General features: G+C 37.1%; 3 protein-coding genes across 4 annotated transcripts; all 3 read left to right on the top strand.

Annotated features, from left to right (window-relative positions):
* Window positions 1-1,559: 1,559 nt before the first annotated feature.
* On the top strand, window positions 1,560-12,178 carry LOC105045832 (protein DWARF 53-LIKE). The gene is made up of 3 exons (XM_010924254.4): window positions 1,560-3,015; window positions 9,409-9,655; window positions 9,885-12,178. The coding sequence occupies exons 1-3, from the start codon at window positions 1,745-1,747 to the stop codon at window positions 11,916-11,918; spliced, it is 3,552 nt and encodes a 1,183-aa protein (XP_010922556.1). The 5' UTR covers window positions 1,560-1,744; the 3' UTR covers window positions 11,919-12,178.
* Window positions 12,179-13,986: 1,808 nt separating this feature from the next.
* On the top strand, window positions 13,987-25,556 carry LOC105045833 (PHD finger protein ALFIN-LIKE 1). Of its 2 annotated transcripts, XM_010924255.3 has the most exons (5): window positions 13,987-14,196; window positions 14,305-14,337; window positions 14,454-14,676; window positions 24,808-24,928; window positions 24,997-25,556. In XM_010924255.3, exons 1-5 carry the CDS (start codon window positions 14,097-14,099, stop codon window positions 25,246-25,248), a joined length of 729 nt encoding a protein of 242 aa, XP_010922557.1. In that variant the 5' UTR covers window positions 13,987-14,096; the 3' UTR covers window positions 25,249-25,556. The 2 variants fall into 2 exon arrangements, with proteins under 2 accessions (XP_010922557.1, XP_029120617.1); XM_029264784.2 differs by lacking the exons at window positions 13,987-14,196; window positions 14,305-14,337; window positions 14,454-14,676 and adding an exon at window positions 24,401-24,635 and having other exon boundaries at window positions 24,768-24,928.
* A 10,037-nt stretch (window positions 25,557-35,593) lies between these two features.
* On the top strand, window positions 35,594-38,371 carry LOC105045834 (jasmonate-induced oxygenase 2). Its single transcript, XM_010924256.4, has 3 exons — window positions 35,594-36,136; window positions 36,248-36,578; window positions 37,969-38,371. The coding sequence occupies exons 1-3, from the start codon at window positions 35,637-35,639 to the stop codon at window positions 38,212-38,214; spliced, it is 1,077 nt and encodes a 358-aa protein (XP_010922558.1). The 5' UTR covers window positions 35,594-35,636; the 3' UTR covers window positions 38,215-38,371.
* Window positions 38,372-60,948: the final 22,577 nt, after the last annotated feature.

Here is a 60,948-nt window from a genome sequence, read left to right as displayed (position 1 = left end):
AGGAATCGACAATTTTAATTGATGGCATGTATGATCACATGGTATATGTAGTTTAGAAAATAATTTCTTCTATCATAATTATCTATGTATCATACAATAGTAATGAATTTAGGACTGAAATCAGATCAGACACAGATCGGATACCAGCATATCCATATTCATATTTATTTTATTTAACGAATACGAATATGGATATAGATATTATTCGGATACAAAAATTTATTTTTATATTTATTTTAAACAGATACGGATATAATTTGGATATTGAAAATATGGATATAATTATAGATATAAGTTGGATAGTTAAATTTTATAATCACAAAATCAAAGATATTACTAAATAGATGATAAATCGAGTTAGTAGCATATTTATATGATAATTTTTTTTAAAAAATTGATAAATATTATATAAAATAATATAGTATTACAGGTAGATTTGGATATTTAGATATGGATCGGATAGTTGTCTATCTATATTCATATCCATTTTCTTTTGACAGATACAAATACTTAATCAGATTTTCTAATTTTTGTTCATATTCGTATAGATCCGGATATGAAAATAGATCTGAACGGATATTATCCATACTACTTTCACCTCTAGCAATGGTTATATATACACACACATACAACATGTGACGACTCAAGTATTATATTGATTGCATGCAATCACAATTATTACACCATACACGGGCAATCATCATTTATGAATAAGTTTTTTTTTTCCGCTGTAATCCAAAATTGGGAGATGAACCAATATCCAGATTTCTCAATTCATCTAATATTGTATCCTCTTATCACTAGTCATAGCAAGATTCGCACAATATAATGCAAATAGCAAACCAATATTCGATTGGGACCACTGGAAATAAAGAATCGATCATGACCTATCTTACCGTTCTGGCAATTAACCAGTCTAGCGGCCAAACATGTAGGCTCAAAAGCAAATGACTACAACCACAACCCATCCCTTCCCATATTTTGGGTGCTGCTTCATGGTATCGGTTATTTTCAAACTTACGGGATGAGTCCTCCAAGGCAGTCGCAGAGTGGTGTGATATACGGGGATAACATGGATGATATATGCACGAGCCCACCACTTCTTGATCTAGGATCGTTGGCCGTACATCTTTTGCACCCTGTGAGTGCTGCATCGTTCTGAATAGCTGCCACATCTTCATCTCAGAGATGGAAGGCTATTATTTATTGGGCGCATGATCGTTCGGATTTTTGTAATGAATAGTAACCGTTCATTTATGAGATGTCAATATGACGGCGATCTGCAGTGCGGAATGTGCACTGAAACTCAAACTCACCACCCATTAGGTGTTGGTGCTGCAAGCGGGCAGTGGAGTGGCGCGGTGAAATATATTTTTCTATTTTCCCTTTGGTCCGCCATCACTTTTGGTCTTGGGCCCCACTGCTGTAACAAGTGGACAATGCCCTTGGCATCTCGCTTCCCCAGTAAGCCCCGGAGAGCGATAGCTGGGTGCCTCCTTCTCTCTCTACCCTCCCCTCCAAATAAATATAATTAAAAGGGGACGATAGACTCTACTACTTCCCCCCGATTTTTATATTTCTCCCGGCTTTCCTTTGGTGGCCAAGAACAAGAACCGCTGCTCCGACCCCGTTTCTCTGTTTATTATATAATAAGATAAGATCGGAGATTTTTATTTTTCCCTTTTAATAATGTTGGTGGCGACGATTTTTGGTTATTTTTAATTACTGTATATGGTATTCCGGGATGCCGACGCCGGTTAGCAGCGCGCGGCAGTGCCTGGCGGCCGAGGCCGCCGCCACCCTAGATGACGCCGTTGCCGTCGCGCGACGACGCGCCCATGCCCAGACCACATCCCTCCACGTCGTGTATGCCCTCCTCTCCTCCTCTTCTTCCTCCTCCTCCGCCTCCCCCCCCGGCGCCGCTGCTTCGCCCTCTATCCTCCGAGACGCACTGTCCCGTGCCCGGAGCTCCGCGTACTCCCCTCGCTTGCAGTTCAAAGCGCTGGAGCTCTGTTTCGGGGTCGCTCTGGATAGGCAGCCGTCGTCGTCGTCGCACCACCACCAGCAGCAGCAGCAGACGGGGGCGGCGGAGGATCCGCCCGTGTCCAACTCGCTGATGGCGGCCATCAAGCGGTCGCAGGCCAACCAGAGAAGGAATCCGGACACGTTCCACCTCTACCAGCAGCAGCAGCAGCAGCAGCAGGGGTCGTCGTCGTTTTCCGGCGTCAAAGTGGAGCTCCAGCAGCTGGTGGTCGCCATCCTCGACGACCCAGTCGTCAGCCGGGTCTTCGGCGAGGCTGGATTCCGGAGCAGCGACATCAAGCTCGCCGTCCTCCGTCCCCCGCCGCCCGTCCTCCGCTTTCCACGCGCCGCCCGCTGCCCGCCGCTCTTCCTCTGCAACTTCTCGGCTGCGGACGACGTGGATGCGCTCATGCCACGGGGTTTCACTTTCCCCTTCTCCGCCCAGTTCTGCTCCGATGACACCGACGGCAATTGCCGGAGGATTGGAGAGGTCCTCTCCCGGAGGAGCAGCCGGAATCCGATGCTGGTCGGCATCACCGCCGGCGACGCCGCCCGGGACTTCGCCCGAACTGTGGAGCGGAAGAACTGGTCCGTTCTACCTCCGGAGCTGCGTGGCTTGAGGCTCGTTAGCATCGAGAGGGAGGTGTCGGATCTCGGGAAGAGCGGTGACGATCGGTCGTGGATCGGCGCCTGGTTGGAGGAGCTGGGTCGGCAGGCGGAGGAGCCGGGGGTGGTTTTGAGCATCGGGGATTTGAAGGGGATGGTCGAAGGGGGTGACGATGCGGGAAAACAAAGCTCTGTGGTTTTGGAGCTGACCAGGGTGCTCGAGCTTCTCCGGGGGAGGCTGTGGGTGATGGGGTGGTCGGCCACATACGAGACTTACATGAAGTTCTTGTCCCGGTATCCTCTGTTGGACAAAGACTGGGATTTGCAGCTGCTGCCGATCACCGCAGAACGGCCGGGGATTGGTGGATCGCTTCCCAGGCCTCCCAGGTGGGTAGATCAGTGCCTTGGGCCCTTACACTTTGATCTCTACTTTAAATCATCAATATGACTGGCTATTTGATTTAATTTAGGATTTTTAATTGTTTCCTCAGAAGATTTTTCTTAGAAATCAAAGCTATGCTCGTCATCCTTGAATTTCCTGAATATATTGATGACTTTAAGGTCTTGTTTTACTTGTAGAAAGGTTTGTTTTTAGTTAGAGAGTTGGAATCCTATTTTGAGGCAGGCCTCGTGATATTGTGCTGCTTCATTTGGATTACTTGCGCAAAATAATGACTTACTTGCATGCTAACTGTTTATGCCCAAATTTTGTGAGCTCAAGGCCAGTTAACAACAAAGACACAGTTCTTGGAATCTGCTTGTTTTTGTAGCATGAGAAGCAATGAGATTGAAAGGTGTGGAAAATGCATACCCGTACTTATAGTTTTTAACCAGCTTGACAATCGTCACACACTAGCTAATAATGGTTGGATAAAGTGGTGACCTAGATTTGTAGAGAATCCACCTTGAACCATTAAATTCGTTGGCTCAACTACTCTAACCATGTGATCGTTCCAATTCAACAAATCTTTGTGTCAGTTATTAATGTAATTATATGTTGGAGGGAAAAAAAAGAGACCCCAATCCCAGCCTTGGATGCCAAATCTTCCATGCTCAAGAGCCCTTCTTGTTGAACCCCATAGCTTTCTTGCTCTTGAGACATCTGTGTTGATTGTGCCTGGCTCAGTTTCCTCCCTTCCCCTTTGCAAGGATGTTGGTCTCCACTGGACTAGAGTTATGCCAGCCCTTAAATGTGGAATATGGTATGGTATTTGGACATTTTACCAGTCCACAATTGCCAGTAGCAGGTAGGTGACATCAATCATTGTTCATCTCTAGTCGTTGTTCATCTCTGCAGTCCTTTTGTTACCCTTTCTCACCTCTTTTGATTTACGATAATCAGAGGAGACCTCAAAAGGTCCAAGGAAGTATGTGGACTTGCAATCAAAATAGCAGACAGTGATCTAGTGTCCAAAGTGGCTTGAGCTAAGCCAATGTTTTTGAAACATCTCTTATGATTAGGTTTGGGCATAAATTTTAACCAAAAAGAGCACAAAAAATCATTATCAAGGTAAAGAGAGCCTAAAACTGCATTCTAGGCTTCTGGCATTGTTCAAATTTAACCATTTGGCATAATTGATTTCTCAAATGAATCACACTTATATCAAGGCATGATAGAGAACTGAACAAAGGAGAAGAATGCCAAGAGGACTTGCTAACATTGGACTATCTTCGAATGACATCTCCACATCAATTATGATCTTCATCCCATAAAAGGTAAAATTTCTGTTGGGAAATGAAGAAATGCAACCCATGGTGCATGAGGCACACTTTAATGATCCTACCTGAGGGAGGGGGATAGTGATGGAAAGCATTACTATGGAATATTTATTGAATGCTTTGCATCTTATCTCCATTACATACTTTGGTTTTGTATGGTATAAGTTTGTGAAAGGAGAACCATGCCAAAGGTGCATGATAATAAAGAAAAGATATCACCGACCAAATTTAATGAAAAAAAATCAAATGAATGCCTTAAAATTGCTGCTAGAGAATCTTTTCTTGTTCACATGGGGAATAATTTACACCAACTTTCCATCTTGGGTTGGCATTAAGGAGAATAGCATAGTAATAAGATTTGCCAAATTTTTAAAGAATCTGTGATTATATGCAGTTGATAGCCTCATGGAATTACTTTGCGAGTAATAAGTTCATTTGCAAGCTACTGGCAAACAGAATACGTGAAGTATATGGATAAATCACAAAATAGAGAACTGTTTGCTACTAGTTTCCACGTAGAAGTTGTATTTCATGCTCATGGCTGAAGGCACTGAGGTAGCCAGTGGGTGTAGAGGTCTTGAAAATTTATTTATGTTAAAAAAAGCTACCATTCATTTTGTAAGAGCAAGCCACATCTCCTGTTCTTCCACCCTCCAACGTTTCCCTCTCACCCACCGACATCCTACAAGTTCCTCCTCTTCTCTTCTTCTAGATTCTGTCTCAACTTAGATCCAGGTCAGCTTCCCTTACATGCATTATTCTCTCAGCCCATCTTCCCACCCCCTCAACTAAGCCCACATCCACTCCCTCGGCCATGGTGGCTATCTCGATCTTATTCCTTGTGACTTCCACATTTAGGAATAGTTATTTTGTTTTTTTTTTAAGATGTTCCAACTTTCTTCTAAATTTTCTTTGAATATGGCCCAATTTTTCCAAACTCTGAATTTCTCAACCTTGTTGAATTACTCTTGAATCCCATTTCTGACTATGGAGAATAATTGAGAAAAATGAGAATGGTGAAAAAAATTCTCATTTTCACTTCTTGTAGTGAAAAGAGGGTGAAAAGAGAATGATGAAAAAGTAGTGTCAAATAGTCATTGGAAGCCATAGGGTGGTGAGATGTAGGATGAATGATTGGGGTTCAAATAGTGATAATGGGATATGAGGTTTTGGATGAGAGGTTATAAAATATTATTATGCATTTAATCATGAGTTGTTTCTCCTATTGAAGAAAATGTTTCTATTTCAACAATAATATGTGATAAGATATAAAAATTGTATAATACAAGATTAATGAGTCTAGAAACTAAGCGACCAAATCTAGTTTGTTGATCAATCATGAATCTAGTTATATAACACTCAAACTACATGACCTATGGTCTCACCATCTACTCCAAGCTCTCACCTCACATCCTGCTACCTTGAGGCTTTCGATGGCTTTCTGTTGCCTCCACCATTTTCGTGACTTCTATTCACCCTTTTCCATACATTATGAAGGGATCTACTATTGTTGTCAGTTGTGAACTAGGATGAACCTCGATTAAAGTTATGCTCTTTAGTGGCTAGGAAGATGTTCTTCAAGGGTGATATTCTAAGATTAATGAACTTGACTGTGTTATATTTGAACAGAAATAATTGTGGTGCTTAATTAATTCTCTTACTTTGAAACTCAAATTTCATGTCTTCTTGTAACTTTTCTAGGATACTTTGGAGTGTAGCCAGAAAATTCCTCCTCACTAGCAATATTTCTCTGATACATACCATGGTTGATGGAAAAGAGAGATTTCTTCCATTAGAATTTCTGTGGCGTTTTGCAAGCAATTGCATAAATTATGTCAAACTCTGTTTCACTATGCTAAATCCAGTTTCTTCTATCCTGTGCCTTTCTTATGTTTCTAAATTGTAGTCAGAGACACATTGTGTTGTTTTGAATCATTAACTGAAAATACTCTGGTGGACTTTGGTTGGCCAAGTTGTCAACTCACTTCATGGAGCTTGAGATTATATCCCATGCTTGAACCTGTTGGTTTATTAGTCAAACAACTTACAATCATCCATCACCAGAGATGAGCAAGTTCATTATCTCTCATCTTTGTTTGCTACATGCAAGATTCAAATCATTTAGTTTTGCTTGTCTTTCTAAGTTGGTTACAGTCTCACCTTCTTGCCACTCCTTCATACCTTATCTCCATTCTATTTCTAATTTTCTAACCAGGCATATTTTATGTCTGTCAAGTACTATTTCTGTGAGACAGGTCATCTTTTAAAGCTTTCCTGTGAGTCTCATTGTATTAATATGTTTATGTTGTCTATTGGATCCTTTGTGGAAAAAGTTGCATTACTTATTAATGGTTTTTAATAAATTGATAATATGTTTCAATTATTTTATGAAGCTAAGCCCTTTTATGTGTTTCTTGATAAAGCTAGGCAATTTGTGCATCAGATGCTTGCCTTCTTCAGTTACCAACATTATGACATTGAAAAGGTTGAGACAGATGATTAATACTTCTATTTGTTCGTTGTTGGCAATTAGCTCCCCATGATATGGCCTCTATTTATCATATTCATCTCAATTATTCATCTTTAAGTGTTTTGTAGCTTGATATGTACTGTATTTCTTTAAATATTCAATCAATTCCTGTCCTTTTGGGGTCCTTTATTCGACTAGCAATTTAGAGAATACTTGTCCAGATTAACTGTGGCCCTTAAGTTTACATCAGCCAATGCATCAGGCAATCTTGGCATTTGAAATCAGAGTAAGGTTTTAGCATAGCTTATGTGAGTTAGCATATAAATAAAAGAACAGGAAAAAGGCCAATAACAACGTGTGATTTAAGTTCAATCTCGACAATTGTTAATTCGAAGAAGCTAAATAATTAATACTTCCTTTCAGGTTTCTTCATCTAAGCCACATGTAAGTCCTCATCTTGTTGTTATTGCTACATAATTGCCTTCTCATATTCTGTACCGAGATATTCCTTCATTCGCACAAATGCTGTTTTTGGCAAGCTTATTCCTTCATTGTTTCTGTATCTTGTTTCTCTAGAAGTTGGAACTGCAGTTGGTTAGTTCAAGTTAGCAGAGGAGCCACAGTTACTAGAAAGGCTGTCTGGAAAATTTCATCATGTATAATTTCCATTTCATTCAACCATTTTCCATTTTCTGCAATACACAATATTGAACCCTGTCAGAGTGTTTCTCTAGCTTCTTACATCATAACTTTTTCTGATATTAATCTTCTTTCATAAAAGAAACATTATGCAAGATTCCAGTTCAATAACATTTTGCGAAAGATGCAGACATTAGCTCTCTAATTGAGAGTGGCCATCATCTAACGCAAGAACTCCTGATTTGAGCAAGACGGCTTGGGCTCACATTGTTCAATGAAACTATCAGAAGTGATAGCAGGTTGGCTTTGTCTGCAGCACTGAAACAGCAGACTGTAATGTTGTGGTATAACAGGAACAAAGGAGATGGAGATATCAAGTCGTACTTTGCAGATCATTTGGACTCTACTCTTGCATGGTTGGATACATTTTTTTTTTTAAGCAATTCATGGATGGATGCATGAAGCTAGAAATATTTGATTGTTGCTATTTCTTGATCCAAGCTTATTCCTTTTACTTAGAGGTGGGTCCTCACGAAATTTGATCATCATACAGTGTGTGGAAGCCTAATGAATTTTAAGAAAAACTGGTTGTGAATTATGATATGGATATCTCTGCATATCCTTCTGAGTTGTGAGTTTCTGTGGCACCTATGGACTTACCAAATGAATTTTACTAGACCATGTTTCATTTCATTCGGAGGGGTGGTGGTGGTATGGCAAAAGTCAAACAAGTTATACCAATTAAGAAGGAAAAATTATAGCTGGGACTTTAATTACTAACACTATTCTGTGACCTTTCTTTAACAAGATGGATATAGGAAACTTTTAATTGAAGTGGCATCATTAAGCCAATCTACTCTGGGAACAGCCAATATCAATTTTTTTTTGGGCTAAACATATCATATGTTGTTGATGGCAAATCTTTTTTGTGCTTCAAAATTATGTAGATCATAGTCTGACCACTATAAGAGGGGCACATCTGACAAATGAATTGATTTTCTTGCTTGTGATTCTACCATTTCTTAATCTCCTCTCTTCTACTTTCTGGATTTTGTTGCCTCCACTCCTTTTCCCCTCTCCCTTAAATCTGTTTTTACCCTGCCTTATGATTTGCAGTACTGGTATCGGTACCTGTATGGATACCATGCTAATATGGTATTGGCATGAGTCTGTTTGTCGTGCAGACACTTGGTATGTTCCCATACTAAATATCATTTTACTATGGGTATGGTATGGGTTGCTCAGTGTCGTGCAGTAAAGTCTGGTACAGTAAACCATGCATTACATTTAGGCTACCAATCACACAAGTAAACATGGTCGTTTTATGTGCGAAGCCATGGGCTTTTCTTTGCATTGATAAGTGTACAAAGAAATAATAATGATGCAGAAGTATTCTTAAAGGAGAATCTGTGTGGACAATATATTACTTCAAATGGATCAGAGTAAATACTTTCTTTTGATGTCAACATATGAGGGGGTTTATTTCTTTTCATTGGCTTGACTTATTAAACAGTGCTCTTGATTTTTTTTTAAAAAAATGATCTACTCTTTTGATTGGATCAATCGTCGAACCCCATTTCCCTTTTCATTTTTGTATTTTATGTCTTCCTGTATAAAGACTTTTTGCATGTAATTCAGCGAACAAAAATGTCCGCTAGCTTTTCTGACAAGTTTCAACTTTTATAACCATTTGAGATGGAATTTGCACAGCATATAGAAAATAAGTTGCTATTGTTGATAAGCAGACTATCTAGTAGGCTGCAACTTGCAGGTTATTGGATGACGTAAAAAATGACATAAGAGTTGGTTTGTAAAGCACTAAACGTGCTTATTGATTATTTAGTTGATAAATTTGCTTTTTCTTTCTGCTATCTTGGTATGTACAATTTTTGTTGCATTGTTTTGCACGTGGAGTTAATTCTCACCATTTGCTGCTTGTGAAATGTTCCCAGCTTAATGGATTCATTTGTTCCATTTGGAGGCCTTTTCCCTACAATATATGAGTCAAAGGGTCTGCCAAGCTGCCGTTACCCATCAGTACTCCGCTGCCAGCATTGTAATGACAAATGCGAACAAGAAGTTGCTGCTATTCTGAAGGGACATTCAACTTCAGCTGAAGATCAGCACCCAATGGATGTGCCTTCTTGGATGCAGAGAGCTAATGTTTTTAGTATGAATGATGGATTAGATGCATCAAAGGTGTGTTTACTGTTGAAATTTTTCATGTCTTTACCTTTATTTTGGAGTCTCAAAGACATTATATATTTATAATACTCATAAAATCTGGCCTTGGAAACTTCTGTTTGTTGAATCATGAGGCATATTGTGGTTTCATTTTTCTTCCAATGAATGACCTATCAGATGAGTTTCTTCAGCTTCTTTGCTTCTTTTTTCTTGTGTAAAAATCTTTCATTTTTCTTCAGTGCAGGCTAAAGATGATAAAACATTGTTGAATGTAAAAATAATGGATTTGCAAAAGAAGTGGAATGATTATTGTCAGCGCCTTCATCAGGGATGCCAGAGGTTTGAGACTGACAGTTTCCAGATGCGTCCAAACATTGTTGGTCTTCCATGCATTTCTGATAAGGAGAGAGCCAGTAACCAGAACAGCAAGAATCTTGATTCAACTGGAAGCCAGAAAGGGTATGAAAATTCATTTCCTGTGGTAGTGGATTTACAGAAGATCGCCATGGCTAGCCAGAGTTTATCACTTCCTGTTATTCCTGAATCCAGAAACAGGGACTTAATATCAAAACTTCAGGTCAGGCTATCAAAAAGTGAACAGCTTCAGAGGGAGGGCTTCCAGTCTGACCAAGGTGCACAATCAGATTCAGGCGATCATGATGTTCATGCTTCACCTTCCTCTGTAACATCTGTTAGGACAGATTTGGTTTTAGGAACCCTTCATGAGCCAGCTTGCAAGGATGAACACTCTGCTACTCAAAAACACACAAATCATTTGGAAGATTGCTCTGGGCGTTTGCCATCCAAGAAGGTTGATGATTTCAGCCAAAATATTCCGGAGGTTCTCATTCAATCTCATTCTTACTCTGCTTGTCCTGATCTGCTGGCAAACAGTACATATCCACTCATGCGCATTCCCTCAGTTTCAAAGACTGGTGGTGTGCCTGCCTTTGACCAACAATGTCTGAGTTCATCCAATTTGTGTCAAAGTTTTGTTCAAAGTAATTACAAATCATTCTGTACTAGTCTCATCAATAAAGTTGGTCGACAGGAAGAAGCCTTGAGTGCTATCAGTCAAACTATAGTACGTTGCAGAACAGGTGATCAAAGGCGGCGTGGTGCAAGCCTAAAACGAGATATCTGGCTCACTTTTCTGGGTCCTGATGAGGTTGGAAAGAAGAAAGTAGCAGTAGCTCTTGCAGAATTGCTATATGGCAGCAAGGAAAACTTGATCTGCATTGATCTAAGCCAAGTTGGTATTAATTGTCCAACTACTATCTGCAGCCAGCAAGAGGTCAATGGGTATGATGAGATGTTCAGAGGCAAGACAATCGTGGATCATATTGCTGGGGAGTTAAGCAAGAAGCCATGGTCCATTGTTTTCCTAGAAAATGTGGATAAGGCTGATTTGCTAGTTCAGAGGAGCTTATCACAGGCTATTCTAACCGGCAAATTTCCTGATTCTCATGGAAGGGAATTTGGCATCAGCAACACCATTTTTGTGATAACTGCAACAAAAGCTCGAGGTAAGGCCTTTTCCTCAAGGACAGATTCAATTAAATTCTCAGAGGAAAGGATTCTTGCAGCTCAGGGATGGCGGATGAAGATTTTGATGCAGCCTGTTTCGGAGGCCGCCAGCAGCAATCCAAATGTTAACGTGCTGATTGCTTCAAGGCAAAAGTCTATGAATAAGCAAGCATCTTTCTCCTCAGTTTTTGTTAGTAAACGCAAGTTGGATGTTTCTGATGACTTCAAAGGGCACCACGAATCATTGGGGACTGCAAAACGGGCACATACGATGCCAAACACATTCCTAGACTTGAATCTGCCTGTAGAAGAGGTTGAGGTAAATGACATGGATAATAGCAGCAGCAATGAGAATAGCTCTACATCGGATATTACAGAGGCATGGGCAGAAGATTTCTTCAACTCAGTGGATGCCACTGTGAACTTTAAGCCTTATGATTTTGATGCCCTTGCTGATAACATATTAAGGGAAATCAGTAAGAGCTTCCACGCCAAAATTGGCTCTGAATGTATTCTGGAGATTGATGTGAAGGTAATGGAGCAGATACTTGCAGCTGCATGGCTATTGGAAGATCGAGGAGCTCTAGATGTTTGGTTTGAACAAGTACTTGGCAGGAGCTTCATTGAGTTGAGGGAAAGGTACAACAAGCTCTCGACTCGAACTGTTCTTAGACTTGTTGCTTGTGAGGATGTGTTTGTTGAGGAGCATGCACCTGGAGTCCTCCTTCCCTCAAGGATATGTCTAAATTGACAATTTAAAGATTGCTGTAATTATATGCATAATGTAGTATCTAGCATTCCTCTGTGAAATAATTGTCGTCCTATTAATCTCCTCATTTTTCTCTGGGTTTTTTTAGTCTAGTGTTTGTAAGTGGTATCTTTTCCAGTTTGCGAATCTGGTGGTTCCATTTGATGTCTCAAGTCAGCAGGACCTCGTCTTTTATTTTCTTTTGCTCTGAAATTATTACAATAGTGGCAATCCAATTATATTTTTCCTAAATTTTATAATCAGGTCAGAGTTTGTACATTGGAATTCTCTTGCTTGGCAAATTTGGTGGTTCTTTTTTTCCTTGTCTTAACCCAGCAGTACTTCTTTGCTTTCCTATTGCAAGTTCAAGGGGAAAAAGAGTAGCAGCATTTTTAGCTGAAATTTCAGTCAAGGTTTGGAAAGGAATGAAACTTTCTGATGTACCATTCTAATGGTTGTGTTTCCAGAAATGTGACTTGACGATTATTTTGTAGAGATGAGCATGGTATAACAAATTGCCTCTGGTTGGCTCCCAACAGTATTTTCTACAAGTGAGCCTTTTTTTTTTTAATGATCTGGGTGTCAGTGAAACAAAGCATTTGGAGTATTAATATGTTATATACCAATTATTTTTCCCCTGAGGATGTCGATGGAAATGGTGGTTAAAGATACCAACCATAGACACAGTCAATCACCTCCTAGATTTCTTTAGTAATATGTCAATATATTGATCTTTTTATAAATACAAAATTCAAAAATGAACAACCCATATAATTGTGTAAGTATCAAGTTTTCCTTACCATCCTTCACTATTACATAATTTTGACTAGTTCAAATACATTTGAAGTTTTACTTACAATACTACTTCAGCATTTCACTAATTCAAATCATCAAATTTTTATTTGCCAGTGCAAGTTTGTATTTGTAAGTCCTATGAAAACAAGAATATCCTTGCATTCAATGAAGGGTCCAAAAGTCTGTGCCGTGCTTGTGAAAATATGGCCCTATTAAACAGGTAAACTAGTCCCACATGAGACCTATTTATTCACACTATTTCATGTCTTGAAATCTCGGTTTCATTTAATTTTGAGTTACTAATAACTCTAAGAATCCAACCCATGGTTCAGTACGAGTTTCTACATGTCGCAATATCATATAATACATAATTGAGAAGAAACAAATGAAAAAAAATGTCGTCTCAAATTTCTTTTTTCATACCTTAATCTAAACTATTCCCTTATGCGAAAATTCTATCATCTCATGCATCTAAATTAGACTAGATGGTGATGATATTTCTAACAGTCCATCATTAGAAGCATTTATAAATATATAGAATTCTTCATTTTGCAAAAAACAAAATATCTAAGAATTAAAAATATTTGTCAGGTAAAATTTCTACAATTGCGTTTGTCAATAGGAAATAGCTCTTGACCAACTAGGATCAACAGACTAGTAGTGAAATAAACATATAATCACGACACTCATGCAACCATTATATTTAACATAATAATGCAACATCATTGCTTGGCATTTAACGTCGTTTACAAATAAAATTCAAACACCAGAGGGGCAAAATAGCTACCCATTAAGTCCAAACCAAATTAGCCAGTCTCCAACACAATACTTAATTATAATGTATGCTCTTGATTTGAAGGATATCAAAAATCAGGAGCAAGGTAAAAGGCAAGTAATAAAAATCCAGAAAAGGAAAGAAATAAAATTTAATTGATAAACACAATCCGCATTTGGAGAATATATTCCCCCGAGGCAATGTATGTTCATTCGGAAAGTGTGTATTTATAAATTCTTAATGAATACATCCCTGTTTTTTCCCGGCGGTGCCGGGAGGGGTGTTTTGACGGTTGTTCCGGTTGTATCTTTTGCGAGAACGAGTGATCGATGTTCTTTTGCGACATTAACCGTTGGATTGCGGCGCCCAATGCCCGCATCCATCGACTGAACGGCTCTCAAAGCGACTATTGCGCCATCCAACGGTTGATATTGCGAAAGAAGATCAATCATTCTTTCGTGCGAAAGATACAAGCCGGATCCACAGTTGCTTTCCGCATATAATGTCTTGGCTACCGATCACGGCATTGCGCCGTCAACAAATTCTTCTATCGTCTTTAAAAACACGGGATCGGCCTCCCACCGGTTGGATCCGGATCGAGCTCGCTTCCCATGGACGTGGTGCAGGTCTCGTCGGCCCCCCGGACTGTTGAGGAGATCTACAAAGACTACAGCGGACGCCGCGCTGCCATCGTCCGCGCCCTCACCACTGGTCCTCTCCTCCCCCACCTCCTTCTCTAATCCCTCTTCCTTCGATCTTCTCCACTTTTTTTGTTGCTGTTGTGTTGTGATATTTTCTTGTGATCTGTTCTACTCTCAGATGTCGATGAGTTCTATACGCTGTGCGATCCGGGTGAGTTTTTTTTTTTTCATTTTTTAAAATGGATATAAGTTTGAGATCAGGGTTGTTTCGGTGATGGATCTGGTTCTTGGAATCGAGGGATTTGGGTGTCGGTTGATTTGATGCAGAGAAGGAGAACTTGTGCTTGTATGGGCATCCTGGAGGGATGTGGGAGGTGACGTTGCCGGCGGAGGAGGTGCCGCCGGAGCTGCCGGAGCCGGCGCTTGGGATCAATTTCGCGAGGGACGGGATGAACCGGAAGGACTGGCTGTCTTTGGTGGCGGTGCACAGCGACTCGTGGCTCCTCTCTGTCGCCTTCTTCTTCGGAGCCCGCTTCAATGGCAACGAAAGGTAAGCCATAGGCTTCTTGATTTTTCTATTATATTTTAACTGCGGTCTCTAGGGGGGTTAGATTGTTAGAGCTCCAAGATAAGTCGAATAATTTAATGCTTTTCTTTCTTTCATCTCATATCTGTGAAAAGTAATTTCTTTGGATATTTATACAATATGTGTTATTGCATGTCAAACAGAGAAAGAAGGAAGAAAACACGTGTAAATTTGGCTTTAGAATGAGGCTGGGGATGCAGAGACTCTGATTGCTGGATTAGGGTTAGGCAAGTTATGATTTATGTGTTAGATCTGATTTGAATGGGGATATGTAGACTGATGATCCCCATATCCACAAGTTCTCATCCAAGAATATAAATTAGAATTTAGATCCTTTTGTTGATTTTGACTTGTTGAATACCATCATTGTGCAAGACTATCAGCTTGTAGGGAGCATGCTTTCCTTAGTGAAAATGCATGCTTGATTGCACACAAACCTATTAGCCTGTGATTGTATCCAAGGAGAGGCTTAAATATCCTTTGCTGTTTGAAAAGGATGCTTTATCCATTCTTTGAAAAAATATGTAATCTGTAGCTTTCTTGGGAGTGTATATTTTTCCTCCAGAGAGGATAAGGATTTCATGTAATGAGTATGGCGGTCCTTAGTAATTTTTTGTTGATTAAGTATTCCATTTTCTTGAGGTGAATCCAACTTGCTGATCCAATTGGGGAGAAGGAAACTTTGCTTAACCCATTTTACTCGAATCTTTTGAAAGAAATTTAAATAAAAGAAAACATTAATAAAAGAATGGCTTACGTCCCCTTGTTTCATTGATGCTAATAAAATCGAAGTATATAGCCTTTACTGATAATGGTGAAGTTTGTCCTTGCACAATTTGGATCACATTCCTCTCCTAGTTCTAATAGGGCTTATTTTTCTAAAATAAACATGATTAGCAAACATAAACTTAAAAAAATCAAAGTCTTACAGGAAATAGATCTCGATTTCTATATCAAATTTATCTTTTGTCACTCCATTTGATTCTTCTCGGTTTAGGAGATATGCCCGGTCAAGATCTTTCTCGAAATGGAAACTTTCAGTTTGATCAGTCCATTTCAGAACCCAAATGATAAAATTTTGGTTTGTTTTGTCTCTCCATTTGATTCTTCTCGATTTAGGAGATACGCCTGGTCAAGATCTTTCTCGAAAAGAAACCTTTCAGTTTGATTTGTCCATTTCAGAGCCCAAATGATAAAATTTTGGTCTGTTTCAATCTCTTAAGGGGTTAGCTCTATGTTGTAGATATTGAAAAGTTACTTGGATTGAAAAAAAAAATCTCAATTGAGTATCATATATCGAGTTATGGTCTTTGAAAGTTGACATGCCATTCGACTTTTCAGTGTGTAGATCTCACTCATGGACCCTATCTAGTCCTATCCATATAGTCAAAGTGGTCCACATCGAGTCTGATAATCCTCTTGGATCACTTACTTTTCTAATTTGTCCACTTTGGTGGTTCTTCTTGTTGGGAGCATTTGGATACGATTATATGAAGGTTTTTGACTCCTAAAGAAAGGTCTAATTTCATGGTTGTTAGACTAGAAAGATCCACAATGTTAATAACCATAATGCCATATTATGGAATATTAAATCTTTCAGAGCATAAAGGATATTCATACTTTAGAGGAGATGAAAAAGATATTTGGGGATTCTAGGGTACAAGATTATGGTTTATAGGTAAACTATTAGTATTGGTCTCAAGAGAAAAGGAAAAAGAGATCACAAATAGAGAGATATAAGATGTTACAGCTGAAAGACTTTGACAATTACAATGTTACGTTCTTTCACAAGTTAGATGGCAAATGACAAGACAATCTAATGGCCAATGATAGTAAATTGAAGATCCAAAGGAAATTTCTAAATGAAACATGTTTTTGACAGAAAAGGATGGAATACTTTGTTTAAGACTTGTCTTTCACAAAGTATATGAAGCTTAAAAGCTGTTAGCATAACTAGTACAAGATTGAATGAGTAGGAAGTGAGAAGGATCATATGAAATAAGAGAAAGTCAAGGAACTCAATTAATTGATTTGGAGATCAACATTAATCTTCAGAGGGTTGAAGTTTGGCCGACAACTAGTTGCAAAATCTTCGATTATTCCTTTGTAGAAATTCTCTTTGGTTTTGTGCTACCTATTTCTCTCCAATCAATAGGCAAAACTTGATGTTGGTGGTAATATTTTTGTCAAATTCTTGATGACCTTGTGAAAGTCTTCATGGATTTTCTCAAAGGGAAATATGTGGTAGAGTTGTGTTTGGCAATTTTTCCATTTTCTGTTTATAAAACATGATTTCCATGTTTGCTGAGAAAAGAAACATGTAAGGCAGTCAGTTTTCTGTATTTAACAATTGAAAAGAAAAGGATTGGGAACACTGAATATCACTTCTGTTTTAACTTATCAAACATACTTCTATATTAGTGTGTTAAAACATGAGATCATGGACTGGAAAATCGTATATTTGGTGAGCAGTGAGATAGGAGAAGGGGAAGATGCAAGACAAGTGATTAAGGCTGTCGGAGGAAGATAGGTTTCTTAGATTAGGGCGCTGGATGCAAAAAGAGAGAAGGAAGAAAAAAAAAACTTTCAGAACATAAAGCAGCAAAATTTCTTGAACAAATAGGGCCTAGTTGTCCCCTTCCAAATTTTAGTTCTATCTGAGAGTTGTGACCACTTACACATGAAGCTCAGTTGAAAGAGAAGTATGATCCCATGTTAACTGAAGCTCCCATCAAAACCATTTGATTATTTTCCTTATGCAAAGTGTAATTGATCCAGGCATCTCACTTCCCTGAAAAGTCCTTAAGGTCTCTCGCACCTCTGATGCCTGCCATCCCTTCCATACTGCAGCTCTAACCTTAGCTTTACCATATATCGTTCCACCCACAATCACTCAAATCGGAGTCTGCAATTAAAATTGCATTTAATTTAGAAATAGAGCTAATAGAAAGGGTACTTTATTTGAATAATAGAGGGTGTTGTCTGCAGAGGGTTTCAACACCCCCCCCCCCACAATAAAAAAAAAAGAAGCTAGTTTGTTGAATAAATTTGCATCTACAATGCCTTCTCACCTCCTGGTATATCTAGTAAAAAAATGGACTATCTTAAAAGAGTTGAAATCTAATGGCGATGGGAGACTAAATGGAGATATTTGATTGTATTTACCTTGGATTATGCTTCTTGGGGGGTATACCAAGTATCATGTTTCTTAATAATTTTTGTTCTTTGAAGGAATGTCTCCAAATAATTGATATAAATGGATGATAGTGGCAATGAGCATTGTGTCTCTGAAGGATTTTGTTTTGCAAATGATTGATTTTAAAGGAATATATGTTTGAGCATTTTCTTACATGGGTTATGTTCCATGAGGCAAGTGTTTTGGGGATGTTGCCTCTTGATCATTGTTTGCTGATTATTATATTCTTAAGAATTGTTTTTCAAGCATTGTATGAAAGTCACCATCACAAAGATACTCCCATTATTGTTTTTTTACATGACTTATTTGAAGCCTTTTATAGTCAGCACACAAGTTCTCATGTCAGTAACCATTAGTTATACATAGGTGTTGGCAGTTAGCTGTACATCTAATCCCAATGACGTATGCCAGTTGCATGTTTAGGAAGGTTGTAAATTGTTGAAATTACTGAAGCTTAAAATTTACAACCTATAAACACTAACAAATAAGTAGAACAATTCTAGCATTATGCCAAGATCTCACACGAAAGAATCGCATAGCTGATGTTGCATGTTTCTATTGCTCCTTTTTGGATTTATGCCCTGTTTGTCTTATCAAATCATTTGTTAAGTTATAAATACTAGCATGTAGAGTTTGCAATTGGAAAGGGTTATCAGTATACATTCATTTTCTTGTTCCTATATTTTTTTTTCTGGAATTCCATTGTAGAATAGACAAGAGTCAATGTAAAACGTTGTAATGAATGTAAACAAAACCAAGATGGTGGTACTTAACGCATCCTTGTGGAGAGTTAAGCATGTTGAAATTGTTGCTAGTTGAATTCAGAAACTTTTTAATGATCCATGATGATCCTTTAGGTTGCTCCTTTTTCTTTTTTTGCATATGAATCTTAATCCTAGAGGTAAATGCTGGTCTAAGGAGATATTTCCATGCAATCCTTGAGTTCATATGATATTTCTTCTAGTGATGGTTTATGGTGACCCTTGAGGTTGTTTGATATTTTATAAAAGGGTCTATGACCGTAATTCAGATCATCTAATATTTTTCCAGTGATGATTAATCTTAGGTGATCCTTAAGGTCATCAAGTATCTTTTAACGATGGTTTGTGGTGACCATTTACGTCCTTGATATTGCTTTATCAGTCAATTGTGACCTTTATATGATTATGATAGATGGCATTTGTTGTGCTTCATATGCTAAGTTCCAAGCTTTTGCTTAGTCATACTTGGCAATGAAAGTGACAATATAGACAACAAGTTTGAATTACTTGAATTGTTGTGCTTGTTCCCATGTTCTTTGGACAATGTGTTTTTCCAGTATATCTAATTCTCCTGGGATCCAAGTCATTTCCCATGGCATGGAACATGTAATATTGACTTGTAGTTTGGAGATTAGATGTTACAAGTAAGAAATGCCTTCAATAGTAGTCTTGAAAGATGGGTGGTGGTAAAAATTTGAATATCTCATGCTTGATCAGAACGTATATTGACTTTTGATTGTATTTTTTCTCACTTTTGTGCTGGATGGTAAGGATTTGAGCAACCATTTTGGAATTTTCGTTCCTTTTTTCTAGGGGCAAGCTCTATTTCCAGATTACTCAATATGGAACCTTCATTTCATGCTTTAGTTCTTTCCTGATAACTAACATAATTCTCCCTTTTCTTTATTCCCTAATATGAGTTATGTTCTTATCTCATGCAATGATAACTAACTTAACGTTCATTGTAGAGTTTGCCCCTCTTTCAATTCCGCAATTCATGAAGTACTGTTGTCTGATGTGATAAAAAGTTGACTGAGATTGGCTGGATAAATTTAGTTGTCATGATGTGTTTCTATTTGGAGCCCATTCATATGTGTTAAATTGTTACCAATGGACAAGACGTAAGAAAACTTAAACGGGAGTTGTGGAAAGAATTTGATGACCCTTGTTTTGATAGGGGATTTAGCCATTGATAGACTCAATGATGAATTATTTCTATAATCAACTATGGTGTTATAGTTTCTACTAAATCTTCACTTTTTATCCTAATGGTATTGCAATGTTGAGTCATTTTTGAAGGTGTTGTTTATGTATTTGAAAGGTTTTTCATCAATTGTATGGCATGTTTGTTGCTATGCGTCTTACTGCTCTTTCAGTCTTGAGAAGGCTTATACTTGGAAGAATATGCAGTTATGGCTGCATCATCATGTCAACAAAATCTTTAGAATAAATCCCTAAGGTCTTAATTGAGATGTTAAAAGCAGAACTTGACAATTTATCGTCGATACAAGTAATTTTAACAAGAAGCAATCCATTTCAATATTTTATCAACTATATATGAAATTTGGTGCATAACATAACACATACCAATATTCTTTTTCTCCCCCCTTTATTAAGGTGGGGTTTGGAGGGGATTTGGGAAAACCCATGATGCTGGACTGTATTTTTTCTGGTTGATGATTAAGAGAATGGAATTTGAAGGTGACTAGATCACCTTATGCTATGCAACCTATTACATTTGGTTGGCCAAGAACCATAGACTATTTGAGAACACTGATAGAGCCCTGTGGTGATCATTGTGAGAGTTCCACTCCATGCCTTGGACTTCATTCAAGCTAGAAATTTGAAGGGGTCATTGATAACTATTGAAATCTAAGATTCTTTACTTGTAGTTATTGTGCCTTATATGGTTCATTTCACTTGGGAGCCCCCATCCCCTAGCTTCCTCAAGATAAACTTTGATAGTAATGTGAAGAATGAAGAGCAGGCTGGTGAAGCAGGTTCAATTATTCGTGACTCTAGGTCATCTTTGGTAGCTGCCAGTGGGTCCTCACTTTGTGGGATGATGGTACTATTGGCCGAATCAAGAGCTGTGTGGGAGGGATCCATCTTATGGGCTGACAACATAATCTTGGAAGGGGACTATAGCATGGTCATCTCATGAATCAATGTAGGGATAGAACATCTAGGCGTTAGTCATCCCTTGTGGGTGGATATTTGGATTTCACGTTGAGCATCCCTCATGCGTGGCTAGACATGCCTATAGAGAGGCCAACAATATTGCTGATTGGGTCGCTATTTATGTGGCCGACTATAGTGGCACTGCACTAATGGAGGCTTCTTCAGCTTTGCTTGAATGATTTCAGGACATTGTAGTGATTGATGTGAGAAGTTGTGTATACTCTAGGGCTTTGTAAGGCAGACGTTACAACAAAAAAAAAAATATGATTGAATTGGTGAAAATATAGTTGCATCCTTGTTGTTAGTTGAGGTTCCAAGAGGCGAAGGGGTTTGGTGAAAAGTATAGAATGAAGATGTGTGGAAAGGACAAAAATGCTAGAGTAAGAGAAAAAATTGAGAGGAAAAAATGTCAAATTTCCTTTATTTTATTCAGATAATAGGATTAAAGAAAATACATATGGAAAAGTTTTGATTTTCAAAACAATATTGATGAGTTGATCATTTCCTAGATGCAGAAAATCATGCCAGATTTTGGGGCAATATCCGGGTTTTTGGAGATAAATAGAGGAATATTTGCCTTGTATAGCAGTAATATTTGGTGATTCCAAGGCTAAGATGAATTAGTCAATTGATTACTTCAGATAGAATTTTGGAAGGGAAGCTGGCTTGAAAGGTCTGAATTTTAAGGAAATATTGTAAGTTGTGGAATTGTAGGGCCCATGTAATTTCAAGAGTGGATGTATGAAACCAAAACTTAATATTTATTTATTTACTTATTTATTTATCTGATTTATATGAACTGGTGTATGCTATAGAGTTATACAAGCTGGAAGCTGGAAGAGCTAAGAAGTATGGGGATGGAGTAATACTAGATGTTATGGAATGACAAATAATAGTTTTTTTTTTTCAATTAAACAGTTATTGGATTTTCAAAGATGATTACAACTATGCAATAATTTAACATGATGGATTGTAGTTGTTCTTGAGAGAAGTATGTGGTAATAGCTGATGGTTGTGACAAAAGAAGACTCATGAAAACATCTGGAATTAGAGACTAGAATGTGACATTTGGATTATGAACTCCAGTACACAATGGTGGATTCCAGTTTGTTTCTAATTTGTCTAGAACTTGCCATGTTTGAGTCATGCGGTGGAGACAGATAAACCCCTGTTGTGCCTCACACACTGCTCGAGTTTTGCTTTTAATAGTAGAAGGGATGAAACTTCTGCTGAGTTCGACAAACCCACTCAAAATTGAGTTTGATTCAGATATCTGTACCCTTGATAGTAAGATATCATATCCTTACCATTATAGTACTAGAACACTGCTTTTTGGTGAGAAACAATATATAGAACTTCATTTAGATACATATTGACATGGAAAAGACATGATGGATTAGACATTATGTTGATGTTAGCGGTCAGTTGGCTGTCTGCATCCTGCTTTATATTTTTATTACACTTTGAAGCTAATTTTCTTTTTCTTGTTTTTGGTAGAAATCTGTATGGCACATCAAAAAGATGAGTAAAACTTGAGCACATGCTTGGATAGTTGGATAGGTTTACTAATTTTGTTATTCTGGATTGCCACATAAAAGTATGATATTTTTAGAACTTGCAGAAAAGAAATTACAGGATTTTGAAGGATAAATAAAATGAAAGAAAAGTTCACAGCTTTCCAGTCAAAATTCTACTCAGTTATTGATGAACTAAAGCGTTAAGTGCGATATCTCAAATAAGTTTAGCATCCACACACTTGCTTATCTCCAGGTAAAGTTGCAGGCATGTATCATAGCTGTGACCATGAGTGCATTTAGACATCTCACAAAGTAACTGGTGCCATGTACTTGACCATTACGATGCAATGCAAACTTGCCATTTCTGAAAGATCAGATTGCAAGCCATGTCTACTTTCTTTGTCCTACTGCTACTATATTATTTAACTTTGTTGTGCATTTTGCATGTAAAATTGCATTTCCATTGAAAGACATATATTCTCCTCTGTGTTGTGATCCTAGGCATGCCTTCAAGAGGATATCTTTGCATGTGACATGCTCACCTATTTCAATAATTAATGATATTTAAGCTGCTGTGTTCCCTTTTGTTTGGGCGGGCATTCGCTCAAGTATGCCTTTTCCCCCTTTAATGATTCAGATTGCCATTTTTTAATATCAATGGTTCCATACAAATTGACACCAATTTAGTGTTTATGATGTGACAGATACTCGGCAGGTTGCTGTGCCATAATACTTTTCAGACCCTTATGCACATTTAGCACTGATTTCATTCACATTTCCAAGTCTACCATAGTTAAGGTTGTCTGGCAAAATCCCTCGCACTCATACTACTTGCATAATCTTCCACCAGTTGGAGGCCTCTTTACTGAATATTGCATTCTCTGTGTACGATGCAATATGAATTGATCTTGTTCCGTCATGATGGAGTCAGCTATAGAGCTCAAATTTAAATTAAGAAAGCTCTAGAAAAGCATTGAGCTTTTACAACCAGCTGTCTTGATGCGAAACTTCCTTGCATGTTCTTTGCTACCCACACTACATGACATCAAACACAACCAAGATAAATGGTTGAATATGGCCACAAGCATTTTCTTCGGAATTGAGTGTCAGCATTGTTCAAGTTTCAACAAGCCACCGTGAATAGACAGTGAAATTTTGGACCAATTAAACAAGAGTTATGCTAGACAACTGCAGGTCCAGACAATAATCCTGAACAGTCAGAATAAGCGACAAAAACTTCTGCTTTTAGATGGACACCTTGCACCCAGGCAACCCCTAAACAGGCACTAACCCTGATTTTTCAGGATTGTGTGTCCGAGCTCGTACTAGTTCTTAGAATTTGGATTAAAACAATAAGACTGAGGTCATCATTATCCAGTGATCATCAATTTCTAGATAAAAGGGCCCAATGACTATATTTTATTAATTTAAATTTGTCGCCTGATTTCTACATAGCTCCACGAGCAAGATGTTATTAACTACCATACTGGGATAAAATATGTTTGGATCAGAATTTTCCCTGTTTCAGTATAAGTTCACTTGACAGTCTGGTCACTGTGTACACTTTGTTTCTTTCTTTTCCTTGACTGCCAGCCTCAATAACATGGCCCTCATATATTTGTTTGTATTTTTTTCATGTTTTTCTTGATCCTTAAGATTTCTTATAAAATATTGAATTTAGGTATATAAAAAGGTCCGAGTCGCATCCTGGTTATCTATGTGAGATTTACGTTGTAAAAAGAACCAACTTCAAGGTATCTGTGTCTGGAGGGGTTGACTCAGATTCATAAGAATTGGTGCTAAACATGAAGCTGTAGCTTGTTTGTATTATGTAGTTGAGCTTTTCTTAAGATTAATTAATATTAGCTTAGCATGGAAATAGGTTAGCCCTAAATAAAGAATTGGATGTCAATTTAGTTGTTTATTTTCTACAAGAATTTATGTGACTTGGAGCATATGTAGCTGATGAAGCAGAGTCTGTTCAGGTTTCTCCCAAGTTTGTATGGAAAGCTTAGCTAATCTGCAATGATCAACTGCAGTACGTGCATATGGTACCTGATCTTTCAAATATTTTAGCTTCTGGTTCATATGTGATGGATTTTAGATTCATCGTGAGTGTGAAGAGTAAAAAGTGTTGGGCAGCTGTTCAGTGTTGCAGAAATTTGCTAATGAGTGCTAAAAGCATGTTGGACCAACCTTTTGAGCTTATAGATGGTTGGATGTCAAAATTGCCTCAATTGTTGCTAGTCTATTATCAAGTTAATCAAGGTATTTGCATGACAATATATATTTGTAAACTAAGCATTCTAATTTAATGGTTGTTGTTAATTGCTGTTATTACGTTTAAGTTTCTGGAAGCCTATCTGACCTAACCTGCACCTTAACGCACATGGCTGCAAGAACTATGGGACCTGATTCTGTTATTCTTCAAAACCGACAGAAAACGTCTGTTCAGCATGATAAATGAGCTGCCCACTGTATTTGAAGTGGTGACTGATAGGAAGCCAGCAAAAGACAAGAGTGGTGTAGACAGCGGAAGTAAATCCAGACACTCAACCAAGGTAAGATATCTTAAAATTAGTATTTATCGGTTTTATTCACTTTTCTTAATCCATTCCCTTTTTTTCAGCGATCAAGTGATGGGCAGTCGAAAAACAATTCAAAAACAGTTGACGAGGGGTATGGCGAAGACGATGATGAACACAGTGAAACCCTCTGTGGAATTTGTGGTAGCAACTACAGTTCAAATGAGTTCTGGATTGCATGTGATGTATGCGAGAGGTGGTTCCATGGGAAGTGTGTGAAGATAACACCTGCTAAAGCCGAGAACATAAAGCAATACAAGTGCCCCAGTTGCAGTTCCAAGAGAGGAAGGCAGTGACTGATTATCTTGTCCTTCTATACTGACTTCTTAAGCTGTTGAGTTCATGTTCTGATCAATGGTAGTATGTTAGGGGGTTAAGGGTTGCTTGTTATTATAATGTTATAGTGGTTATACTGCATCATGATATAAGCTATAGCAACATAGGACTGTTCTAGAAAAGGATCTCTTTCAATTTCGAGGTGCTTGTCTTGGGACAATAGAATAAAAGGCATGGTTAAATACGGTCTTTGTATGTAATTCTGTCCTCTGAGTACTCGACTGCTTCAGAAGTTCTCGTTCTCCTAATGGATGTTGTGTTCTGTAGATATCTTGGCGAACATGATGGATGTAACGGGCATGTTTGTCTCAAAGCTGCTTGGTGGTTGCATAAATGCCAAACATTTCACTTGCTTTGGTGGTCTTCTGGACTAGAATAAAAGAGTGATGGACGTCTGTAGCAGACTCTGGTGGGAAAGCACAAAGGAGACGTGGCTACGAGAAACATAAAGCAGTGCCATGTTGTTTCGAAGTAGCGAGCAAAGCTAAAGCTTTACCTGGTAAGGATCAGTCCGCCGGTCCAACATAAGAAAAACAAAAATGAAAAGAGGGGTTGTCACAGGAAGATCAAAATGGAAACTCGATATCCATTTTCCTGTTTCCTGTTTGAGCATGTGGATTTGGTGCAATTTATGTGATCACCAGGTGTACACATCTGGTTTTGCTAGGATTTTTTTTGATACCGAAGTTCACAGTGTTTCAGCTAAATTTGCGATTAAAAAAAAAAGAGAGCTTGTGATGGGATTGGGTTGGGTATCTTGTTTGGCAAATGCTTTAGATAATGTTTTCAGCGTGACAAAATGCATCATGTGGTATGATTCCAGCTGGAATGTAGGGCAAAACTGATTTGCAGTTTTAATTTTATGTTACAGCATTATGCTGATTTTGTGACCTAGTTTGTAAGTTAAGACTGTCAGAGTACACATACACTGTTCGAAAGGGGACCCGAGGTTTTAGATTTTCCATGAATTTTGATGTCTTTCCATCGTATGTATTCTTTCTATCAACCATATGTATTTTAGGGTTGGTTAAGACAGGGTTTGATTTGTTAAAAAATAGTTGAATATTGCATAGCAGAGTTGGATTACCAAGTGAAAATTTCAGGGCTGATTGGTCATGGATGATGTCGATGATGATGATAAGCTCAACTGGAGTTTTTGTGTGGTGTAGGAGCGGCGACATTGAGACAAGTCAGATTGGATTAGGATGGAACAAATTAAACTATCATGTACGAGCTTGATTTATACCTATCTTGACTATTATGATGATGAAAGGATTGCACTTCTAGGAATGATGATGATAAGTGGCAATGAGGCAACTTAGATTGGATTTGGATAAAATAAATTAAGACTTTCATTTATGAGCTTGATTTATTCGTATCCTGACTATCATGATGATGAAAGGAGATCAATATTTGCATATTGACGTTGGCGGAGTGGCTATAGGACAACTTGGGTTGGATTAGGATCAAACAAATTAGAATAATATCATTTGCGACCTATGACGATGACTACATGTGGATGCCGGCGTTAGAGTGGCAACGGAACAAGTCGGACTGGAGTTGGATCAAACAATGCAGAATTGTATTATTCATGAGCTTGATTTGCATCAGTCCTGGCATCGTGTCAAAACTCATAGCAACAGAAAAGCACTACACTATATACGACGTACTAAAATATGGTAAATGTTAGGATACCCAAATTGAATCACCAAGTAGTTAGCATCTTAGTCCTTTCATGATATAAGCATGAATTAAAAGTTGGAAAAAGCATCCCAGCGCCATTCAACTCCCTGTGCGAAGCGCAGTGATTGGTGGGCTTGTACATGGGGCCTGCTTGCCATGGACACAAACCCCGTATGCTACACCAATCCAGGCTCTTAGGTGGACTAATGCTGAAGGTGAACTGTGCAAAGGAGCAACTTTTTCTTTTTTCTTTTTTCTAAATAAAATAAAATTTTGGTTTTTTGAAGTTTAGTATGATATTTTAAATGATCCTTTAGGTTCAAAAAATTTAAATTTGGTCTCTCTATTTTCTAAACCATTTTAATGTGGTCCTTCCTCTGGATTTCAGCCACTCTCATTGAAAAACCTTATACCTGTGCATGTATGACTTAAACTAGTGTTTATATGATAAAAATTGTCTAAATGAAGATGACATGATATTAAGTCTATGAGATGTAATAGTCAGAAATCAATGTTCGCAAATGATGTACCAACGAAGATGACATGATATTAAGTCTATGAGATGTAATAGTCAGAAATCAATGCTCGCAGATGATGTGGTACATAGATGATATAATATGGCATATGAGTTGTAATAAGGCATAAATGATGACATTTTTTATTTGATGATGTGGTGCATGGGTAATAATATGATATATAATTGATGATATGACATATAGATGATAACATGGTACATGATGAGAAATTTTTTGCTAAAAAATATCCAGTTATTGAGTATCATTTTATCATCAATATACCACGTCATCACCCATAAACAATAAATTAAGTTTTTGATCCTCTATTTTTCACAATTATTTTTATATGGTTTTTATATTTCAAAAATCTTAATTTGGTCCTTTGATTTTAAGTGTGACTTGATATAAAATAAATATGAAAAAGATAGTTCAAACTAATATGAAGAGATTATACACACACACACACACACATATACACACTAAAAATAAAAAAATAAATTAAAAATATATTATTTTATTGTCAATTCTTTTTCACTTTCAATCATACTCTTGCCCCTATCCTCCTTTTCCTCCTACCTTTCACCAAAGCAAACATAAATATACATGATGGAAAAATATCTACATCACCGTGATCATACTTAATAGGCCATTACATGTTATTCATTTAATCTTCTGTTCCGTCCCTTGATCCCATTTTTCCTAAAATATGAATGTAGAGAGTCTGATTTGAACACAAAAAATAAAAAATAAAAGAGGATAAATAAAAGAGAAAAAAATAAATTTTATTTTTAGTTTATTTATTATCTTGACTTCCCCATTCTACTTCAGTTGGAGCAAATATCTGAGATTCTTAGTTGCATAGTCCATGATTGCTAATCTATTCTTTTTTAAGAAAAAAATGATAATGGTAGTGAGCTCGATAATAATAAAATTGAGAATATTGAGCCCACGCACTTCTTCACCATCACTGTTATGGCCATGGTGATAGTCTTCAGATCTCTGAACTTGATCTGCTTTAAGACTATATATGGATCTAGCAACCTCTTTGTTTTGAACACCGACCTTATCTCTGACTTTCTAAACTCGTTCAGTGACTCACACTGCTTCAAAAATGTCATTTGCATTGCCATGAGGCCAGAAAAAATAAAATTAAATCACACTTAAAAATTTAAGGACCTAATTCGAGATTTAAAATTATAAAGATCATGTAAAATCACTTGTGAAACTTAGAAGACTAAAATTTGTGAAACACGGGTGATGATGTAGTATAGGAGTACGGATGTGACATATAGATCATGATGTGGTATAAAGATGATGATATGGCAATCAATGATTAGAAATTTGTGGGTAAAAAATTTTATAGCACATATCCCATCATCATCCTGAGCCATATCATCGAAATAAAATTTTTATCTGTTACATCATTCATCATCCATATGCCACATCATCTATAAATATGAATTTCTGACCACTATATCTCTTCAATTTAATGCCATATCGCCTCAGTTATTGCCATATCATTTCCATTTAAATAGTTTTCCCATGCAAGAATAAGTTTCCATTACAAAACCATCAGTTATTGCGGGTTAGAATTTTCGATGAAAAAAAGTGGCTAAAATTTAGAGGAAGGATCATATTAAAATGGTTTAAAAAATAGAGCATTTGAATTTTTTGAACTTAAGTAATTAAAAGATTGCAGTAGACTTTAGAGATCAAAAATATATTTTGCCTTTTTTTTAATGGTAAAATTAAGAAGTTGCATAAAACTTCGCGAGTAAAACTGCTTATACCCATGTCCGTCCATTGTAGTTTCATATTTCTTCTGTACCCTGACAAAGACGGGGCCAAAAAGCCGAACCCAAACTAGCATAGCACTTGGAAGGTGAATTGGGATCCTTTCGGGTTCGCACTTTGAACCGTAATGTATGGTGGTCTAATTCAGTTGAGATGAGTTTAGGGTGGCATCAGCAATAATGCGCAATATAGAAGCGACAGTGATGCAAATGCGAGCCCCCTTGCATGTTTCTCACCAATGAGCCGAACTTTTTCCAATTCAGCCATGAGTTGCAATTACTGAATCCATGAAGGAGGAAGTGCCAGGTTTGGTTCTTTCCAGCGTGCTTCTTTTTTTTTTTGGGAAACGTCCATGGTGTGATGCTTGGTTAATATGTTGCTGTTGACTACGGTGGTTTTGGAATGTAATTGATGTTTGGAAGAAATTATATCCTACGTGAGCAGTGTACATAGCCAATCACGGTCATTTATTTTTTAATCAGTGTACTGAGATAAGTGCTCAATGAATAGAGTCTACAGAAACAAACGGTTGTGATTGGCGCCATGTATAGCAGTCAGGTGCATGCTGTGTGGAATATAAGAGCACAGATGCTTTATGGTGTGTACATTGCATCACTGGGTGCCATGCACCCATGGATGCTGTCCATTCTATGATGAAAGAATGCGCATGTGTGTTGGCTGTGCGATGCATACCATATATATATTGATGGCCGTCTATCGTAGTACCATGAATGCACCGCATTCTGTAATGCCCTGCATGCACTACAGGGGATCCATGCTCAGGATATAATTTCTCATTCTTTGGGGCCCAGGCAGCCAAACCAAAAAGACTTGCATTTTGAACCCAAAGCAGACGTGGGCACCGGGCTGGTACTCCATTACACGACCCTGTCCGGGAACCCATTTGCTATAGTAATGAGTTGTGCTAGGCACAAGATATTAAAGAGGTTGGGTTGGATCGAGAATTTTGCCATCCGCAGCCCAAGCTCGGCATGATCTATAAAGATCTGGGTTGGCACGACCTGTGGACTAGGCACGGCCTAGCCCGCATATCATCCCGCCCCCCTTAAATAGTCCCCCATACATAGTCCTCTTCTCTTCCATTCTTACCGCACATCAATTCACCATTTTCTACTATACCCACTCCAATTCTTTTTATTGTTATTTCTTCTATTCAATTGCTAAAGTTCTCAACAATCCGCTATTTTTTTTTTTTTTATTTTTAGTTACATTTTTTATATTAATCATGATATTTTCTATTGATGGTAATATTTCTAAATTCATATCATATTCAAAAGATGAAGTCAATTCTAATAAAATTAAAATTTGGCAAGAGGATGCATCAATATAAAATTTTAAGCGAGTAAGGTCGTGCAACTATGAAGAAGATTTTCTTCAGGATGAGATTTTAGAAAATCATGTCCTAAAAAAGCATACTCCTACAAAAATAGAAATTTCAGTCAAAGAAGACTGGCCTCCCAATTGTGGTCCTCGTGTGAAACAAGATTCTCATCATATTTCTAAATTATTTAATTTTTTAATAATTTTAAGAAATAGAGTTCTTTTCATACTTTTAATTTTGAAGAACTTCATCATTCATTGATTTTTTTCATTTTTTTTATTTTTATTTAATTTTTTTAAATTTTAACGTGCATTAATATTATAAATATTAAAGGATTAAAAATATAATTTTCTCATTTTATATTTTCTATCTCTCCTATACTTTTATTACTTAATATTTTTTTATTTTTATATTTTAAAAATTGAAAAAATCCATTAGATCCATCAGGTATGCGGGTCTAACGAGCCAACGGATCGGGTCTGGCATGACCCACCACCCCTAGGTCTAGGACGGAGTTTTGTTTAAACGAATCGTGTCAGGCATGGTCCGTTTACTATATGGCACGGTTCGTTAAACTTTCAGCTCAATAGGCTTGGGCCGTACTTAATAGAGCCGTGCTGTGTTTGGCACGGCCCATTGCCCATGTCTAACCTAAAGCAGTACGAAAAATTATATAAGATCCACTAGCATAAAGCCTGCACAATGCACGGGATATCTTCTTTATTTAAAAAAATATATCATCTTTAAATATTATTTTTCATCAATTATATAATTATCTAAAAATTATCTTTATGTATATATAAAATATTTATTTTATTAATTTTTTTTATTAAGTTCAATAAAAATTAATAGATTTAGATTTTGTTAATTTAAAAAGATTGATTAGTATCATTAAACTTGAATAAAAAAATAATTAATAGAAAGAATGATACTAATACTTCAATATTTTCACTCTTCTATCATCCAGGAATTGGCACATAATCTAGAATATATATTTTTAGATAAATATAGAAATATATGTTTATAATAAAATTTAAGTGGCCCAATTTGTATATGTTTATTGTGATTTTTGTATAGCTATATTGAAATTTGTGTTTGAGATGATTGCCAACTCACTTTCATGCAGCAGAAGGCTTTCATGCAGCAGAAGTTAGACAAAACTGCAAATCCAGTTGATAGGATTCAAATTGATTAGACCAAGCTTCGACTCAAATTTTCAAGTTCGACCAGACTGACACCTGATCCAATCACTTATATCGACCCACAATGCTCGAATCAATAATTAGCTAATCCATTCATATATCCAGTAAACTGTATGGATCAGGATTATGCCTACACCAGCATATTTTATAAAATACCATCACTAAAAAGGATGGTTCTATAATCCAAGCACATTAATTAAAAAAAAAAACAATAATTATTAGGATTAGAAAGCCTAACACAAAATTTAATAGTCACCATCAATGGCATTTGCTTGATTTATCCAGAACCTCATTAAGAGCCACCTTATATTTATTTCTCGTATGCGCATGGCACATTTTGTTTACCTTCAAATTTTAGCAAACCTAATATATATTGTAGAGTTTTAAATGCCTAATAATTCTATGAAAACTTGAATTTCTTCTTCCATAAATGTCTTACAATCTTATTATTAATACAACATGATAAATAAGCAAAGTTGACACATGTCCTTACTGGGTGACTCAAAATTTTTTGCATATTTTAAAAGTCTTAATGAGACTTGACATCTATTCTTTTTTAGAGTTTTAAATCTCCAAAAAAATTATTTAATTTTGGAGTTTTTTCCTCTTGTAATCCTAGAATGAATAAGGGAACAGATTCTTTTATATTTATCCCCCATTAAAAATTAATCTTTATATTTATTGAATGCATATACCACGTATAAACGTTCCAAAGATATATCATATATAAATATAACATAAATATATAATACTATTTAATATTTACTATTATGGAGGTAATCTCCTGTCTGAACTAACCTTCCTCTCCTCCGGATATAACCAAGCACTCACTGACAACTCGATGAGACAATCCCAAGCATCGGAGAGAGTTAAGAAATCAAGGCGGACCAACTTTTTATCATCAACCAAGCCTATGGTTAGAATCTTATCGACCTTGTGGTCAGAACTCACCGCAGATGGAAAATGAAGTTCTGCAGTTGATAAGAAGAGATAGTATCCTAGAATCTCAGACGCAGCCATTGGCATGGAGCCTTGGCTCCATGCCAACTTTAGACTGTCAGCTTGTTTAGCCATAAGGCTAGAAATGGGCCGGCCCGATGGGCTTCGAGCTGGCTTGACTGCAGGTTGGGTTTCAGGCTAGATCTGAATAAAATCAAGCTAGATTTGGGCTCAGATATAAAGTCCATTTCATTTTTGGACGGGCTCGGACCTATCATTGGTCCGGCTTGAGCTCGAGCTTGACTGCAAGCGCTAGCCCATTTCAATTTTTTCTTTATTTTTTTTCTTCATTTCCTCAAAGTGGGGTAAAGCCTCGCCGGCTGCCTCCAAGACTGCTTCAAGATCTTGTCCTTTTTCGGCTCCTTCCTCCCTCTTTGAGCTCCCCCAGGTGCCACCAGCCTCACCATCTTCCTCGTTGGAGGCTAGGGGCAGGTAGTCGGAGGGAATGTTATCAGTGCCCTCTTCATCACTAGCCCGATGGTCGTCATCGCCGCCTCATTCACCAACATCATGTACGAGTGACTCCTGCTTATGGAGGAATGGCCAGATCATCGAGTCTAAGCACTACGATTTTCACCGAGCTCTTATCCACCCTTTTCAGCAACAACCCGACCGCCTTCCTTCTCATGCTCATCGTTGTCTCCATCGCTATCTACATTACCGCCATATTTTTTTCTTCGTGAGTCCCCTATAGGTGCAACAACGGTGGAGGATGTGATCGAGACCAAGCACTTCCAGACGATAAATACGATGGCGGCGGTCATCATGGTCTACCTCCTCACCGATGACCTTATTGGCGACAATGGTGCTTCCATGTCCTGTGTCTTCATAGCCATTCTGTATCTTCACGATCATCCTCCTCATTGCTCCGATGATGGTCTTGATTTACGTGGCGGTGCCATGTCGGATGAGACAAAGGAGGGAAGGAGAGGGCCGGCGACTTGAAAGAGAGAGAGTTGTGGAGGTTTTGAGAGAGAAAGAGAAAGGAGAAAAAAATAGAGAGAGGGAGGGGGTTCGGGTCGGATTTTGGATTTGGGCTTGGGCTTGGGCTAGTCCGATTGAGTTTGGATTAGGCTCGAACTTTAAATTTTAAAATATTTTCGAGCCTAATCTTAACCCGAAGCCTTAAAACATATTTTGCACTGAGCTCGGATAAGGATGTGGTCTGATCCAGTCTGATCTATTTCCAATTCTATTTATCTACATAGATAAAATTCATGACTGTCTGAAAACTTTGATTCGTAGGTTAGTGTGAAGATCTCTATCTTAATAATCTGTCAGAGGCTATATATATATATATATATATATATATATATATATATATATATATATATAGCAGATGGAAGCACTGTCGATATAGAACTCTTTATTTCAGCGTGTGTGTGTGTAAGATATATTAGCTTGGGTGTGATAGCGCTTTGGAACGCACTGTTCTCCCGCGGCGCAGCGCCGTGGAAATTGACAATGTTACGCCATTCCATCCTTTCTCGCATGGCGGAATAGAATAACCGGAATGATGCAGCGGACCACGTGCATCTCGACGGGGAGCTTAACAGCGACGGCCGGGTGGCGGCCACTTATTCCCCTCTTCACACCATTTCTCATTCTTCTAGCATCTCCATTTTTGTTTGCGAGAGTGGAGCATGCGGAATACACCCGGTTCCAATTGGTGGGGACCAATAGGATACCTCGGCAGGAGTGGCGCAGGGTTTGCCAGGTCATCAAGTCTGGTCGCTGTGTCCTGGCCGACAGCTCTCGTTCCGGAACCGGACGATAACCTCCTCGCAAAAGCATTAAAGCAATGAAACCTACCGCGGAAACCTCACACCAAACACGTTTAATTAATTATGTGACCGCGTCAGTAAGCCATGACATCATATCAGTTACGCAAATTATATTTTCTCTACGGTACGTCATATGACGCATCGATGCATCGCATGCGGTCGTATGAATGCGAAATGTGTTGTGCATATCATGCACGACCGCATGCAGTCAACCATTATGCGATGAACAGTATATATAATACGTTTTATCATACATTACATCACAAGTATCATAAAAAATTTATGCCCATTTTCCTCTCTCTCTTTAATACTCCAATAGTTCTCTCCATCTCAAACCATATAAAAGACAAAAAATTTTGGGCAAACTTAACGTATTGGTTATATAGAATAGACAGAAATAATATAAACAGATATCATATCAATATTTTAAACAAAAAAATGCCATCTCAACACATCCTTATAATCATATTAACATATCAAAATTGAGATGGATACAGAATTTTTTTCACTTCAAAATGATAATATGATATTTTTTTATGAACTTTATCTAAATAAAAATATATGGTAGATTAAATCTAGTCAAAACATAATTTCTAGCATCGAACAGTGGAACTACTGCATCGCGAAAAAAATTTCTTCCATGATTCTCCGGTTGACGATCTTTTAGAGTCGAGGACTGATTTATTATATAAAATTCATCCATCCCCCGTTGTTTATTCTTGCTAACATGAATTAGACAAAAAACTGTTTGGAAGGAAAGCAATGTATGCGACAACAAGTCTGTTCAGAGAGACTGGTAGAAAAAAAACGCAGGCAAACAGCAAAACATGGAACCTTACCAAAACAAAAAACCAGCAAAAAAAACATGAAAACAACTCGCCTCTGGCAGATGTCCAGGTTCCGTGCACGGACGTGGCAGCAAGTTATGACCCGAACTCAAGCTTATAAATACCCCATCTCCACGCTTAACACCAACCCATCATCATCTTTTCCTCAGACCCTAATCTTTGTACCCCACTCCACACCAACATGGATTCCCAGGAGTGGCCCGAGCCGGTCGTCCCAGTCCAGTCCTTATCGGAGAGCGGCTTGACGGAGATCCCCGCGAACTACGTCAAACCCCCCTCCGAGCGGCCTCATGCTGTCTCGTTCCTCGACGGCCCCGAGCAGGGCCTGAAGATACCCGTCATCGACCTCGGCGGCCTCGTCGGCGACTCGGGGGAACGACGGGCTACCATGCAGGCGATGTGGGATGCATGCAAGGAATGGGGCTTCTTCCAGGTGGTGAACCACGGCGTGAGCCTCGATCTGGTTGAAAAGATGAGGAAGCTGTGGAAGGAATTCTTCCACCTTCCCATGGAGGAGAAAAAGGCCTACGCCAATAGCCCCAAGTCATACGAGGGTTACGGCAGCCGCCTCGGGGTGGCGAAAGATGCCATCTTGGACTGGACCGACTACTTCTTCTTCCATCTCTCTCCAGACTCTGTGAAGAACCTCGACAAATGGCCTCTCCGCCCTGAAACCTTAAGGTACTACCATGATCATAAACTTCCAAGATTAATGATATAATCAACAACCACCATTCCGTGATATCATTTATGATTCGGTTTGGATTATTTGGATTTATCGATCATAATTAGGGGGACCGCTGAAGAGTATGGACGTGAGTTGGTGAAGCTTTGTGGGGTGCTGATGAAGGTGCTGTCGATAGGTCTGGGACTGGATGAGGGCTACCTCCAGAAGGTCTTCGGCGGAGACGACATTGGAGCTTGCATGCGGGTGTGTTTGTATCCCAAGTGCCCGCAGCCGGAGCTGACCCTCGGCCTCTCGCCACACTCCGATCCTGGAGGCCTGACCGTCCTTCTGGCGGACGAGCGTGTCCGGGGCCTCCAAGTTCGCAAGGGGGATGCATGGATTTCTGTTCAGCCTGCCCCCGGGGCGTTCATCGTCAACGTCGGTGATCAGATTCAGGTATTCTTCTCGGAATAATATATCTGGGATATTTTCCTTGTACATGAAAAACGATGACCGAAAGAAGAATTAAAGAACCATCGCAGGGTTGCAGGGAAGGGGAGGAGGAGGAGAAACCATGACCGAAAGAGCCATCTTAGGGTTGCGGGCTGATGAGATCGAGGTGTTTTTTATTTTTAACCCACGAACCCACGATGGCTTCCTCGATCGCCGTTTCTTCTTCTCTGCTTCCCCGGTCGATCCAGCTGGATCCGGCCGGCGGGGCTTCTCGCAATTAAACAGGCCCTTGATACATTATACGCTCCATTGTCTCTTTCTGCATCATTTATTTACAATAGGTTGTGATATTTCAATATCATTTTTTTTTTCTTTGATTGAACATGAGAGAATTGAACTTTTAATTAATTCAAGATTGTTGCATCTTCCTAAATTTAGGAATTAATTAATGGGACGTATTAAAAAATTTTCTTCCATAGAGACCATCTTAAAATAAATTTAGAAATAATATTTGACCTGTAAATATAATTTTTTAACTACATCATGCAGGTATTATAATTTTTTTTTCATGAAAGGTCACATTTGATTTATTACAGTTGTTTTGCTCTAAAAAGGGTCTTGTAAGTTCAGTTGCCATCGTGCCCTGCAACAAAAAAAAAAAAAAAAAAAAAAAGAAAAAAAAAGAAAGAAAAAACAGTACTCCACCCCGCATTGTTACCCTAATTTAGGGATGCAAATGGATTGAATTGATCTATGAGTTGATTCAATCTGAACATACTTAAACCCAATTCAATCTATTTTTAAAGATCCGTCTACTCGAGGTCAAAAATGGATCCGAAGTAAAAACTAGATCAGGCAAGGTTTTATAATTTTTGACCTGATTCAATCCGACCCAACCTTAAATTATGTAATATCCCTAATTGCTTTTCATCTAAACTAGTTGCATTTCATTCATCCTGACATCTCTATCGTCTCTTTATTGTTCGCTTCAATGGGATCTTATATATAACATTCTTAAATATAATCATTTATTTTTAAAACTGACTTATAGAAACTTATCCATATGTCCAAATTAAAAAGTTTACATGGCTAGGTGGAATGCACCACATGCATATTCATATATGCTTCTCTTCTTTCTTTTTTTTTTTTTTTTATTATGGATTTTTTATGTATTTACTCACTAATAATGGGTTTCCAGATAGTAACGACAATGATTAGAGTAGATATAGCAAACTGCTTATGTAATGTAAAAGCTATCATGGGCCAATCCAATCATGATCGTTGCATCAATCACGGACTGCCATGATTGGGACAACCAACTCATCTTCGATAATTTGTGAGCTAACTAATAGTTGAGTACTTTGGTGTATGCTAAATTATGTGGGTTAATCAGGTGATAAGCAACTCAGTTTATAATAGTGTGGAGCATCGTGTGATCGCAAATTCTGTAGAGGAGCGCTTATCCTTAGCTTTCTTCTACAACCCTAGAGCTGACTTGCCCATCGGACCTGCTCCAGAGCTTGTGACACCGCACCATCCGCCACTCTATCCAACAATTAAATTCGAAGAGTATAGGCTGTACGTGAGGAAGTTGGGTCTGCATGGCAAATCAGTGGTGGAATCTTTGAAGGCCATGTAGTCTAAACATCTTGTGTTGTTACCATCCCATGTATGGTCCATGTGTTTTATCCAAAAACAAGGGATGTGCAAATGAATTCTCAGATGACAGAAAAAGAAAGTAATCAATAAATCAATCATATATGTTTTCGACCTTCTAGCGTTGATATAAATCTAAATTTTCTTGGCTAATCTCTCTCTTGGTTCTTATTTTAAAATTTCTCTTTTGGATCTTAGTTTTCTTTGAGATAGCTTATTCAGTGCATTTAGTAAATACTCTCATTTTCTCTTGGTGTATTAATTTGTCTCATTTGCTTCCTTGCATGGAGATATAAGCGCAAGTACAGCACTAGCTTTTATTTTTGAGGTGTACAAAAACAAACTCCGGAAATATTTTGGTTAGGAGCTATGTGTAAAACTGCCTATGTTAAAACCCACAGATACCATAGTTCCCTAAAAAAAAATAACAATATTATACTATAAGAGATTGCCTACAATAATGCCAATGCTAAGAGAAGGCCAAGCATAATTAATAGATTACGTCAAAAAAAAATATTATATATATATATTATCTTGATTGTGTAAAAACACGTGGAGATCTAGAAGCTGTCAAGGAAGACAGCGAACTTAATTTAACAGTAAGGGAGTTTGTATGCAAGGCTTAATCTTGAACCAGTCCTGGCAACCCAATTACCCAGCCTGGTTCAAACTTAATATGACAAACAATTGTTTAAGGAGTTTGGATATGGGATTATTTACTTGAAACTTAGAAGTCATAACTTACGTTGTCTAATTATACCCGATCTGACTAGATCCTAATAGGATGGGTTTTATCTGGCCCACAATATGTCTGAGATAGGTTTGGGTAACAGTAAAACCTGCTTTAAACCTGACTCAGATCCATACAACTCTTCATATATTCCTCCTACATCTATCTTTTATCCTAGCCACTTAACTCATAAGAAGGATTGAACATGTCAAAAGTCACATGCTATAATGTATAGTTGTTCATTTTTTAGTTGATTACTTTTTTTAATTTAAAAAATATTTAATTTTTTTGAAAAATAATATTTCTGTTTGTTATGTTTCTAGTTTTATTGAAATTTTGATTTGTTATATTCCATATTTTTGACTCTTATTTTAATTTGTTTAATGTTATGCAAAGTATTAAAATTTATTTTTATATTTGTTTTTAATTTTTTCTACATATATATCCTTCTCAATATTAAAATTTGTGTGAATATCCTTCCAAAATTAATATTTGCATGTATACTCTTATAAAATACCATTAAGATATTAACGGTTTAAAATTTAAATGATTGAAATATCCTTAATGGGTAGATATGCATAAAAAATATTTGTAAGAGTATATATGCAAATAGCAGCTTTGAGACATTTATGTAATTTTATTTATTTAGGGGGGTTTACACATAAAAATTTTTCATTTTATTTTTATCTATTTCAGCTTGTTTTGGTACACAGATTGATCTAGAGCTCACTCCTCAGTATTTTCTATAAAACATTGCTTAGGAAAATGATTCGACAATTAAATAAGAAAAGAGTTATGGAAGTTCTTTCACTCATCATGAAATTATTTACTTTATTCTTTTTCATTTATAACAACCATTATATCTTATATTATCAAAAATCCACTTATAATATTCATTGTTATAGCGCATATACGAGGTATATTAGAATATAGAAAAAGATTATAATCTCTTAGATGTGCATGATATATGAATTGTAATGATCAAACTTTCTTACCATTGTTATGCTCATGAGTGGAAGAACAACATCAATCATTCTCGAGTAAAATCATTGAAGCACTTTATAACCCTTCAAACTCACTAACAACTTCGGTGGCCATGTGGTAGAAGGTCATGTCTTATATTGGGTATCTTAAGCTATTTTTCTCTAAAGCTTCAATTTTTTGAAAGAAAAAAAAGACTCAGTGCATGGGACTGATCTGGTTGCAGTGATTTTAAATCAACCAACTACCTATACATGAGAAGTTTTCCAACTTTAAAAGATAAACATGGCAAATCTCTTTCATTAAAATATAAATACTGCAAATCTCTCACAATATTTTTCTTTAAATAATCCATAAAGCTAAAGACATGACTTGATGATCTTCATATAAAAAGGATACAAAGAAGGAAAAACTCTAACAGCAATGAGAGGGACTTAATAGTAAGAACTCCAATGAAGGAAAGAGGAGAAGATAGAAGATAGCGATCACATGAAAAAGTGGAGGTTCAATAGGTCGAATAGTTCCCAACTAGACCCACTAATTTTTAACTTAAATAAATTTGATTTTGGCTAACGATGTAGGCTGAATTATATTGTTAAATGGTATTCACGTAAAAATAGTATTTTATGAAGGCATGCACATAAATATCAATTTAAGAGGGTATTCACATAAATTCTAATATTTAGGAGGATAATTATGCAAAAATCTAAGGATTTTTTGCATGCATACCCTTTGAATATATAAAATTACATAAATACCTTTACAAAATTACTTTTTACACGTATACCCTTATAAATATTTATTTTTATATTTTTACCCATTAAAGGTATTTTAGTCATTTCATTTTTAAACCACAAACTTTTTAATGGGTTAGATGGCATGGGTACATATGAACAAAAACAAAAGGATATATACACATACAAAACAAATATTTTATTAGGGTAAAAATGTAAATATAAATTTTTGGAGGGTATTCATGCAAATTTCAATATTTTGAAGGGTATGCATGCAAAAAAATCCTTCTTTTTATTTGTTTAATTTGTATGTAAAAAAATTAATTTTTGTGTAGGGCTGTAAATGGATCAAATATGGATTGGATATTAGCATAGTCATATCCATATTTATTTTACTTAACGAACAAAAATATGCATATGGATATTAATTGGATGCAAAAATTCATATCCATAATTATTTTAAATGGATATAGATACAAATCGGATATCGAAAAATCAAAAATATGGAGACAAATATGGATATAAGTCAGATGATTAAATTTTATGACTACGAATAAAAAATATTACTAAGTAGATAACAAATCAAGTTAATATCATGTTAATGCAGTCATTTATTTTTCTTAAAAATTCATGAGCGTTATGTAAAATTAAATAGGATTATAAATGGAATTAGATTTTCGGATATGGATCGGATAGTTATGTATCCATATCTATATCCATTTATCTATATGGATACAGATACAAATATTAATCAGATGCTCAAACTTCTATTCATATCCAGATAGATTCTAATCCAAAAATAAATCTAGATGAATATTATCCGATTTATTTTTATCTCTATTTTTGTAGCCATATGTGATCCATCTCTTCAACACGTTTCATCTAACTCTACTCGCGATCGTCCAGCCCCACTCCAATTTGAGTATGGGGCAGCCGAGCATTGATACTTGCCTACCGGATCCAACCACCACCCGTTCCCATCCCTAGTGAAATTTGGATATCTCGCTTGCCGAGACCAGCAAACATAACATTAGAATTTCATCGTATAAACCCCATACTTTTTATGAAATACGTACAAACCCCATAAAATCACTTAATTCCAAATGCAAAGGACCGCGGCTTCCTTGCCATGATAACCCCCGTCCACGGTAGCAGCACACGCCGCATTCGAAGTCCTACTCTCTTGCTCACTTCCTTTGGGTCTCGGACATGGTTCTCATCTCCGTTATTCCAACCAAGGTAGTGTGATCTCCAACTCTTACTTATCTTAGCAGGCGAATTGAGGACCATTTGTAACTTACCAAAAAAAAAAATTTGAGGACCATTTGTAACGGACTGGCTTTTCCCTCTTTTAATTGCATTTTGGCGACAGACATGAGTACTGCTTTGGACTTTGTAATCTTACCCCACTATTAAGCCGGGTAATGACAGAATTAAGGGAACGTTCCAACCAACTACGAAGCATCACTTCCGCTGGTAATCAAAGCAAACAACTATATATGGCGATGGACAGAAAGCAAGGTATACTCTGCGAAGTCCTTGTACAAGTTTATCAACCACGGAGGGATGATATGTCCATTGCACCGGATCTATGGAAGGCAGTTGCCCCAGAGAAGCTAAAGATCTTCATGTCGCTTGCAGTCAGACACGAGCTTGATATTGGAGAAGTTCTGAATAGGAAAGAGTGGTTTATGCAGGGCAAATTCAGGTAATAGATGATCATTTACTGTTGAGTTGCTGATATGTTGACCTGCAGAAGACTTTGGATGGAGCTGAACGAAGATGGAAAATTAAATGCCTACGACTCTGGCATGGGACTCCTTCACCCCAGCCTTAACTTGGTCGATTTGTCTCAAGAGCAGCAACAAAATTTTTCTAAACAAAGAGGGCACCCCACAGCAAACGCTTCTTAAGTCCATCTGTTTCACTTCTTCCGATGGGAACTGTTATGCGCTTAAAAACCTTAAACTTGTTTCAATTTCCTTCTGCCCATCTTGAAAAGAGCCGTGAGAATGTAAACATGCTTGTATACCCTCTCCTCTTGCCTTAGAGTTTCTGGAAGCCTCTCTGACCCAAGCTGCACCCCAATGCACATGGCTGCAAGAACTATGGGTTATGGATTGCGTGTGATGTACGCGAGAGGTGGTTCCATGGGAAGTGTGTGTGAAGATAACACCTGCTAAGGCCGAGGTGGTTATAGAGCAATACAAGTACCCCAGTTGCAGTTCCAAGAGAGGAAGGCAGTAACTGATTATCTTGTCCTTCTATACCGACTTCTTAAGCCGTCGAGATCATGTTCTGATCGATGGTAGTATGATAGGGGGTTAAGGGTTGCTTGTTATTATAATGTTATAGTGGTTATAGTGCATCATGATGTAAGCTATGGCAACATAGGACCGTTCTAGAAAATTAAGGATCTCTTTCAATTTCAAGGTGCTTGTCTTAGGCATGGTTAAATGCTGTCTTCGTATGTAATTCTGTCCTCTGAGTACTGGACTGCTTCAGAAGTTCTCGTTCTCCTAATGGATGGTGTTCTGTAGGTATCTCGGCGAACATGATGGATGTAACGGGCATGTTTGTCACAAAGCTGCCTGGTGGTTGCATAAATGCCAAACATTTCACTTGCTTTGCTGGTCTTCTGGAGTAGAATAAAAGACTGATGGACTTCTGTAGCAGGCTGCGGTGGGAATGCACAGAGGAGATATGGCTACAAAAAACATGAAGTAGTGCCATGTTGTTTCGAAGTAGCGGCCGAAGCTAAAGTTTGCTTGGTAAGTATCAGTCCGCCAGTCCAACATCAGAAAAACAAAATTAAAAAGAAGGATTCACTACAGTAAAAATAGTAAAAGACGACGCTATAAAAGATATTTTATGATGCTAATAAACGTCGTCAATAAGGTTTACGACGTTTCAAAAAACGTCGCCTATGTAAGAGTGGAGACGAAAAATACTGACACTTTTTAAAAACATCGTAATTTTTAACGACGCTTTAAAACGTCATAAAATTAAATTTTAACGACGTTTTTTAGCGTCGTTAATGATAATGCATCCTCCACTCTACCAAGACGCTTTTCGAAGCGTCGGCTGTTAAGTCATTAGCGACGCTTATAAACATCGTTAAACAGTATTTTAATGATGCTTATAAGCGTCGTTAAATTTTTTAACAGAAAAAAAATACAAGTTTTATATACAAAAAAAAAGAATACATACATTCCTGTACAAAATTATATCAATTATTCAAACATAAACCTTTACAATCACCACCATTCACACCAAAAGTAAACTTCAATAGCAAATTTAACCAAACCAAAAAACATTGTTTTATATAAATAAAAATAAAGTACGAATCGTCCATTACAATCAAGAGTAAAATAAATAAATATAAGAATATAATAAAAATAAAATAATATCAATCTACAGGCGGATGGTCGTCGCTGTCTCCACGTGACGTGCCACTGTCTCGACGGGTGCTTGATGTACCAGGAGCCTACAAGAAACATATCAAAAGCATGATTTGCATATCTATAAATAAAAATATATAGATTATTAAATTAATATAAAAATATATATTTAATAATATGTGTTTACCTGAGATGGGCCATACATCTCTAATAAAGATGTAAGCCGATCAATCTGTCCCCTCATGGCCTGCATCTTGGCACGGCTCTGTCGCATCTCCTCCATCTCAGCGGCACGACTCTGTCTAATCTCCTGTATCTCCGCCTCGAGTCTGCGGATGCATGAATCCTGAGCATCTGCTGCAGCATGTTGCGTATATCTACTAACCTCAGATAACTGAGTGGGGGTGACTCCTACTCCATAACCCCTCACTCGGCCGTAGCGCTTTGGTCCCATCAACTCTGTGAATACCTCCGCCTCGATACGGCTCTGCTGCGTAGATGCTGCGGATTCGTCGTCACGCTCCGCAATGAGAGATGTAGCCCTCTCCTGTATTTATTTTGAAAACAAAAGTTATACATTAATAACTAACAAAATTAAATTAAAATCATTGCAAAAAATAGAATATTAATAATACCGTACATATAAATCTCTCGACTCATCTCGAACAAAAGTACCATCCTGATGAGTATGAGTCATCCGGTAAAACTCCACTTTACCGGATTCCCTCCCATGCTCATCCACCTACACAAATAATTTCAATTTTAAGCAAATAGTTATAATAATTTAAAAAAATATATGAGTATCATGATACAGACATGGTCCACGATACATAATGATATTAGTTATATAAATATTTCAACATAAAAATTAGAAGTTAATTATGAAAGTTTAAGGAACATACAAACTCCTATCGGAGTCGTGCATAACTCTTCGACCCCGATGTATGAGGAACAGACTGAGCTGCTCGTGCAGCTCTACTAATAGCAGAATAAGTCTGTAAAATAAAGTAAAGAACTTGTTATATGTATAATATATAATATACAATAAAAATTAATATTTTTATAAAATATTTAAAAGAAAAGATAATGAGCAGATAATATACCTGTGCCCTCTCGGAGAACCAATAATGAACCAACTCCATCCACTGATGAGGGGGTACATCAGGAGGATAATTCCTAGCAACCTCCTCCTCTGTCATACCCTGTCTCATATAGTCCCTCTTCAATTGTGCTCTATATTCTTTCCATTTGCGGTTGAGAGACTTCATTACAAAATCATGAGTGGATGGAGGGAGAACAAACTTGCTCTATAACAAAAAAAGTTAAATGAAATAAATTATATAAGTGATTAACAATTAATATACAGTATGAACATCAATTCATTACCTCTATAACTCGGAGGAGCTCAACTTTGTACGTTGGAAGCATGTCATTCTATTTTGCATAGCCCAACGGACATAGTTGAGGCCTCCGAGCAACAGTCCCTAAAAATGAAGTCAATAAGCAGGCAGATTTCTTAATTGGCTGACCTAGCTGATTGCATTCCACAATAATTCTCTCGTCCTCACGCATCTGCCACACATCTCGTACTACTGTGGGTCTGCGTCTGGGGCATACTCTCCCGGATCCGTCTGCAAAAAATACATAAAAGTAACTATATCATAAATATACATAAAATAAAATAAAAATAAAATTATATGAAAGATAATATATACCCTGCATGTGTATCTCATCATCTGGCTGATGAACAAAAGGATCGTACTGTGCTGATGATGAAGAAGGACAGGGCTCGGAATGCTATGTAGCTGAACTGGCCTCAGACTGCTGTGCTGAAGAAGACGTACCGGCCTCTGTCTGTGAAAATTAGAACTGCACACCAGCATATCGTCCCCTGGACGCATGATGTCACCTAGCATTTATATAAATAAAAGGTAGAATCAGTTAATATATGGAGTAAAATAATACAATAATTAATACAAAATATATACATCATAAATAATTATTACCAGTAACAATCAAGCAGTAGTGTTTCCTTCAAATTCTGTCCTAACCAACATCGTCGTAGTATTTAATTCATTAGCTGGCATAAAATTGTAGGGCATACATTGTGTATAAGTGTCATCGTCATCATCCTCCACTTGGTTTCCCATATCATATAAATTTCTAGGTTTTGTTTTGATAACAGTAAGCCAATCTTTATCTTTTACGTCTTGTATATAAAATACTTGACGAGTTTGAGATGAAAAAATGAATGGGTCATTCTTCAATAACACACCAGTGTGTATCAACCTTGAAAAATTTATAAATGTAAATCCATTTGCATCTTGTTTCAAACTCCTTGGTGAGTTTATGTCTATCCAATCACATCTAAACAATACTACTTTAAAATTTTCATAATAATCCAACTCATAGATATCTTTAAGTGCACCATAATAGAATTTTCCGTCCGCTTCCATCATAACACCGCTATTCTATATTTTTCTAAATTTCTCCCGTTCTCTAGTATGAAATTTAAAGTCATTAATTATGAAACCGTTATATCTATTCACAATCTTGTTAGGTCCTCGAGCAAGAGCTATTAGTTCATCTGAATTATTTGTCTCCATCATCTTTGATACCTAAAAAAAATGATATGACGAAGTGCTGTTGAGTTATCTGATATTAAATATATATCAAAAATTAATGTATCCCATAATTCAATATAAATCACACCTGATTCGAAAGCCACATAGGGAATAACTCGACCAACCATCGCTATTCAATCCTTGCATTAGGACGAATGTTATGATTGGCTCGTCTCTGATAAATTAAAAATTCACTGCATAAAATATAAATATATCATTTAAAATATTATATCTAATATAAAATTTAAATCTTGATGTCATGCCTTAAATATACTAACCTGCGATGGTCAGATATTATGTCACTATGAAGTAACACATAACGATGTGCTTATGCTAAGGATTTTTGATCAAGTACAATACTTTCAGCTCTTTTCAAGAATTTTTCAGCAGTTAAGAACTTATACAGTTCTGCATTCTCCACAAAGTCATTATACCATTGAGGTCGACTAAAAATAGTCTCTACACCTTGAAGATATCTTGAACAAAATGTCAAACATTCATCCGCAATATATGCTTCAGTAATCGAGCCTTCGGGATAGGCTCTATTTCACACATAATCTTTAAGACGTACAAGATACCTTCAAGAATTAAATATTTATTAAAATATCAGTATGCTGTTGTTTCTAATAAAATTATCAAAAGATTTAAGGTTTGCAATAATACCTCTCAATAGGATACATCCATCTATAATGTACCGGTCCACCAACTTTAACTTCTGAAGCTAGGTGAATGAGCAGATGTACCATAATAGTGAAAAATCCAGGAGGAAAAATTTTTTCCATCTGGCAAAGTGTAATTGCAATATCGGATTCTAACTGATCAAATTTTCGAGGATCAATAACTTTTGAACATAATGCCTTAAAGAATGACGATAATTGAAGTACAATTGCAACAACTTATTTCGGCAATGACGATCTTAAAGCTATTAAAAAAATATCTTGCATCAATATGTGACCATCATGACTTTTAAGATTTGAAAGTTTTCGATCCTTTAGATGCACACATCGTGAAATATTTGATGCATATCCATCTGGTACCTTGATACTTTTTAAAACTTCCAAAAAATTATCCTTTTCTCGAGTAGACATTGTGTAACATGCAGGAGGCACATAAATTCTATCATTAGCAAGTATTTTAGGATGAAGTTCCTATCGGATATCCATTTCTTTTAAATCAAGATGCGCCTTCATGTTATCTTTGCTCTTTCCATCAAGGTTTAAAAATATTCCAAGTAAATTATCGCAAACATTCTTCTCTATATGCATGACATCAAGATTGTGCCAAATAAGATTATGTTTCCAATAAGGTAAGTCAAAAAAGATTCTTCATTTTTTTCATAAATATTTACTGGGCTGTTGTGTAGATGCTATCTGTGTGTCTTCCTCATTTTCATCCTCGAAATAATTGTCTAGATCTTGAAACACCTCTGCATCTATAGTACCGATACTGACTTTCTCTGGTAACCCTTCGTGCATTGAGCTTTCAACATCATTTCTTTCTCTTTTTTTAGAGGACTTTGAATGCTTACCATAGCTGTAATTGATGCCATCCATTTGTCTATGAACATCAGTTCTAGAAGGTGGAATAGGGGCACATCCCAATTCTATAATTTCATCAAACAAATCTTTCTTAAATTGAAACGGATGATTTGCTTCCAACCATCGATGATATCCCATGTAACAAAATTTACCTTCATGTTTTAACCAAATTGAATGTGTTGAATCTCCACAACAAGGATATGCGACCCGTCCCTTTGTACTCCAGCCAGATAAATTGGCATATGCTGGAAAATCATTAATAGTCCATAACAAAGCTGTCCGTAGTTTAAATAATTGGCCGTTGGAAGCATCAAATGCATCAACACCCTCCCACAACTGTTTCAATTCCTCTATTAAAGACTGTAGGAAAATATCAATATCATTATCTGGATCTTTATCTCCTGGAATAACCATTGACAAGATAAGTGATGATTGTTTCATGCACATCTACTGTGGCAAATTGTAAGGTATCAAAATGACTGGCCAAGTGCTGTAGGTAGAACTCAGGGTCCGAAATAGATTGAAGCCATCAGAAGCTAAGCCAAACCTAACACTGCGAACATCAGAGGCAAAATCAGGATGCCTATCATCAAATGCTTTTCATTGAAGACTATCTGCTGAATGTCTCAACATTTTATCCTTTGTACGTCCTTCATCATGCCATCTCATTGATGAAGCTGTTTTTGATGATGCATAAATTCTTTTCAATCTAGGTATAAGAGAAAAGTAACGCAATACCTTGGCCGATTTCTTTTTACTCCGTGTTGCATCCAATTCATTCAGTACGTCGTCTCGATCTTCTTTTTGTGTTATCTATCTTGAAGATCCACATACATTGCATGACTCTTGATTAGCATTTTCACCCCGATATAACATACAATCTTTCGGACAACTATGAATCTTTTCGTATCCAAGATCCAATTCCTTTACTACTTTCTTAGCTTCATAATACGATGGTGGTAAACGAGTGCTTTCTGAAAATGCATCCTTTAATAACTTGAGCAGCATGGTAAAACTCTTCCCAGACCATCCATTCAAATATTTTAAATGAAATAAATGTACAAGAAAAGAAATCTTAGAAAATTTCGTACAATCCGGATATAATTCTTCATCTGCATCTTTCATTAAGGTGTGATAACGAGCAGTCTCATCATTAGATGTATGTATAGGCTCCTCAACATGCATACGTTCCGTATGTGTACATCCATCAAACATCCCAACTGTTTCTTGTATACTACTGGATTCTCTTAAATTTTGAACACCAAGTCCAAAAGCATCTGTGATCAAACCCCTTATATTATCATCTCTTGTAGAATTATCTTGTAGGCTAGTGGATCCAAAATGAGTCAGGGGTTGGTTACATGATGATGGCAACATAGATTTTTCATGAAAAATCTAATTGGTATAACCTCTTAAAAAATCATTCCATACCAAATGTTCTTCAACAATTTATGGATCTAAAGAAGAACTATTTACATATTTTCGACATGGACATAAAATCTTTTCATTCAAACTACTTTTCTCCATACCAAATTTAATGAAGTCATGAACTCCATCTAAATATTCTTTACTATTCCTTGGTTTATTTATCCAACTTTTATCCATTGTAGGATAAAAATGACCGAACTTGCAACTTATTTAAAAATAAAAAAAATTATATAATATATATTAATGCAATGAGTAAAAAATATCAGTCATTTCATAAAATCTAAAAAAATAACAGCTATCATCAACTAATAGGTAAAGAAGGTCCTATCCCATTCAGAAAATACATTAATTCTATAGGTCAATTACAGTAATCAAATGATATGCAACAAGAGCCGCAAAAAATTTCGGCAGTATTTTTTCTTAGTTCTCCCGTATAGGGAGAACAAAAGAAAAATACCGTCCGAAATTTTTTTCGAACTCTCAGCATATTATTTAATTATTATAATGACCTATAGAATTACTCACATTTTTCAAACTATCCATACTGGACAATCAATTGACCAATGTACATAATTTTTTTATCCGTACAAAAATAAATAAATATACGGATACAATAGAATATGTACATTAATCAAAAGATGGGTCTATGATTCTATGCAATGCAATAGAATATGTACATTATTTCTCGATATTTTTTAAAAATATCACTATAATAATGTCACGAATTATATAATGAAGATGAGCTACAAACTAATACATGAAAATTTATCATGAATGTGGGGCACAGCAATATTTTCTAATATTTTTAAAATGGCATTAAAATAATATCAAGGATCATATGATAAAGGTGAGCTGCATAAAAAAATAGTTAGTGTTCCTCATTATTTTTTTTTCTCATTTTTTTTGATTTTATTAAATACTGTCGATACGATAGCTTATTGCCTTAATCAACAATGAACATTGGAATACGGTGAGGAACACCGTATTCTTTGAAAAAATAATTATTTATTTTTTGAAAAAATAATTAGTTATGTGATGCACCATTACAGATTAGATACTCATTTCCTTGGCTCTATAGTCTAAGTCAGAAGAAGCTTTGCAATCTACAACTGAGTGTTGGAAATGATTTCGCTATGCCTCAAATCCATGTATCCTTTCTTTGACTCTACTTGAGCCCTTATCCTTGCTACTTCCTCATGACACTCATTCTTCTTTGCTCCACCCTCATGTCACCTCAGCTAATAGCCAATGTATGTTCATTAAATCTCAATTTTCTCCCAGCTTCTTCCCTCTCCCTCCTCCTCTTCTTCTTTACCCATTTGTTCTGATTCAAAGGAATCATATGGTTCTGTTTTATAATGCACTTCCTTGTAGATTAAGCATGGGTATGCCATATCAAAACATGATAATTTAGTATTTAAAAGTACAAAAGCATATACATTAATGAATGCGTAAGTCAGAAAATTAATCATATAATTGCATGATAATACCAATTCAATTTAGTTCATGATAATACCAATTCAAAAAAAAGACAGAGCTGAAAGGAGTATTTATAGGAAATAAAATATATTTGTGGAATACTTGTGAAAAAAAAAAATACAAGGTTGATAGCCTTGTAAAAAATACAACGTGCAAGGAAAACATATATAATGGTATACAATTCCTCATACGAGATGATATAAAAAGTATAGCTATTTGTCATACAGCTCAATCTACCCTAACAAAATTAGCTAGAAGTAATATAAGAAGGCCATCTCATTTATGCTCTAAGTGCATGATATCTTCTTAGGCCCGTCTCCTGCTATGTCCCCTAAAATATTTCTGTCGCTTGGGAATGTATTTTTGGTATTGAAAAAATGCCAACATATATATTTTGGTATTGTCACAAGGTTATTTGATGCTGAAACTATGTTGCAAATCTTAAGATGAAGGTCAGGAATACAAAAAGACATTACAGTTAAATGGGATAGTACGGGGCTTGGTCTGTCATGTTGCAAATAACTACGAAGGATAAACCTTTTAGCATGCATGCTTCCTGCTCGAACTAATCAGACAATCAAAACAAAAAAATTGTAAGCCCGTAAATCAAAAGGAGATATCAGCAAGAACTAGCTGCTTATTTAGTCTTATGAAGATTATAAAAATATCAAATGCAGCACTCAGAAAATGATGTAAACTGTGAAGAGATCCAATCTAGTGCTCAACGTGCTTATATCTCGAAGGAAAATTTATCACTTGCAGTTATCTCGAAGGAAAATTTGTCACTCGGAATTTATCACCTGCGAAGACGGCCACCGGGAGGGGGGAGGGGAGGAGGGCCGGTGGGGTGGCTTCGAGGAAGGCGGACGGCGTACGGCGTGGATGGTGCGGGTGCAGCATGGACGGATGCGACAGCAGAGGGGAGCGGCGGACGGCGGTGCGACGTGGACGGTGGGTGCGGCGCCGGCTGCGGAGATTCGGCGGAGATGGAGATCGGCAGAGACGGAGGAATGGGTGGGAGGGGGCGGCGACAGATAGATTAGGACACGGAAGGATGGAGGTATTAATCGAACCTAACGACACTTTTTAGTGTCGTTAAATAATGACGCAAAAAAGCATCGCCATTTTCTTTATTTAACGATATTTTTACTAAAAGCGTTGGCAATGAAAATGATAAAATTTTACGACGCTTTTAAGCGTCGTTGACCCACGACGCTTTTTAAAAGCGTCGGCATGTCAGCGCAACCTGCCGACGCTTCCAAAAAGATCGGCAAAAAATAGTCGCTAATCATCTTTTTTACTGTAGTGGTTGTGTTACAGGAAGATCAAAATGGAAACTTGGTTTCTATTTGGATGCGGATTTCCATTTGAGTTTGGTGCAATTTATGTGATCACCAGGTGCACAGTGGTTTAACTAAATTTGCCAAAAAAACTTTTGATGGGATTGGGTTGGGTATCTTGTCTGGCAAATGCTTGAGATAATGTTTTTAGCATGACAAAATGCATGATGTGGTGTGGTTCTAGCTGGGATGTAGGGCAAAAACTGATTTGCAGTTTTAATTTTATGTTACAGCATGGTGCTGATTTTGTGACCTATATAGTTTGTGAGTTGACTATCCGAATAAACATACTGTGTTCGAAAGGGGACTGCAGGTTTTAGATTTTCCATGAATTTTGATGTCTTTCCACCGTAAGTATGCTTTCTATCAACCATATCTATTTTAGGGTTGGTTAAGACAGAAAAATGTCTTGCGTTTGATTTGTTAAAAAATAGTTGAATATTGCATAGCAGAGTTGGATTACCAAGTGAGTTTTTCAAGACTAATCGGTCATGGATGATGTTGTTGGTGATGATAAGCTCAACTTTAAGGAGATTTGTATGGTGTAGGAGCGGCCATGAGACAAGTCAGATTGGACTTGGATGGAGCAAATTAAACTCTCATGCACGAGCTTGACTTATACCCATCCTGACTATGATGATGATGAAAGGATTGCACTTCTAGGAATGATGGTGATGATGATAAGTGGCAATGAGGAAACTTAGATTGGATTTGGATAAAATAAATACATGATTTATTCCTATCCCGACTATGATGATGATGGAAGAAGATGAATATTTGCATATTGACGTTGGTGGAGTGGCTATGTGACAACTTGGGTTGGATTAGGATCAAAAAAATTAGAATAACATCATGTACGAGCTTGATTTGTACCTATGATGATGATGACGAAAGAAGATGAATGACTACATGCGGATGCTGGCGTAAGAGCGGCTACGGAACAATTCGGACTGGATTTGGATCAAACAATATAGAATTGTATTATTCATGAGCTTGATTTGCATCAATCCTGACTTGGCATCGGCTCAATACTCCTAGCAACAGAAAAGCACTACATCATATACGGCGTACCAAAATATGGCAAATGTTAGGATACCCAAATTGGATCACCAGGTAAGTTTGTTTTGCATTTTAGTCGCACTATATCATATACGACTTACCAAACTATGGCAATTGTGAGGATACCCAAATTGGATCACCAAGAAAATTCGTTAGCATTTTAATCCTTTCATGATATGATAATATGATAATGATCATGAATTAGAAGTTGAAAAAAGCATCCCAGCGCCATTCTATTCCCCATGCGAAGCGTGGCAATTGGTGGGCTGGTACATGGGCCTGCTTGTCATTCACATGACGAGAAATTCTTTGTGCACCGCGGGTGGTGTAAAAAATTCAATATGGAGTATACCGCTTTATGTAATTGATCCATGTAGTCATCATTTTCCAACACATATTTAATACTTATAATTTTATTTTTTTATTTAAAAATTTTTATGATGAAAATATCTCTACTCTTTGGAAAAAATTATGACATCTTGTGGCATATTATAACTTCCTATATACAGAATGTCATAATATGGCCTAGAAAATTATGACATCCTATGCATATTATGACATCCTGTGTCAAATTATGACTTCTTGCATGCAGGATATCATAATATGGTCTAAAATATCATAATATGACCCAGAATATCATAATATGAAAGGAGTATTTTTGTCTAACCACTTTTCAACGCGTATTTAATACCTATAGCTTTACTTTTTCATTTAAAAATTTTAAATAATAAAAATATCCCTATTTTTTGAAAAAAATTATGATATCCAGTGCATATTATGACACCTTGCGTTATATTATGGCATCTTGTAGATAAAAATTATGATTTTCTGGATGCAAGATGTCATAATATGGACATAAGATGTCATAACCGCTGTTATAGCATGGTCTTCTAACTACTGCTATATACCGCTGCGATAGATCCGATTTTAGTAGTGATTTAATTACTGCTGCTATATCCATATACGGCAACAGCTATATCTTCCACGGTAGCAGCTTTGTAACAAACTATGATTTTCTGGATGCAAGATGTCATAATATGGACATAGGATGTCATAACCGCTGTTTTAGCATGGTCTTCTAACTACTGCTATATACTGCTGCGATAGATCCGATTTTAGCAGTGGTTTAATTACTACTGCTATATCCATATATGGCAGCAGCTATATCTTCCACGGCAGTAGCTTTGTAACAAACCATGTTATAACAGCGGCTTTGTAACAACTGCCATAGATTATGGTAGCGGTTATTGAACTGCTATCGTAGGTTATAGCAGTGGATAGCACAGATATATGGTAGCGGTTGGTATGGATACGGCTGCGATTGCGCAACTGCTGCCGTAGGTTGTTGGATAGTAAAAAATATATAAATTTGCCCTTTCTTTGTCTTTTTTTCATTGGTATATGTCCGGACCTACAACGAATCCTTTTAGAGTGCTCAGATCCTAAGACCCGAGACAGATGGTCATGGGGCCCAAAGGTGTCCGGGCTCTCGCTCGCAAGCATGTCTAACTGTTCCTGTGATTGCAAATTCGAATAAAATCTCATAAGAAATGCTATAATACTAATCATACTATAGTTATTACTTACAAAATTTTTTTCGATAGTAGCGTTCATCGGTTTGCCCTTCTTGTTCGTACGATTGGAGTAAAAGATGGTGCTATGGGTGGGCATCACCCCCTCTCTCGTTAGTTATAGCAATCAATCAGCTTATTAAAAATATGTAAAAAAATAATAATTCAATATAAACTAAGGGTCAGAATTTTTTACCTCTCTATGCACATGACTGACTATAAACTCACGATCGAGAGTGTGCATGTACTCCTGAGTAGCCCGATTCTTCCGATTCTGACAGGAGGCAGTCTAAAAAGTATTTAAATCATATAAGTTAAAATCAAATATAATTGTTAGTGTAATGAAAAATTTATAAGTTATAAATTAAATCTGAAACTCCTAGCTCCTCCAATGCCTGATCATCCCCTCTCACTGACTAGGGGGACAGTCTTGGATCCAAAGAATAAGCTCCTCATCAGTGTCCCTACGGTGCTCTAGCCACCCTCTGTGGAGCTTGATCTTGTAGTTTCAGTACAACTTTCTAATTTTCTGCAGTCGGGCATCTCAGGCCCTCTCATGATTTGGAAAGTCATACCTCCTCTGCACAAAATTATCAGAAGTCAATTACGAAATTATTCTAATCAAACATAGTGAAAACATATCACATACATATATAAAATTAAGATACACTTACCCAAATATCCTCCCACATCTGATCATTGACACCAACGTCCATCAATCGTCAGTCTACGGGTAGTATGAAAATGATGTCGGACCGTCTCACAAGCACTTCGAAGAAGGAATGTATCTCTGATGTGGTTTCCTCGACTGGCCTTCCCTCATGATCGTACTCCACTATGATCTGATGCTGGGGTTCCACACATGCGGCATACGTATGGGATTATGAAATATCCTACTAGATGATGCACCTGTAAAGAAAATATATTATGAATATATAAGAGTATGCAATAACTATACAAAAGAAAATAAATAAATAATTGATACAATAAAAGCCTACTCTCACTGGGATCATACGACGTAGATGCTAGTGGAGCCTCATTGATGGATGGAGTATGTGCCGAACATGTGGCTGCTGATGGAGGCTCAGATGCCGGTGGTACCTGTGAAGCCAAAGCTGATATAGAGGTAGATAAAGTATTGTTCGGCAGCGGCTCAAATACGGAGCTCCACATAGCCCGCTGAGGGATGGGGGTGAAAGCTAGATGGCATTTCGGTGCCATCGTGACCTGTAATATTAATAAATATTAATCAATATAATATATTATTGAATAATAATATTAGTAGAGAATCAATAAATGAATACTAATATTTATACCAAGATGTTGAACTCTTCGCTTAATGGCATCTTCAATATGGATATCACCATCGCTCTTGATAAATGTATCTGGGACCTCGACAACACCAGATAAGTTTTGTCCTAGACGAACACTTTATATGCATGGTCTAACATTGTCATCAACCTCGATATCATGTGCTTGAACGGGTTGAAACCATCACATGATAAGCCCAACCTCACATTGCGTATCTCTTGTGCGAAGTTGGAAAATTTTTTATTAAATTTCTGCCATGCCTCTCCATCGGCTAGATGCCTCAATACATCATCTTTTATTTGCTCTTCTTCATGCCATCTCATGTCCTTCGATGTTCTCGCCTACATAAACAACTTTTATAGTCTCGATATCAAAGAAAAGTGCCACATCAACTTTTGAGGTACATGGATCGATGTGTCATTTTTGTTTTGTTTCCATCTTGATACACCGCACCTCTTGCACTTATTTTGGTTAGCATCCCCTTCCCAATAGAGTATGCAATCATTAGAGCATGCATGTATCTTGGTGTAAGTAAAGCTCAACTATTCAATAATCTTCGATGCCTCATAATTATTCTTTGGGATTTGTGCATTGTCTGGAAGAATATCTCCCAAAAGCTCTAGTATACAGTTCACTCCATTATTACTGAACCTATTGGAGCATTTTGCATGATACAACCGAATTAAGAACTCATGCTTCGTCATCTTTTCACACCCGAGATATAACAAAATATTAGTGTCCTCCATCAACTTGTAGACCTTCTCCACATCCTCAATGTTTGTTATTCTACCAACCATAGGATCGGCATGGACGTAGATGCACCATCATTATGGTTAACAAATAGAAAGATATCACGAACCATTTGTTTCGCTCCTCCATCACGTTGATTGCCTTGTAGTCTGCACTCACCATGTTGATTCCAACAAATTTTATAGTCGGATTTAAAGTCATAAATAGTGAGGTGATCATTTACATCTTGACAAGGTAGTCAAGACCTATCCATATACTTCTTACAAGGATATTGGATAAGTCTATGGTCTCCGAATTTCTTTATAGCAAAATTAAGAGACTTTTGAAGTCCAACCTTATATTTTGGTAACAGTCTACTCAACTTCATTCACCCCTTATCCATTATAAAAATGATGATACTGTAATTAAATCATGTGTAGAAATGAGACACAACACAATAATATTAAGATAATTACCTATAGAATTAATTATAATTCTCAATCTATCCAAATTAGATAAATCAATTAATCAATATATATAATTCTCCTATCCGTACAAAAATATATGAATATACTGATGCCATAGAATATGTATATTAATCAAAAGACGGATCTATGGTTCTATGCACGACCTAGAATCCATCATAAAGTGACACAGCCTATAACCCGCTGGCACGATCCAAAACCCGATGGTCCAGAATCCGTCAGCACGGTCCAGAACTACGGGATCATTACATAGATAAACAAAAAATCTTATTTACATTAAATATCACTTTTTGACATCAATGTATTATAAACAAAAAATATTATTTGTATTAAACATCATTACATACTAATGCATTATAAACAAATATTTGAAGGAATAAAAATATATTAAATATTATTTTCAAATATGCAATAAATGCATCCTATCACCAATTAATAGTTAAAGATAGGTTCTATCCCATTCAAGAATTACAGTAATTCTATAGTTCATTATAGTAATCAAACGATATGTAATAGAGACCGAAAAAAATTTCGACAGTATTTTTCTTTAGCTCTGTTATGTAGGGAGAACAAAAAGAACATGCTGTATAAAATTTTTTTCGAACCCTCAGCATACTATTTGATTACTATAATTATCTATAAAATTATTTGTAATTCCTAAACTATCCAAATTGGACAGTCAATTGATCATTATACATAATTCTTCTATCTATATAAAAATATATTAATATATGGATACCGTAGATTTGTACACTAATCAATTGATGGGTCTATCATTATGCAATACAACAAACAAAAGCAATATAGACCAAACAGTAACCCAAAAAATTTTATGCAATAAATTCCATAGTAAGAATTATATTAATTCTAAAGTAAAAGGGAGGCTCAAATTTATTATTTAATCATGCATTGCAACGTTACTTTTGATATCCGCTACAAGTAAACCAAATCAGCTGCGAATGGTTGCCCGCTAAATAGCCATAGGCCATCCAAGATCACCTTACCATTCGAAATTATTAAAATATTTATAGAAGAAGAAAAAAAATAAGAGAGAAATATCACTAAAATCATGCTAGGAATTAACCATTTTTCATCCAAAATAATCGTAGCCTCTTTATAAAAAAAATAAGAAAAAAAAATACTTTTCATAAAGTGGCATGGTTCAGAACCCACCGGCATGGCCTAGAATCCAATAGCCCAGAATCTACCGGCATAGTCCAGAATCCAACGGCCTAGAACCCACCGACACAGCTCAAAATCTATCAGTCCGACCCAGAACCCGATGGCCCAGAACCCGTCGGTACGATCCAGAACCTGCCAGCATGGCCCGGAACCCATCGGTACAGTCCAGAACCTGTTGGCATGGCCCACTGCCTGCATGGCCCAGAACCCATCGGTAAGGTCCAGAACCCACCGTCGATGATTTTCTTTAAATATTATTAAGACATAATTATTATGAAATATTATTATGATATAATTATAAATATAATTATAAAAATAATATGTAAAAGAAAGGTCCAGATTCACTATTTAGTCATGCATTACAATGTTCTTTCGGTATCCACTATAAGTAAATCAAATCGGCTGCGAATGGTTGCCTGCTAAATAGTCGCAGGCCATCCAAGATCACATTGCCATTCGAAATTGCTAAAATATTTGTAGAAGAAGAAAAAAAAATATCACTAAAATTATGCTAAAAATTAATCATTTTCTATCTAAAATCATCACAGCCTCTTTATAAAAAAAAATACTTTTCATAAAGTGGCACAGCTCAGAATCCACCGGCACGGCCTAAAATTTGATAGTTCAGAATCCATCGGCATAGCCTAGAACCCGACGGTCTAAAATTCACTGGCACAGTCCAAAATCTATCGACACGGTCTAGAATCTGATGACCCAGAACCCGCCAGGCTGGTCCAGAACCCGCCAGACTGGTCCAGAACCCATCAGCCAGGCCTAAAACCTGATGACTCAGAACCCGCCGGCATGGCCCAAAATCTACTGGCACGACCCAGAATCCATCAGTCCAGTCCAAAAATCGATCGTTTAGAACCCATCGGCATGGTCCAAAACCTGCCGGTACGGTCCAAAACCCGTCAGCATGATCCATAGCCGTCGGCAAGGCTAGAACCCACCGACGGCGATTTTCTTTAAATATTATTATAACATAATTATTATGATATAATTATTATTAAATATTATTATGATAAAATTATAAATATAATTATAAAAATAATATGATATGAAATAAAAAAATAAAAGTCATACCGACAGCTGCGGGGAAGAGGGTCGTGCAGAGCTGTGGGGGTCACCAGCAGCGATACTAGAGGAAGGGGGGCAGAGGCAGGATGCGGTGCAGGACCAAAGGGGTCGGGGCCAAAGGTGGTCGGGGTTGAGGGAGGTAGGGCACGAGGCCAAAAGGGGCCGACAATGGGGTCAAGGGAAGAGGGAGGCGAGGTCGGGGAAGGCCTGGGCCGAGGGATGTGGGGTCGAGGGAAAAGGGAGGCAGGGCTGAGGAAGAGGGAGGTAGGGTCGAGGAAGGTCGGGGTCGAGGGAGGCGGGGCTGGGGGAGGTCAGGGAAGAAGGAGGTATGGTGCGGGGCCGAGGGAGATCAGGGAAGAGAGAGCTGGTAGCGACGCTAGAGGGAGGGGGCGGCGAGCCGACGGTGGAAAGGGTAGGGCTTGGGTAGAGAGGAGAGAGAGAGACAGGAGGAAAATTAAAATATCGGTGCGAAATGAAGAAAAGGAGATGGGAGCTGAGAAAAAGACCTAACCTATGGCCGTGATTTTAAAAACAGCTGCCATATGCCAACTGTTGCAACGGTTATGCATGACTGCTGCCATACGTGACCTATAGTAGCATATGCATAACCACTACAATAGATATATGGTAGAGGTTATGAATAACTGCTCCCATAGGTAGAATATAAATTTCATATTTTTTTTTGAATATAGTATAAGTTTAAAATTTAAAGCTCATCTTCATCGTTCATTATCTAAGTAATTATCATTAGAGTGTCATCACAAAAGATCACCTCGATCCAATAGCTCTAACTATGTCGATCAATAAAATTTGATTTCAATGGCCACGAACGATCACATGATATTTTGGTAAATAAAAATCATCAATGGATCTGAAAATTTACAATGATGATCTCGATGATATTTGTAGTATATTATCAAAATTTTACTTCAATCGGACATCATTATCATGATCAATTTAGCACGGGATGATTTCGATCATTAAATAAAAAATGAGTGATTAAAAGTCCAAACACCATTCAATTATAAGATGATTTTTTTGATAA

This window comes from Elaeis guineensis, chromosome 5 (assembly GCF_000442705.2).
Source record: "Elaeis guineensis isolate ETL-2024a chromosome 5, EG11, whole genome shotgun sequence".
Lineage (NCBI taxonomy): Eukaryota > Viridiplantae > Streptophyta > Magnoliopsida > Arecales > Arecaceae > Elaeis > Elaeis guineensis.
This window is presented reverse-complemented; position numbering and strand designations above follow the sequence as displayed.

Excerpts from the sequence above, each read along its gene's own strand:
- LOC105045834 (XM_010924256.4), top strand. The coding sequence starts at position 35,637 with ATGGATTCCCAGGAGTGGCCCGAGCCGGTCGTCCCAGTCCAGTCCTTA. Across the intron at positions 36,137-36,247 it reads CTCCGCCCTGAAACCTTAAG|GGGGACCGCTGAAGAGTATG; the intron begins GTACTACCATGA and ends GATCATAATTAG. Across the intron at positions 36,579-37,968 it reads ACGTCGGTGATCAGATTCAG|GTGATAAGCAACTCAGTTTA; the intron begins GTATTCTTCTCG and ends TGGGTTAATCAG.
- LOC105045832 (XM_010924254.4), top strand. The coding sequence starts at position 1,745 with ATGCCGACGCCGGTTAGCAGCGCGCGGCAGTGCCTGGCGGCCGAGGCC. Across the intron at positions 3,016-9,408 it reads TCGCTTCCCAGGCCTCCCAG|CTTAATGGATTCATTTGTTC; the intron begins GTGGGTAGATCA and ends AAATGTTCCCAG. Across the intron at positions 9,656-9,884 it reads ATGGATTAGATGCATCAAAG|GCTAAAGATGATAAAACATT; the intron begins GTGTGTTTACTG and ends TCTTCAGTGCAG.
- LOC105045833 (XM_010924255.3), top strand. The coding sequence starts at position 14,097 with ATGGACGTGGTGCAGGTCTCGTCGGCCCCCCGGACTGTTGAGGAGATC. Across the intron at positions 14,197-14,304 it reads CGTCCGCGCCCTCACCACTG|ATGTCGATGAGTTCTATACG; the intron begins GTCCTCTCCTCC and ends TTCTACTCTCAG. Across the intron at positions 14,677-24,807 it reads CGCTTCAATGGCAACGAAAG|AAAACGTCTGTTCAGCATGA; the intron begins GTAAGCCATAGG and ends CAAAACCGACAG.